Genomic DNA, 72,089 nt, shown 5'->3' with positions numbered 1-72,089 from the left:
CTAACACTCATATGTTGGGGGGCAATCTGTTATCACCCAAAATTAATCATCTAGCCATAATTTACTAGATGAATCGAAGTACATCATGTAGGGCCAATTTTACCATAGTAAAATTGCTTTCACTGTAGGAAATTATTTAATAAACCACATTTGTTAAGTCATTTCTGATGAAACCCATGAAGAATAATTAAATAAATCACTATTGATTTAATTATATGTTAGGAATAATTAATTAAACCATTGTTTAACTAATATTCCTTGTCATATTTGACCCAGTTATGAGAAATAAATAGATAAATCATTAATTATATTATTTTTCTCTAGGAATAATTAATTAATCACTAAATAGTTATTATTCCTTATCAAGTTTGACCAAATCCCCTAGGAATACTTAAATAAAATACTATTTGTTTATTATTCCTTAACCATATTTCTTAAGATGATAAATAAATCATTTATTTATTTATTATTTCTAAATAAAAATATTTAACCAATTTAAATACTTTTTCCCTCCAACCAAATATAATAAAATATTCCAAATGGTTAATTCTAGATTTTGGTTAATAATATTTTATTATTTCCCATTATTCAAGGATAACCTAATAGTTTTCTATAAATTGGAGGGCTTTACATTCATTCTTCACTTTCGATCATTTTCTTTGTTGCACTCACTGTTGCAGCTCTAGTTATTATCATTGTCACACACCATTTTCTTTTCCATTTGAGTTCTCATTGAGCTCAAACATTTTGTTTGCTGAGTTTTACACATTATAGAGGAGAGAGAATCTACAAAAGCTGAAGACATTGAGGATAGCCAATAACCCATCCCATAGAGTGGTTGAGGGGAAAGTACCCCTAGGGTCCTTTGGGTTAAGACTTTACCAGACTGAAAATTGCTTATTCAAAGAAACACACACACACAGCCATTATCTTTACTGTAAGAAAATTCTAATGTTGAGGGTACGTACCTAAGGTCCTACGTTCTAGAATGCCTTTAGGGTCCAAACCCTTCTTGGAGTTCCCTTCTTCTCCTTTGACCTGTAAAACAAACAAATCAAAGAACACAGCAGTACATGGACAAATACTTATACATAAACCATCTTGATGCTATAAAGTTAGTTATAAAAATCTTTAAGTAACTACTTGCATAAGAATTCAAAACAAGAATCTCATAAGCACAAAGAAAGATTGTTTCAGGAACCAAGACGTGTTTCTTTATATAAAGGCAAGTAAAGTACATATAACGGAAAGATTTCACCTGAAACACCTTCAGCAGGCTCCAAGCAAAGCTTCCTCCCGGATTCGTTCCAGCCTCAAGCCTCCAACAAGAGCTCCTTCCAAGTCTTACTCAATGGTGATATAAAGAATGAATGATCACCAATACACATGGAAACAAGGGTTTCCTATACAAAATGGGGGAAGTGCAGAAGGCACAAAGGACTTCAGACCTGGTCTAAGGGGAAAATCTCAGCATAATAATCTTGCTCTCTTTTCTCTCTTTCTTAGGCCTTCCCTTTGATGTCTTTTTATACCATCTCCAAAGTAGTTTTTTAGTTAGGAGTTGGTTGGGAACAGTTGGGCCACGGGCACTAACAGGTGATCAGCAGGTAAAACCCGCGATCTCCGCCCGAAAATAAGGATTTATTTATTTTTTTAAGTGTTTTAATACATACACGCGGGTTGGGTATACACAGACCCGCATGTACACGCATTTAACTCAGGGAAATGTCTCGTATAAGGGATAAAACACTGTTTTTTAAATTTTAGGACCAGGTCTGGAAGGAGGGGTTGCCCTAGGCCATGAGTGCAGCATCAAAAACCATAAGAGTGAGATTTGGAGCTATAACAGATGCCCCCTAATATATGAGGTCAGAAGGGGAATATGATGGCCGAAATATATTATGTAAGTACATGGAAAGGAAGTATGTCGAGAAACCGAGGAGGACTTCACCAAAATTTAGCCTGCCAAGCCACCAAAAGGAGATCAGAAAGAAACACTGTATGAGGCGGGCATACCCATGCTCAGAAAAAGTAAAGCATGTCCGCATATCAAGTACAAGCGGATCCACTAAGTATACAAGTATAAATGACTGGAAGATACATAATGGATCATCTGATCATAATGATCAAGTACATGTCTGAATATCACATATAAGACTGTCAATGATGCTGAAAAGTGCAACGGATCACTGATATCAAAGACTGATCCCAAAAGGTACCAACTGAACATGAAGGAATAGGATGGTACTACACTGCAAACTCAGGTGCTAGCATATAGAATGTCGCCATGACTGACTGCAACATATAAGGTGGAGTGGTATCAACTAGCAGCAACAGAAGCAACTGTCAAGTGAACCAACGAATGCTGATACAACCTGAGGTCTTCACCGACCGCCTTGGTACATTTCTACACCATGGGAATAAATGATCTGAAGTCGACCATGTGAGAAATCGTTTGATTACCGGTCATTGATGTATACCGTTAACAAACACGAGACTACTCACCGATAATGATAATGAGTGTCAAGGTACCCAGTACAATCTAACAAGTGTGAATAGATGAGCTGAAGTCGAACACCTGTAAGAATCTATCGATCAGGAGACAATGATGGTTTCCCACTGCCGATAACGAAGGATCTGCCACTAATGACTGCAAACCCCAAGGTACTGCCAAATGGACTCTAGATCTTTGCCCCAGAGCAATGATTCGGAGTCGATAGGGAAAGATCTGCTAGAAGGAAGGCATTAAGGCATCCTCCATCAATCTAGCGCGAGTGTAACCCATAGGCCAATAATGTGGAAGGAATCAGATGAAAAAGATGTAGTAACCCAACCGAAGTACGTTTCCGGCGTACACAAGATGTGGCTAGCGCATGACAGAAACCCTCTGAACCAACCAATAATGAAAGCTGACACAGAGGCGAGGTATCCACCAATAGGGTCAAATGGAAACCAAGGTACTGCACGAATCCCAATGTGTGATAATGTATGCTGATGTCGAACACAAGGGAAACCACTCAGTCAAAGATCCATGATACTAATCGATGCTGAGCACAAGGTGACCTATCAATAATGAAAATAGGGCCAGGGTGTGGCTCTAGGCCTGTCCTCAGAGCAAGGTGTCGTCGTCGATAAGGACAAGACCCGCCAGCAAGAAGTCAATGGGGACCTTCTCAAACCGGCACGAGTAAAGGACCAATATAACTGATGTGATGATAGACATGATACTGACAACCAGGGATGGCCGACTGAAAAATGAGTCAAGAGACACCGCAGAGAGGCCGACTCAGGCTAACTTCCCTTGAACAAAAGCACGACTCAATGTGACTATGTGGCAGCATATGATGACTCTATACAAGTTCGCCATGCAGGAGGCACGAACGAACCCTCCATATGATTGGAAGAGATAACCAATCGGGGGAGAACTGACTCAATAACAAGGTTATGGCATACCTAAGTCAAACTAAATCCCACCCATGCGGAGGAGACTTTGTTTTGAGTGCTTTGTTCAAGGGCGACACGACTAACTCTAGCTGCCAACAATAAATGGAAATAATGTCCCTTTTCCCGCTATTTTTTGGAATATTTAATTTTTTTGTCTTTTTCTGTTAAGCCGGAAAAAGAATAAAAGAATGCTATGGTACAGTGGAAAGAACGAGTGTCGGTGAAACAGATGATCTAGTTCCTGGGAAAGGAACGTTCCTATGCTCAATGCAGGGAGGTGAAAACTGGTCAGTGACACTCAGAGGTATGTTCCTTCCACGGATCAGGGTATGTCAAGCTGCAGAAGTCAAAGGTATGCAAGGTTGATTTTGCAGACGTCATGGTCAAAAGTTGGCTTAAACACGAGTCCAAGTGAAGCCGGCTCTAGGCCAAAAGGTGCAAATGGTCAACATGCAATGCAATAGTACAACTTGACACACATAGGAGCCTCTAGGGTATAAGGCTAGAATGAAGCGAAGAAGCAAAGAGGAATGAGTCTTCAACGCATAAGTCATGGCGGGACTACAGAGGACTCCCGAGCCTAGGGATGAAAAATCAGCATGAGTGCCAAGCGACAAAAAGGTACTAACTAGGGCACCCATGATAAGGTAGGCTCTACCACACAAGTCATGATACTTCTAAGCAATGAGAAGGTTCCGCACCATAACTTGGTGGGGTCGATCCTAAGGCAAAATGGGAAAGGAAACTGATAAATGCACAATGCAGGTGGAAAAACCTAACCTATATGCCAGTTTCGAGAACCAATACCTGTCAGAACGGACCAACCATAAACTTCCAAAGGAGAAATCTTCCAAGTTCTGTAAACATAAGTAGGAACACTAGACACGAAGTTAATACATCCCACATATAAACCTCATATAAGATCTTGTGTTATAGAATACAAAACTTGAAAATGCGTACCTCATATATACAATATGGTACAGGGAACCACGCAGCCTTGCAGCTTACGCATAATAGCTCTTCTGGACAAACCCCTTGCAGGGATCAGACCAAGGACTCCTTTGGTAGTCATAACTCATGGCTTCAAAGAGTTCCTCCTGTGAAGGCAAAGCAAGATCTGAGAAATCATGAGAACTACAAGGATTAAAAGAGGGAATTAAAGGGTCCCATGTCCCTATAGGAAGAATCTCTCGGTCAACTGCCGGGACCAAGTCCCAAGAAGGAGAATAATAAGTCAAAGAATCCTTCTCAGAAGCGATTGAACATTGAGGATTCAATGCCACATAATTGACCCGTGGTAGGGTAGAGTCTACTTGAACACTTGGAACAAACCAAGGGGCATTCTGCAGTAAAGTCGAATTAGGGTGGTGATTATCAGATGCAAGCTGATCAATAGTGACAATATTCCCGTTATGAGGAAAGCACAGTACTCGAAAGAGTGAAGACACCACAACATTCATAGCATAGACATAATCACGCCCAAGTAGCATATTAAAGTCTAAAGGGCTATCAACCACCATCATATCGATTAAGACAGTCTTCCCACCTAAAGTGATAGGCAATTGAGGAAGAACACCCATAGATTCACCAGGTCTTCTATCATAGGCTAACAACTGACTCTGAGCTGTCAACAACTTTGGGGAACCCAAAGCTTTCCAAGTCAAAGAGGATATAATGCTTGTAGAGGATCCTTCATCCACCATACATCGATAGACATTTGTGGAATTAACTCTGACCTTTATTTGGAAAGGTGCAGCGGAAGGAAGACAAGGCTCAACAAGACTATCCCAATCAAAGGAAACACTCTTAGAACTTGGAGGGGGAACATTCGAAGAAACTGGAATGCCCCCTATATTAGAAGACTCTGTACTAGAGATCAAACAAACTCTTTTGTTAGGAACTTCACCCCCCAAAAGAGGAGTGTAATCGGCCAGCGATTGCACTGGCTCTACCACATTTTCAACCAATGGTTGATGGGATTGATGAGAAACCATATCAGATCTAGGAGTAGAAGTACTTTCAGACTCAGACCATATCCTTTGAACCTCTGGAATACCAGGGCATAAATGAGTAAGATGGTCTCCCTTGCATATCTTACAAGGGAACTTAAGTTTAAAACTTCTACATCCAGGTTTCTTACCAACCTCCATTTCGCCAACATGACTAGCAGTGGTTTGCGGAGAGTCCTGAACATGACTTGCAGAGGTCAGTGACTCTTTGCTAGTATGACTTGCAGTGACTAGACTCATGCCCCCAGCATGACTTGCAGCGGCTGAAGACTCATCTTCAACATGACTCGCAGAGGTTGATGATGAAGTGTTAGTGTGACTCGCAGTGACTAGACTTGTGCCCCCAGCATGACTAGCAGCGGTTGAAGGCTCATCTCCAACATGACTTGCAGAGGTCGGTGATGAAGTGCTAGTGTGACTCGCAGTGACTAGACTTGTGCCCCAGCATGACTTGTAGGGGCTGAAGACTCATCTCCAACATGACAGGCAGAGGTTGAGGATGAAGTGCTAGTGTGACTTGCAGTGACTAGACTTGTGCCCCCAGCATGACTTGCAGCGGCTGAAGGCTCATCTCCAACATGACTTGCAGAGGTCGGTGATGAAAGGATAGAATTATTCTTCTTCTTTGACTTCCTTCTTCTCCTCTTTTTAGATTTCTTGTTGCAAGAAGGAGGAGAAGAAGGAATCCCAGATTTCTCTTTGAGAGAAGATGAACAATGAGCACCCATGTGATGCCCTTGAAATAAATCATTCAACTAAGAAGCTTCAAAAGCATTCGGAATATTCGGAGTGGACCACAGCCAAACGGGTAGTCCAACATTCAACCCAGGAATATTCAAAGTGGCCATCAAGGGAGTACCAACATTTCCAAAGAAAGGAAAAGCACAAGGATCCCCTTTTGGGAGGGCACCTTCGTTGGTTTCCACAGGAATGTTGGCCATATCTAACTATGTTGGCATTATGTTTCTGGTATAGCTATATGTTACAGATGTTGTACTTGATGGCAACTCCCGTGGCAAGGCTCTCAATTTGTTGAAAATTAAGAAGGACGCAGGAAAGCAGTTCAGAAGGTGCGTACCCGCAGGTACACCATGCGGGGACTGTGTCCAGGTACGTAGGGCAGCCGTTTAGGAGGTGCGTCCCCCCAGTGCACACATTTCAAGGCAGAGAAAAGCACACATGGGGTTTCTTATGTTTTACTCTTGGTATTTAGCCGACGGTATTGGGTTATTATGGTGTTGGCTCGTGGTATTGTTCCATGATTTTAGGAGGAGCTTCCCTATATAAAGCAAAGGAGATCATTTGGCTTGAGCATGGTTTTAGTTGAATATCTTATGAGGGCTAGATCTGGTCTAGATCTAAACAAGGCGAATCTACTGATGGACCGAGATCTCTTTGGCGCATGTTCAGATCTGTAGATCTGACTGTCTGGGTTACTTCTGAAGTCTTGAAATCATCTATGCCCGGAGGTACGCAGGTGTAGTAAGGGTTCAGGGGCGCCGGGACGCAGGCGCAGAAGGGTTCAGGTGCGCTGGGACGCAGGCGCAGAAGGGTTTAGGTGCGCCGGGACGCAGGCGCAGAAGGGTTCAGGTGCGCCGGGACGCAGACAGTTCAATAGACTAAGAGCGAGGTACACAGGCTAGCAGTTGAGCAGGGTGCATCCGGGACGCAGGCTAGCAGTTGAGCAGGGTGCGTCCGGGAAGCAGGCAAGCAGTGGAGCAGGGTGCTTACTTCTCTTAAAATCTTTGTTTATCATTGTTGTGTTCTGGGTTTGGTCCTATTACTGTTGATCTGGTTACTACAGTTGATTGGGTGATTCTCTTATACTTGATGATCAATTGGTGCTTATGGATCCAGTTTGAAAATTTATGAAAAGTGGTCCTTGTAAGAAAAGAAGTAGGGGGTTGTAGCTCCCTTCCAGGAGAGACTGGAAAACGAGAGAGAGTTGTAGCTCTCTGCAGGTTGCAGCCTACGTACTGGTAAAGGACTGCACCAGTACAAAACCATTGTAAAAGGAGTTTCTAATTTGAAAGAAGATAGAGACATATTGCAGCAGGTGGTTTTCACCCACATTGGGTTTCCACCTTACATCTTGTGTTCTTTGGTGTGACTATCTGTTTTCTTTTGTTCATGCTCATTATTTTATGGTACTGACATGAAAAGATAATTCAAAGAACAAATAAAGAAGATTTATTAAAAGAATTATATAATACTGATTCACCCCCCTCTCAGTATTATTTCCAACAATTGGTATCAGAGCAGGTCCTTCAGAGAAGCTTGATCGCTTGAAGGTAGATCGTTCATCATGAGCAACTACGAGAGAGAAGCATCAATCAGGCCACCGGTTTTTGATGGGACAAACTTCAATTATTGGAAGGTAAGAGTTACTGCCTATCTTCAATCTCTTGGTACAGAAGTTTGGGACATCGTAGAGACAGGCTACGCTTTTCCTTCAGCTACTCCTACAGATGCAGCCGAGAAAAAGAAGTATGAAACAAATGTGAAAGCAGTCAGTACTCTATTAGGATGTATATCTCAATCAGAATTCATGAAGGTAATGCACTATAAATCTGCAAAAGAGATATGGGACAAAATTGTCACAAGCTATGAGGGAGATGAACAGGTAAAGCGTGCTAAACTTCAAACTCTCAGAATTCAGTATGAGACTCTCAAAATGTATAATGATGAAAGTGTGGCTAACTATTTTCTTCGGGTAGATGAGGTTGTTAATTGTATGAAAAATTTGGGTGAAGAAATAAAAGAGGCTATTGTGATTGAAAAGGTTCTAAGATCATTGTCCCCCAAGTTTGAATTTAAAGTATCTGCAATAGAAGAAAAGGAAAATCTACGAATTCTTACTATGTCTCAGCTACATGGAATTCTAACCGCTTATGAAATGAGAAAGGAAGGTCCATCAGACAAAAGAGAAGCTGCTTTCAAGGCATCAGGCAAAGGAGATTATTATGAAGCAAGCCACGTCCCAGAAGAAGAGGAAGAAGAATCAAATTTTGTCAGAAATCTTCAAAGGGGTTCTGGAAGGTTCAGAGGTAAGTTACCTTTTAAATGATTTGCCTGTGGAAGAGTAGGTCATTATGCTGCAAAATGTCCTTATAATGATAAAGGAAAGGAACCTGCTAGATGGAACAAGAAACAGAACGCAAATAAGAAAAGCTACTACACTCATGAAGATAGTGATGGTCTATCAAACAGTGATGAAGATGAACAAGGTAATGAATATAAGTTGTTAATGGCATTTGAAGATGATGATTATATGGATGCTGTAGATGTGGATAACCTTTATGATGAAATTACTAGACTCAAGAGATGTATAGAAGAAAAGAACATGATCATTGATACTCTACAATTTCAAATTGATGAAAAGGAAAAACATCTTGAAAAATTAGAAGGTGAAATTGTTGATCTTAGAAAAGAGATTGAGAAAACAAAAGCTATTAATCTCAAGTTTGTCAAAGGATCTGAAACTTTGGATGAGATTATCAATGTGCAGCGGTCTCCTCTAAACAAGACAGGTCTGGGCTATAATGGAGAAACTTCTCAAGCATCCACCTCAAAAAGTTATCTTGATGCAACAAGAAGAAATGAGCAAAAGAACAATGAAGATCAACAGGTAAAGCAGGAACGAATTACAAACAGAAAATATCAAGGGCAATCCATCTTAAGGGTGAACAAAAGCTACAACCAGCCACAGGTAAAATCTTCTCAAATTGGTTCAAGAATAGATGAAAATAGAAACTACAATCAGTTGGTTGGTAGATTCAATAACCGCAGAAGTTTCTTCAATGGACAATGTTTTTCTTGCCATAACTTTGGTCACAAAGCAGCTCAATGTGTTGCATATAAAACGATCATGACTAGAGAAGCTCAAAAGCAAAGAAGTATGACAGGGATTACAAAGAGGACCTATAACAACTTTTTGGTTCTTGAAAATGAAGTTGAATGTTCTATTTGCAATAACTTTGGTCATGAAGACTCTGAATGCAGGAGCAGGTTTCAGCAGAAAAAGGAACAAGCCTCAAGCACCAAAACATGGAGAATAAAGGAACCTCAAACAGAAAGATGTGGGATAGCATTTTATGCAGAGGGACAGGAAAATCTATGGTACATTGACAGTGGATGTTCGAAGCATATGACAGGTGATAAAGAAAAACTCGAATCTTATTCTGCTCTAGAAAAGGGAAAGAAAGTCTCTTTTGGAAATGATACTCCTGCAACTATAAAAGGAAAGGGCATTGCTCAGTTAAAAGAAAAGGTCAAGGCTGGAAATGTTTTGTATGTTGATGGATTGAAGCATAATCTTCTAAGTGTCAGCCAGATGTGTGATCAAAGAACCAAGGTTATATTCAGATCAAATGGATGTCTTGTTCATGATCTTGATACAGGTAAAATAGTGATCAAAGGTAAAAGAACTCCAAATAATCTGTACATATGTGAAGAAGGACAACAACAATGCTATCTAAGCAAGGATGATGAGCACTGGTTATGGCATCGGAGGTTGGGACATCTAAGCTTTTCACAAATAAGGAAAGCATGCAAATATCAGGCAGTTCGTGATCTTCCAGATATCAAAATTCCTGACAACACCATATGCAAATCATGTCAGTTTGGAAAACAAACCAGAACTAACTTTCCAGAGAAAGAAGGATCAGCTAGCATGCCTCTTGAGCTAGTACATACAGATACATGCGGTCCTTTCAGGGAAAGAACACCTCGAGGAGAAGAATACTTGATATTATTCATTGACAATTTCTCCAGGTTTGTCTGGTTAGGAATTATGAAGCACAAAGATGAAGCATTCGAAAAATTCAAATCCTTCAAAGCCTTGGTTGAAAATCAATCAGGTCACAAAATTAAGTGCCTCAGATCTGATAGAGGTGGGGAATTTACTTCAAATGAATTTTTCGATTTCTGTGAAGAACATGGGATAAGAAGAGAATTATCTACAGCAAGAACTCCTCAGCAAAATGGAGTTGTGGAAAGGATGAACAGAACAATCCAACAAATGGCTCGTGCTATGCTTGATGAGTCAGGAACTCCCGCAACCTTCTGGGGTGAAGCTGCACATGCTGCGGTCGTTATTCTCAACAAAAAAAATGTCTGGGTGAACAGCACTCAAACTCCTCATGAGCTCTGGAGTGGTAAGACTCCTTCGGTAAAGCACTTCAAAATCTTTGGGAGCAAATGCTATATCAAGAATACAGATGAGCAGCTTGGCAAACTTGAACCTAGAGCAGATGAAGGCATTCTTCTTGGTTACTCTCCACATAGCAAAGCATACAAATGCTACAATAAAAGACTTGGCAGAATTGTTGACAGCATTGATGTAGTGGTTGATGAAAAGGGATACATTCCTAGGCAAGTACATCATGAAGACATCGAAGAAGATGAAGGCTACCCCCAACGACAGAATGATGAAGAAGAAGAACCTCAAGAAGAAGAACCAGAGGAGCAAACAAGAATAGAAGAAAAGACTCCATCCAGATATGTTCAGAAGAATCATCCAGAATCTCAGATTATGGGGCAGAAAGAAGCAGGTGTACAAACAAGAAGAACAGTTGCAGAAGCTTCAAGCTATTTGGCATTACTCTCCTCTACTGAACCACAAAATGTGAAAGAGGCATGCAAAGATGAATGTTGGGTGAAAGCAATGGATGAAGAACTTGAGCAGATCGAAAAGAACAACACTTGGGAGCTGGTTCCTAGACCAAAAGATAAGAATGTTATCGGAACAAAATGGGTCTTCAAAAATAAATTGAATGAAAATGGAGAAGTAATTAGAAACAAAGCCAAACTTGTTTGTAAAGGGTATGCGCAGCAAGAAGGAATAGACTTTGAAGAAACCTTTGCTCCTGTTGCAAGACTTGAGGCCATCCGAATGTTCCTTGCTCTCTCAAGTTTTCAAAACTTCAAAGTATTTCAAATGGACGTGAAATCAGCCTTTCTGAATGGAGACTTGGAAGAAGAAGTGTACATTGAACAGCCAGATGGGTTCATTCTTGGAAATGATCCAAATCTTGTATGCAGATTGAAAAAGGCTCTCTATGGTCTCAAACAAGCGCCAAGGGCTTGGTACTACCGTTTGGACAAATATCTTCATCAACAAGGATTTTCAAAAGGATCAGCAGATAGCAATCTTTATATAAAAGTTGAAAATGACAAATTGCTAATACTTGTTGTATATGTAGATGACATTATTTTTGGGAGCAATGAAGAAGCTATGAGTCAAAACTTTGCCTCGGTCATGCAGAAAGAATTTGAAATGTCCCTGCTAGGAGAACTGACATATTTCCTTGGTTTGCAAATCCAACAAAAAGAAGGAGGAATCTTTTTATCTCAAACCAAGTATCTCAAACAGATTTTGAAGAAATATGGTATGGAAGATGCAAAACCAGTATGTACACCCATGGTCACAGGATGTAGCCTGAGTGCAAATGATGAATCTGTAGCAGTACATCAACCAACCTACAGATCTATGATTGGAAATTTACTTTATTTGACAGGTACCCGACCAGACATCATGCATGCAGTTGGAATAGTTGGAAGATTTCAGGCAAATCCGAAAGAGACTCATCTTCAGGCAGTGAAGAGAATTTTCAAATATCTTCAAGGGACTCAAAATTATGGCTTATGGTATCCTAGAGATACAGATCTTACACTTCATGCTTATACATATGTAGATTGGGCCGGAAGCGTGGATGACAGGAAAAGCACAAGTGGTGGTGCGTTCTTTATGGGTTCCAGACTGGTATCTTGGTTCAGCAAGAAACAGAGTTCAATTGCCTTGTCTACAGCTGAAGCGGAATATGTTGCTGCTGCATCTTGTTGCACCCAACTCCTTTGGATGATGCAGACTTTGCAGGATTTCCAAATCACTTGTACACCACCAATCCCCATCTTATGTGACAACATAAGTGCAATCAGCATCTCAAAGAATCCTGTTATGCATTCAAAAACCAAGCACATACCAATCAAGTACCATTTTCTCCGGGAACAAGTACTTGAACAGAAGGTCAAGTTGGAGTATGTTCCTTCTAAGGAACAAGTTGCTGATATTTTCACCAAACCATTGCCCAGGGACACTTTTGAATACGTCAGGCAAAAGCTGGGGGTTGTTGATGCATCATCTTATTGTTGAACCTTTTCTGATTGATGGCACAGGTTCAGGGGGAGCATATAATGCATTGTTGGCATTATGGAGGATGGTCAGAAGGAGATCTTGGAAATAGCTGCAATATGTCTCTATCTCTTTCATGGTGGATTATGGTTCTTTGTTGCAGATCTGGTTCATTTTCAGGAGGAGCATGATCTTAGGGGGAGCATACCCCTTTGCCCTTGATGTCAAAGGGGGAGAATGAAGCTGAAGTTTGTGAGGTTGCCATCAAGTCAAAAGGGGGAGATTGTTGGAATTATGTTTCTGGTATAGCTATATGTTACAGATGTTGTACTTGATGGCAACTCCCATGGCAAGGCTCTCAATTTGTTGAAAATTAAGAAGGACGCAGGAAAGCAGTTCAGAAGGTGCGTACCCGCAGGTACACCATGCAGGGACTGCGTCCAGGTACGCAGGGCAGCCGTTCAGGAGGTGCGTCCCCCCAGTGCACACATTTCAAGGCAGAGAAAAGCACACATGGGGTTTCTTATGTTTTACTCTTGGTATTTAGCCGACGGTATTGGGTTATTATGGTGTCGGCTCGTGGTATTGTTCCATGATTTTAGGAGGAGCTTGCCTATATAAAGCAAAGGAGATCATTTGGCTTGAGCATGGTTTTGGTTGAATATCTTATGAGGGCTAGATCTGGTCTAGATCTAAACAAGGCGAATCTACTGATGGACCGAGATCTCTTCGGCGCATGTTCAGATCTGTAGATCTGACTGTCTGGGTTACTTCTGAAGTCTTGAAATCATCTATGCCCGGAGGTACGCAGGTGCAGTAAGGGTTCAGGTGCGCCGGGACGCAGGCGCAGAAGGGTTCAGGTGCGCTGGGACGCAGGCACAGAAGGGTTCAGGTGCGCCGGGACGCAGGCGCAGAAGGGTTCAGGTGCGCCGGGACGCAGGCACAGAAGGGTTCAGGTGCGCCGGGACGCAGGCAGTTCAATAGACTCAGAGCGAGGTACGCAGGCTAGCAGTTGAGCAGGGTGCGTCCAGGACGCAGGCTAGCAGTTGAGCAAGGTGCGTCCGGGAAGCAGGCAAGCAGTGGAGCAGGGTGCTTACTTCTCTTAAAATCTTTGTTTATCATTGTTGTGTTCTGGGTTTGGTCCTATTACTGTTGATCTGGTTACTACAGTTGATTGGGTGATTCTCTTATACTTGATGATCAATTGGTGCTTATGGATCCAGTTTGAAAATTTATGAAAAGTGGTCCTTGTAAGAAAAGAAGTAGGGGGTTGTAGCTCCCTTCCAGGAGAGACTGGAAAACGAGAGAGAGTTGTAGCTCTCTGCAGGTTGCAGCCTGCGTACTGGTAAAGGACTGCACCAGTACAAAACCATTGTAAAAGGAGTTTCTAATTTGAAAGAAGATAGAGACATATTGCAGAAGGTGGTTTTCACCCACATTGGGTTTCCACCTTACATCTTGTGTTCTTTGGTGTGACTATCTGTTTTCTTTTGTTCATGCTCATTATTTTATGGTACTGACATGCAAAGATAATTCAAAGAACAAATAAAGAAGATTTATTAAAAGAATTATATAATACTGATTCACCCCCCTCTCAGTATTATTTCCAACAAACTGTTCCAAAGACCCTTCCCTTACGGGAATATAGAAATAACTTTTCAAGGAATATGGATAAGCAATCAAAACCTTTGCCCTTGAGGAGGCAACTCCACAACTTTTGAAAGAACAACCAAAAGCCTTTCAAGAGCGGTAGAGTGGTAAGCCAGTCACTCAGAACACAAAGTCCAAATGTGACTAGACAAAAATACCTAAATCCAACTATATACAAGGAGCAAAGAGCACTCACTAAAAAGTCCCTAAAGATATCAGCCAGTCAAACAACTTCCAAGTATTTCTGCTCCGGGTGATGAGGACCGGACACCAAAATACAAGAAAGTGGAGTCAGGGGCCTTCCGAAGATAGTCTGGGATAATGACGGCCCAGTCCTATCAGCGAAGGTAACAGAGGAAGTTACGTTGACCTGCTAACAACAGCCCGCGCCGGTGCAAGCCCTCAAGCTTCGCAAGGGTGCCCTCCAGTAGTACTGTCGAGTGTGATGCAACTTCGACCTCAGGTGCCACGGGATTCCCCTCTGCAGCCACCTGTGTAGTTCCCTAGGAGAAGCAACTATGGGTACCAACTCGTCGCAGAAGCCAGGCGGAACAGTCATGAGGTAAGTTCGGACAAGTAGGAGAGGGGGTATCTCTCTTCCCTGTCTTCACAGACCCTCGTGCTTAACTCCCAGATCCGGAGCTTTCCTAGTCTTCCTAACGCTATTGGATTTTCTCTCGTTATTCAGACTCTTATGTTTGATGTTTTATGTGGCCTTGGAGAGTTAACTCTCCACTCGCCTAATCCAAGGCCATAAAATCCTAAACTTGTTGGTGTAACTGACTAAAACAAAAAGTTCTAGTGGATTTTAATTAGCGCTTGATTTTATTAGACTGTTCTTTAAGTCACAAGGTAATGGAGATGAAACTTGTGGTGTTTTTATGGATGCAAAAGAAATTAATAAAACTTAGCTACATGCACATGCACTTTTTGTTTTCGATGAAGAGCAATTTCTATGAGGTTCAGAGGTACTTCTAATGTAAACAAATTTTCCTTTTCTTTTCAAACTCCACACTCACAAAAACTAACAAAACTATATATGCCTAAAAAGGGATGCAAATCTATGCTAATGCAAGAACTATATGTGAATGCAATATTTTAAGACCACTCTAAAAACAAAGAAGGAAAGTTGCTCACTTATCAAATTTGTCTTGCCACTAAAATTCTTAGATAGAAGATGATGTGCTACCAATCATTTCGTCCAAATAATAAAAACAAGTTCTAAGATAAATATAAAGCACTTTCACTTCGCAAAAAAGGAAATCAAATGAAAAGAAAGTTTAAGAAAGCGAAACTTAAAACTTTCAAAAGATTTTCTTTCAAACAACAAGCAAAGAAGTCTTTTTCAAAGAATGCTCTCAAAAATACTGACACTAATGATTGATAAATTGGCAACCAAACACTTTTGTGAATTGACACCTTCCAAATGATGAAAACCCAACAAAAATAAATGTGTTTGAAATCGCTCTTGACAATCAAAAGCAGCAATGAAAGTCCAAAAGATCAAAAGACAAGTTTCAAGAAAATGGTAACAAACAACTTTCCCGAAACGAAGGAGCAAATGGTCACAAAAATGGTTTCGTTAAGCAAACAAAAGGGTCACCAAAACAAAATGAACACAAAGATTGAATCCAATCTTCCTACTCTGCCAAAACAGAGCAGTCAAGATTCTTAACCAGAAATCTTGTGTGTCAAAAAAAACAATGACGCTTACAATCAACGAAAACAAGACTAATACTCCTTATAACTAGAGAGAGTTCAGAACAAGATGCCTCCTGTTAAACAGAGGATTGTTACTGTAAAATGACTACTTCAAACTGACCCAAACCACCAAACAAATATTCAGCAAAAAGAAAATTTATAAATCTTGAAAATTATATAATATACGCGCCTGCAGTGATGTGCAGAGTGCGTGTACACGCGACTGTAACTGAGGAAACCTGCGTATACGCGGGTTCACTTAGTTAAACTTGCATATATACGCTTCTGTAATCCAACAAAACAACGTATCTGAAGATTTTCAAGAAAAATAAAAAATACAGACTGAAAAAACTGGAAAAGCTTAGAGTTCAAGAACAGATCAGACAGTCAGAGCCAGCAAACAGAGGGGCTGAGCCTTGATTGGCTTGAAGACTACCCAAACTAGGAACAACAAGAGTGTTGTTCCCCAGTGGAGTCGCCAATTCTGGTTGAGGGGAAAGTACCCCTAGGGTCCTTTGGGTTAAGACTCTACCAGACTGAAAATTGCTTATTCAAAGAAACACACACACACAGCCATTATCTTTACTGTAAGAAAATTCTAATGTTGAGGGTACGTACCTAAGGTCCTACGTTCGAGAAGGCCTTTAGGGTCCAAACCCTTCTTGGAGTTCCCTTCTTCTCCTTTGACCTGTAAAACAAACAAATAAAAAAACACAGCAGTACATGGAAAAATACTTATACATAAACCATCTTGATGCTATAAAGTTAGTTATAAAAATCTTTAAGTAACTACTTGCATAAGAATTCAAAACAAGAATCTCATAAGCACAAAGAAAGATTGTTTCGGGAACCAAGACGTGTTTCTTTATATAAAGGCAAGTAAAGTACATATAACGGAAAGATTTCACCTGAAACACCTTCAGCAGGCTCCAAGCAAAGCTTCCTCCCGGATTCGTTCCAGCCTCAAGCCTCCAACAAGAGCTCCTTCCAAGTCTTACTCAATGGTGATATAAAGAATGAATGATCACCAATACACATGGAAACAAGGGTTTCCTATGCAAAATGGGGGAAGTGCAGAAGGCACCAAGGACTTCAGACCTGGTCTAAGGGGAAAATCTCAGCATAATAATCTTGCTCTCTTTTCTCTCTTTCTTAGGCCTTCCCTTTGATGTCTTTTTATACCATCTCCAAAGTAGTTTTTTAGTTAGGAGTTGGTTGGGAACAGTTGGGCCACGGGCACTAACAGGTGATCAGCAGGTAAAACCCGCAATCTCCGCCCGAAAATAAGGAATTATTTATTTTTTTAAGTGTTTTAATACATACACGCGGGTTGGGTATACACAGACCCGCGTGTACACGCATTTAACTCAGGGAAATGTCGCGTATAAGGGATAAAACATTGTTTTTTAAATTTTAGGACCAGGTCTGGAAGGAGGGGTTGCCCTAGGCCATGAGTGCAGCATCACAAACCATAAGAGTGAGATTTGGAGCTATAACAGATGACTGGTAACATTATTTTCTCCCTTCATAGGTGTCATCTAATAAAATATATTCTTTATATATCTAGTTTCCATTGGATTATTGGAGTTACTTGCGCTTATTTTCTTATTCCTTTTTGTTGTTTAACTATTTATGTTTCATAGATCAGGGCTTTGGCAGGTTTTGTTTCTATAATTTGTTGTAGATCCACATTGTTTAACAACCATTTTTACTATTAGGGCTATTTTCCATCCACAGTCTAAATTGGTTTCTTTTTGTACACCTTCAAGAAGAACACTACATAAAAACTACTTTTACTTCCTTTACTTCAACCCAATTTGTCAACTAATTGGTGCAAACAATGATGTATCTCTTTTGTCTGAATGGGGGATCAATTGGTCTAATGAAATCCATGCCTCGCGTCTCAAATTTCTCAAGAGTCACTTGAGGTTACATGGGCATTTCATCCCTTGGTGTATGATTTCCCATTCTTTTGCAATAGTCACATCTAGTAGTGTATCTCCTAGCATCTTGGTGTAGAGTAGGATAATAGTAGCCAACTTGGAGAATTTTGAAGTTTGTCCTCTTCGAAGAAAAATGTCTCAAGATGGAATCTCCTGGCAGCAACCAAGAAATATTCTATGTCAGCAAACCAAGGAGATAATAGTGAAACACAAAAGAGGTGTTCATTTGGAATTTGATCATCTATCATCTCCTAATTTTTTGTAGGCAACATTAATCTAGAAAAAAATATGCAACCCCATTTTCTTTCCCTGGCTTGTCAATAATGGTTAGTTAAAAATGTTGCAAAAATAATAACCATATAATTGTCCTACATTGATATCAGGTTTATTCATTAAATATTTAATGGCTACATGATCAGTATGTAAAAAGACTTGGTAGCCTATGATATAATGCCTAAACATGTTAAAGGAGTGTACCACAAGTAAGAGCTCTTATACAAAAATTGTGTAATTAAGTTAAACTTTGGATAGGTTCTTATAGAAACAATATATGGTTGTTGACATTGCTAGATCTTCCAACATTCAAGGGGGTCTCCCTGATATGTGGTCCTAATTAGACCTCATACCATTTGGGATAGGAGCCCCATCCAAAATACGACCCGATTACCATTTTCTTAAAGGTTTTCCTTGGCTCTAACTATCAGCAAGAGAGAGGAATTCATATGTGCCTTTAAAAAGCGAGTGTTCTTGGTGAGTGTTTAGTTGTAGGAGTGTCAAGGTTCTTCTACTTCGAAGGGGAAAATAAGGTGAGCCTTTAAGAGAGACGTCATAGTACCACACTAGTAGAAAAATACACAAACAAGAGAGTTCCATCTAACATCCAATGGAATATTCCACAAATTTGTGATGTTCATTGCAACCATTACAACATATTCTCAATATGATAATCACTAAAATAACTGAAATAGTTCAGCTACTTTAGTACTAGTGAAAAAAAACATGAATCATAAACATTCACAGAACAAACTTACAAATATTCATAAACCATGCATGAAGAACATTATGGCCATTAAGCTTCATATATTGAGTAAAATTCCCAAGACACATGTATACAAAAAAGACCACTAGCTCTAATAGTGGAGCATTGGAGCCACTACTTGCTTCCCAAAAGAACTAGCTTGTCTCTCTGATGCCTTGTGGGAGAAGATGTTAGTGTCAGTCTTTCTAGCCTTCCTCCAGTGATCAAATATACTCTTACAAAGTGATTTTAAGGTGTCAAAGTCAAATTTTGTCATTTCAGTGAGTCTTCAAGCAAAATTTGGTCACTAGGCATTAGGTCTAGGGTTTGCTTTCACTCCTTTCAAAGTTGCCCAAATATCAGTCTATGTCACTATTCAGCTGAGTCTACCATCATTTAGAGGGTTGTTATCATCATGTCAAGTTCCATTGGGTCATTTTACACCTTGTTCATGCTTCAGTTGCGCCTAGGCAAGGTTCGTTTCCCTCTCCTAGGGTTTTGAAGGCAATTTCTCTTGAATGGTCAAATCATTAGAAAAACTTGTATCCAGATGTTCATACACCTTCCCCTATCCTTAATGTACCTTATTAAACACTTCACATCACTGAGATCCCCCAAATTCCCCATTTTCGCACAAACCCTAGTTTCTTGCTACAACCTGGCAATTTTCTAGATTGGGCCTGTGTTTTTCCCTTTTGGACCCCTTCCCCTCACTCAATTTCTGAAATTCCACTTTCCCCTACTTCCTAACATCCCTCCCTACTTCCAAAAATTTCCTCAAGAATTTAGAAGCTCGATATCCCCTTCATTTCGCTTCATTTCGACAAATCTCTTGTTCTGCACATCGGGGTAGGTTTTACTCAAATGATGTTTCTGAGAAATCAAAGATGAATTTGGGAAACCTGAGAGAGGTTTTTGTCCATAACAGGTCAAGGAAGAAAAACCTATTTCACTTTTTACACAGGTGTCATGGTTTTAGCGAAATGTCAAAAATACCGTTGCCTCAGGAGAATTGAATGCACCTCTGAAGTGACCTTGGGAAAATCAAGTTTTCTCCTAGCTTGGTTGGCCAAATGAATTGCTTGATGAGTCAAATGATAACTAGACACAAATATATTTCCAATTAACTATCATGAGCTCAATTTGGAGTTGAGAAAGGCATCCAAAATTTGACTGTAACAGCACTCTGCCTTTGGGCAGCCTCATTTGGCACATTTTGACCAGTCTTGGGAAATTTGATTTTTGACAGGGCAAATGAACTCCAAATTGAAAAATTCCAATTGGTTTGAAAATTAGACTCAAATACCTTTCAAACGAGCTATCCTGCGCCCAATTTTTACACCAGAAAGGCTTCCAAAAGTCTCCTAAAAAAAGGTGGAAGTGTGTGCTACACATAGAGCAGGTGCGCTACGCACAAGAAGCGCGCGACGCACTAGGCTTCACTGGCCTGTGAAAATTTGCATACACACTACGCACTGGGTAAGTGCACGACGCGTATAATCTCAGAACCAAAAATTTTCACTCCTTCATCCAGATTCATGCCAAATTTCCTCCAACTGCTTGCAAGTAGGTTCTTTACATTTGCTCAGTGAATTTTGGACATGATTATGGTGTTATGAATGTGGAGAAATAAGTGTTTAAGGTAAAGAAATGTAAACCCTATGTTTATTTCCAAATTCACTTCTTAGGGTTTGAAACAAATATTAGGGACTGTGTGGGGGTTTTCCAAACTTGTGCTATTGATATATGCCTGTGTCATCTATTTTTAGTGGTGTCCCTGCTCATTATTAACCTTAGCCTCACGCTCTTTCTTTGCCATTACATCACTGCTGTCATTGTTATGGCCATTGTCATTTTCACACTGTTTATCATTCATGTTATGACATAGTCCCATTTTCACTTGTCCACATCCTCCATTGACATTTGTCAAACACTGCCAGGGCTATTGTCACTTTTGTTCCTAATAGTTATTTCCCCCACATTACTCTCTTTTCCACTCACTTGTCAAATCCCCTCATAATCAAAGCAGTGACTGTTTTTTTCATGGAGAGTTGGCCCGGAAAAGACATGGCGATTTGACACCTTTTAAGCGGCAATTTTGGCTTGAGAAAGTCAATCGACATCTGGAGGAGTTGTTGGCAAAGGCCAATAGAGACAAAGACATGCTCCGTCATATGAAACATCATTATTGGGCTCGCATGCACGTCGACAAAGCAAAAATAAAGATTTTGAAAAGGAGGTTGAGCAGAGCACTAAAACGGTGAAAGAGGCCTAATCCACTTCGGATTTTGGTTGAGGCTTCGGTGGTTGAGAATGATACATGATGGAGGGTCTTCGCTCCGAATTTGAGCAAATTCGGAGAAATTTTTGTCATTTTGAAATTTTTGGCTTGCAAAACAGATTTTTCAGCCCAACACGTAGGGCGTCGACGCGCGTGCTTATGATTGGGACACTTGTTGGAGGAAAAATTTATAGTTTTGGATTTTTCATGGTAAGTTATGCATGCTATAGTATGGCCAAGGCATTTCATCAAGTTCTGGATGATCAAAAGGGTCAAAAACACCATGAAAATCACCTTTCTGCCACCTTTTGCATCAGCAGGAAGTACTTGTGGGAGAATGCAATTTTGAAGGAGAAAATGAGCACCAAATTGGGGAATTCCACTTGGGCTAGATAGCAGACATCCAGGGCTTTCCAACCAGCTATTGTGACCTTGATTTTGATGTCGGGAAGTGCCCCAAAAGCAGGCTTAAAGGCTCGCGATGCATAGAGCTCAGGCGCATGGCGCATAGAGATTTTTGGTCAAATTTTCATCTTCCAGCTCAGGAATTCGGCCAATTTTCACCAGTTTCACCTTTTTATGTAGTATGTGACTTATCTTGATGTAATTTGATGTATATGATGTAAATTTGGCACTTATTTACCTATTCTAGATGATTCATTCACAAAATAGCAAAAATTTAATGTAATGAATCAGTTTCCCTTCTTTTAGAGGCAGGTTGTTTGGATGCCTAGTTTTCAGCTCTATGTTTGGAATTAGTTCAAAATGCTCCTAGAAGGAGGAGCTCAACCCCTAGAGGCTAGGAGATAGGTTGGCATGGTCTATATTATGTATATTTTCAGTCAGTAGCAAGGGTTGGACCATTGGGAAACTTTTGGCACACTATTGTACATATCTTCTACATTTTGGCTAAGGAAAGATCAGAGGTTTTGCAGCACCTGTTGGGATTCTTGTGGTTTTCAGTTTTGATGGTGTGTTCTCTCAGTTATTTGTAAGTTCTTTAATGTTTTAATGTATGTCATTCCCTTATTTTGCTTCTGAAACTAAATGAATGAGTAAGTGAGGTAGAATCCATTGATTTCAGTGCTCTGCCTTTAAATTTGTTTAGTTTTATATGTTTTCACCAGTCTGGAGAGGATCCCTATTTCCCCTTGCCCTTTTCAGATCCTTGTCATTCTGATCCATCCATATATATGATCAAAAAACATCAAAGCTACTACCTACCTTTCCCCAGCTTGAATTTTGCAAAGATCTGGTCTCATCCCCGAGCCCAAATTTGTTTTTTCCCTTTTCACCAACAAAACCCCAAAAATTTTTAAATCAAACCCACATATCCATTTACTAGCCTAAAATCAATATCCATTATAAGTCATCTCAGCTCCTTTGAAGACCTTTTTCCGAGATAGACCCAGAGAGAGCCCTCTCCTGTCCTCGTAGGGCTAGCTACGAGGCTGAGCTTGGTTTGATGTGGACCTAGAACCTTGTCTTTTCAGCCTGAGACAAATCTAGGCTCTAACAGAAGCCAAGGTGAAAATTAATTTTCTTGTACAATGAGGGTCTATACAAATCCAGTGGGGTGATCCTTGACCTCCCTTATGACTCTTTAACTACCCTCTTAACTATTTGACTTCCCTATGATTTTTTGAATTTTACATGACTCTTCATATTTTGTACATGTCCTTTGGGATTCCACTTTACAACGCATTTTTGAATAAGAATCTACATAGTCCACAAAATGATGTGGCATATGATGACTCATGAAATGATATGACATGACACTGATGACATGGACTTCATGATGACATGGCAATGTCAAGTTATTCTTACTGCTTTTTTCTATGTGACTTCTTGAGAATGATATTCTGTGCACCTATAAATGAATTAGAGATGAGGAGTCTTTAGTGTTATTAGGTCTTGAGTTGTGGTTGCAAACTGATGTCCCTTTGCATCCCCATGATTGATCAACTTGAATATTCAACTACATAGGTGTCTTCTAGCATGTTCTCCTTTTCCATCTCCTTCTTAATCATCATGTCATAGCATGATAGACTTCTTGCATGTGCAATTCACTCATGACAAGATGACATCAGTCCGATAAACCCCTAGTCTAAGATGTTGCATGATGATCCACTGACTCAGTTGGAATTGGGTGGCGGGTTGAGGGAGAGGTTTAGTGACTATGTAATTGCATAGCTCAGGAAGTCAAGGGTCATGTCTAATCCTTGATACTTCACAATGCCCATTTCAGGCTAGACCGGACTTGATGATTGCGCAGTTGGCGAGCTCAAGGAGCTTTCCTGAGGGCTCGATGAATAAATTTTCCCACTTTGTAGTGTTGGAAGGATAGGGAGGCCAAGTGACTATAAAATTTTATAGTTAAAGACCTCAAGGGCTAGGCTTGAGGACTAATACATGGTAATGCACATTTCAGGCTTGGCTGGAGAGATGGATTATGCAATATTGGAGTTCAGGGGTTGGGATTGATCACTGAGGCTCCATAGTTCACAGTCTTGGGATAGAGGAACTGTGTATTTCACAGTGCCAAGAGGCAGGGTTGATGCTTGAGGGATGAGATTTCACAATTCACAGTTTAGGAGGGTCGTATGAGGCTAAGTTGCTTGGTCGGGAAGCTTTTGAATTTAACTAAGTGTGAGAATCATGAGGCTGATGTGACAATGACAAGACTTGATTGTGATCACACACTTAGAACACTTGATGACATAACATAGATCATCCAGAAAACATGAAGAACACACTTCCCTTAGTGCGATAACTTTGTGATGACAAGTGCAACACCAAAGATACACTTTATGACAACTATGGCGACACTTGTATGGCAGTGCTTAAAACTTTGGGAATGAGTGTGAAATATGTTTACATGCTAATACCAACTCATTTACACAAAAATTACCACTTGAAATCACCAAAACTAGATTTCATGCAATGTACGACACTTAACATGCAAAAAGATGACACTTTGATTTTCTTGCAAATGGGACCAAAACACTTAGAGAAAACACATGCAATGAGTCTCAATGTTTGCGACAAAAGTATGCAAGATCAAGGAAGGCTCTGAAATTTGGGTGTAGGCCAAAATTTTGGATGGTGTTGTAACAACGAAGACATTCGGTGACACACTGGTAGAATTCTAGCTTCTATGTATAGGTTGATTCTTTTGTGCAGGGTCTAGTTCTTTGGGGAGTATTGATTCATCGTGAATATCAATTTGGTTTCCCCACTTACCCTGTGAATAAACATAGTCCCTTCTATTCCTTATCGGTTGAACACAAACATAAGATCAACAATATTGCAATGTTTCAAATCAGGAAAGGGTAGTATAGTTCACAAGCTTTAGATTTTTAGAGAACAGTTTTTCATCTTTGGTGATGCTCCACTACCAGTAGGCATGGACAGTACCCTGATGGGGTCACTATAGCAACACAAACATTTCTGTACTACCTAAAAACCTACATATTACCCCGGTGAAGTTGCTTGCTTCACCTATTTGTGCAGGAAGCACTTCTCTCATTTCTCTTTTATTTATATATTTATATAGGACCGTGGATATGAACTTATTCATTTCATGGGGGGAAGAGGGATCCCGAATTATTGATAATAGGAGAGGTTTTTCCTTCAAAGAAGCATATAAAGACCTATGATTTAGGTTTTCTCATTTAGATTTTTCCCTTTTCCCCTTCTAATTGATTGGATAAGCATGAAAACACTAAAACATAAAGAACTGAGTACGAGTGTAAGGTTTCTAGAATAGACACAGGTATCATGGTTTAACAAAAAACTCTCCTTATGGAAGGATCATATTTTCCGTCATAAAATCATTAACCAAAAAGTGTAACCACAACAAAGAAGGAGGACCAAAGGTTAGCCAAATGTTGTAGTGTCACAAGACTCTTCTAAACTCAACCACACACAAAGAATCGAGAAAACATGTTCACACATGACACTTATTTACATGGAAAAAAACAAAATGCAAGACGAAACAAACTAACAACCCAGAAAACAACTATGTACATAGGGTAGGGAACAACCCTAGACCTTCATTGAAAATATTTTTTTGTCTTGGCCTTTAACAGGAAGAGTGTCAATCTTCTGGTCTAAAGATTGAAGATGATATGTGTGTTGGCCAAGCTTTTCATTCACTGTGAATGGCCTAATCAACAAGGATTCGAACTTAGTATATTTGTCTTTATCCTTGTGGTATTTGTCCCATGTCAAGACTAGGTCACCCATACTAAATTTATTTTTTCCCTATAGAATTATTAGCAAACCACCTCTTTATACAACTCTAATGAAGAGAAAATTTCTCTTTAGCCTTTTTTCTCTCTTCCTGCATCTTGCGAAGGGTGTCTATCCTACTCTGAACCAATAAGCATGACTTTACTTTAGATTCTTGTGAAAGTTGAAGGGCAAGAAAATAGGTGTTTAGGGGTAGGATGTATTCTTTTCCATACACGAGGAAGTAGGGAGAGATATTCAGACAAGGTTTTGGTGTGACTTGGTCAGTCCATAAGGCATTCACAAAAGTTGAGTTCCAGTTCCTCTGTTCTGGGAACACGGTCTTCTTGATAATTTGGATAAGGTTCTTACTAGTAGACTCAGTAAGACTATTTCCCTACGGATAGTAGTTAGCAGAAGATTTCAATACAATGTCATTTTCCAATGAAAAATCATATAATCTTAACAATGAAAAGTACGTTGTGTTGTCAAATCAAGTGAAGTCATAACTCCAAACTTGGAAATGATATTGTGTTTGAGGAAGTTGGTGAATTACTGATCACTCACTTGCTTGAGTGGAACCACATATGTCCACTACGTGAAGTAATCCGTGGTAGTGAGAATATAGCCATGCTTCTTTGATGAGTGCAGAAAAATCTCACCAATGATAGCTAGGCCCCATTGTTGAAATGGTTCTTCCACAATGATAGACTGCAATAGGGCGGTTGACTTATTTTCTCAGGCGGCACACTTCTGACAAACCGGGCACTTGTGGCCAAAGGTGTGAGCATCTTTGAATAATGTGGACCAATAAAAACTAGCCCACATCACTTTGTGCATTGTAGTGTCACTCACAAAGTGTCCTTCAACTGGTCCATCATGGAGATCAAATAACACTTTCTCTTAATCATGTGCTTGCAATCATTTTGAGCAATACTCCATTATGGTGCTTTCTGAAAAGAACCCCATGCACTAACTGGTAAGATAATGTTTTCAATCTGACTACCCTTTTTTGTCCTGTGGATAAGTGAGAGGGAAAAGTACCATGCTCAAGATACTGGCACACATCTACGTACCAAGAGTCTAAGATAGTAGTGGGAGTTTCTTGCTCAAAATTGCACATCTTGATTTCTTGGTGCCACCCAGATGGATCATCTTCTATTGCATTCACTGATTCTACTTCTAACCAACATAGACCATGGCCCTTAATAGTGTGATATGGTTTGAATTTTAGATCATACTCTTGTAAACCAGGCATCCATTTCTCTCTTCTCTCACCCATATCATGTTGGAAAAACAACTATCTAACTGTTGGGTGCGGAACAAAGATGATACAATGATTTTTCAAAAGATAGAGCCCGAAGTGCTTCACTACCTTATATACTGCATATGTATGTTTATCAATGGAGGGATAGTTAAGATCAAGTCCTTGTAGTCTAGTACTCATAAAATATATGGGTCACTCATTGTTTTGATCATCTTTCTACGTAAGCATGGTGACAAGAGAAGTATCAAAAGCAAAGGTGTAGAGAAGAAAATATTTGTTGAAATCTAGGCTATACAAGGCTAGTGCTTCTGCGATAGCTTGCTTAATACGGGAAAATTCATCCTTTTCCCTTTTGTCACACTTGTAAATTGCATCCTTCGTCACTATCTCCTCCATAGGTTTCACAATTTGAGTGTAATCAAAGATGAACTTACAGAGAAATTTTATCTTCCCCAGGAAGGACTGCATGGATTTCTTTTTCACTAGGAGCCCTAACCTTATCAGGGTCTACATTAATCCCAGTTTTCACTATGATATGGCCTAAAATATTTCCCTCAGACACTGCAAAAATTTTCTTCTAGGGATTAAGGGATATCCCATATTTTTGACACCATGACATTGTCCAAATACACCATCATGCTCTGACTGATTATTCCATGAAATTAAATGTCAATCACAAGTTGAAAGGTTACACCAACATCAAATATCCCAAAAGTAATTCTTCTGAATGCGAATAGGCCCCACTTCATTCGAAGGGTAGTTTTAAGTCTGTCAAACTCTAAGACCAGAACCTGGTTTTAGCCTGAGTATCCATGAAGTAAATAATTTTTTTTTGACCCTGATACTATCTGTAATATCTACTCCATTGAAGGCACAAGGTAATTCTCTTTGTCCGAGGCATAGTTCAGATTTCAGATGTCCACACATAAGCATGTTTCCCAGGACTTCTTCCTTAATGGGACTGGATTTGACACCCTTGTTCAATGTCACACTTTGTAGATGATCCGAGCATCCAACAACTCTCTTAAATCCTTTTTGAATCGGGGGCCCAAGTGTTGGATGCACCTTCTGCAACTTCAACTGAAAAGACTTGGTCCCTTACTTAATTTGGATGACATAATGGATTATTTGCATGTCATAAGTTTTGAGCTCATCATATGTCCACGCAAAAAAATATCGGTACTGCTTGAATAAGTGGATGAAGGATTTCCGCTCTTGTGTTGTACAACAAGTACTAATATTAATGAAATTCATATTTTTTCTTTTCCAAGATTGATCTTCTCATTCGACAACATTGAACTATGGGTTTTGATGTTGACTGGTCCTCTAAAGTGATCCTGCAACTCATACAACTTTTCTAATGATACGATGCCCTTTGGCATGGGCTTCTCCTTACTTGTATGAGACAAATATAGTAATTCTCTACCATGCTCGTCCTCGTCAATGGTTGCATCTTTGAATACATCAATGTTCTCCATGAAATGCAGTATCTACTGGTCATCATTAAAAACATGCAAATTAGTGATAATATCAAGGACATATAGTTTATAAAGAATTTCAATAGAAAATCCATCCCCAAGAAATGACAACCTAGCAACAACATTTTCTAATTCATCCGCAACTATGTTATGCATTCTAGGAATAGATAAAATATTAAAAGCTTGGAATTGAGAAATCAAGCGCCATACCTCTTGTTGATAGCTTTTCAAATTAGGTGACAAACAACATATAGTATCTCATAGCTACCATAGGATGATTTCATAGTCACCTACTTATTTTAGAAATCCAACTTTGAGGTCAATGGATTTCTATAGGCCTGGGATGGGTACCTCATATCTCGCAGTGTTGTTAGTGAACTCGAATTCAAGTAGCTAGATATCAAGTGTTTTCTTTGTCACAGGTCTATTATAAAACAAATAACTCTAGAGTTCTCTTGTGTCTTAGAACCATCAAAAACAAAGCCCAAACATCCTATGTATAATAAATATACCCTACACTATTACTACTACTATCTACTGTACAAATGTCATTTTCGCGTTTTGGACTAGGAAGGAGTTTGAGCTATGTGTTTGGTGGGATTGGGGAAGGCTGAGCAAGGTAGCACCCTAGTTCAGTCTCTGGGAATAAATTTTCAAAGATCAATTATATGAAATAAACTAGTCCATTATTTCCTTCGAAGGGTATGACTTTTCTTTTCATGTAGGATTCCGAGTCTACCCATATTTTCTTATTCTTACCCTTATCCGAAAGCCATAAATGTGACTAGTCGGTAGCAAGAAATCCTTGTAGTTCATTGGACCAGTCCCTACTCAGTAATACACTATAGGATTCCAAGATGTTCATAATTACTATGTTTATGCACTGGTGAACTCATTTATCATATGATAGGAAAATACACAAATTTTTTAGTTCACTGATAGCATGGAAAATATTCTTGTCCAGTTCAATGATCTATGCATCTGCCTTATCCCATTTCACATTTATTTTCTTAGCTACGGATAATGCCATTACATTTACAGAAGAAATGGAATCAACTAATCAATTGTGTACATTGTAATTAAAAATTTCAAATGTCAATAAAAATGGAGGGCAAAGTGTGTTTGATTCTAATGTTAATGCATTAAGAATAGATTCTAGGGGACCAAAAGACTTGCCAAATTTCTTCTATGAAGAACCATTTTCACCTAAGGAAGATTGATCAAGAGCTCAAAAAAGAAGTTCCTGCTAGGTTGCAGTCTTGGTAAGTCAAAGAATGAAATATTATCACGAACTTTCTTCATGTATTTGACTATGTTATAATCAAGCATGGTGGGCATCACCAAACTATCTAGAGGAGTGACTCTGTCTAATACCTATGAAATGGTGGACTTGCTTTTACCATTGGAAAAAATATTTTTCATTGTAGTAGTGTTTCTAGAATTATTATGAATGTTTTGAGCTGAGTTGACAGACAGTGTCATCTTGCTTAACAAATGTTATTTCAGTTTCTTCCTTGTCAACTCTAGTTTGAAAACTGAAACTTGGCTTCCCAAATTATATGAACTATTCTTCTTTTGAGTTGGGTCCTCACTCAATGGTGGTTTTTCGCCAATTTTCTTTTTAGTAGCAAATACACAATTGAAAGCATTCATTGTGTTCCAAACACTCAGAGTTTCTTCAGCCATAGTAGTTTCTTCCTTTTCTTCTGCTGGCTCAGTATGCTCATCTGAAAGTACAATATTAATGATATGCGTATCCAAAGCATTCATGTTGTGATTCTATTGCAGGCATGTATTTTCTGAATGATATTCTTGATGAAAATAACAATACTAGCCCATGCCCATGCTTTTGACATTCAACACGATGTTCGAGCTTTATGCAGACTTGGATGACTGATTACTGCTATTGCTGGAGTTTGCATCCCTTCTAAAGAAGTTCAATTTTTGAGGCTTGCTTTTGACGATGGTCTCACTTGACCTCTTTTTTAACTCTGCCAGCTCATTGGACAAAGACTTGATGGTCCATTTCAATATTTTAAGATCAATGGCTTATTTATCTTGGCCTTACTTGAGGAGGCGTGAGACCTTTCACCCATCCAAGACCAGGCTAAGAAGATCTTCCAACTTCAGGAATATGAGAAGGGGAGGTGTTTGGAATATTGCTGCCTTGAGAAAAAGATGTATGATGAGGGTAGGTAGAGTTATCAGCCATAAATATCTAGCTTCCCTCCTTCTAGTTCCAGAAATGTTGATAGTGCTGGATCCGCTACCATTCAAGGGGGTCTCCCCGATATGTGGTCCTAATTAGAACTCACACTGTTTGGGATAGGAGCCCCATATGGAATATGACTCGGTTACCATTTTCTTAAAGGTTTCCCTTGGCTCTAATTGTCAGTAATAGAGAGGAATGCATATGTTCCTTTGAAAATCAAGTGAGTGTGTCTGGTGAGTGTTCAATTTTAGGTGTGTTGAGATTCTTCTATTGTGGAGGGGAAAAGAAGGTGAGCCTCTAAGAGAAAGGTAGTAGTACCACTCTAGTAGAAACACACACAAACAAGAGAGATCCTTCTAATATCCAATGGAATAGTCCACAATGATGTGATGATCATTGCAACCATTACAATGCATTCTCAATATGATAAGCACTAAAATAATAGAAATAGTTCAACTACTTTAGTACTAGTGAAAAAAAAATGAATCATAAACATTCACAGAACAATATTACAAATATTCATAACCCATGTATGAAGAACGTGCTAGCCATTAGGCTTCACATATTACGTAAAAGTCCCAAGACACATGTATACAACGAACAACACTAGCTCCAATAGTGAAGCATTGGAGCCACTACTTGGTCCCCAAAAGAACTAGCTTGTCTCTCTCATGCTTTGTGGGAGGATCCAAGGTGAAAAGTATTTTTCTTAAAAAATGAAGGTGTATATGTAACCAATGGGTTGATCCTTCACCTCCCTTGTGACTCTTAAACTACCCTCATGACTGTTTGAATTCCCTATGGCTTTTCAAATTTTACATGACTCTTCATATTTTGTTCATGTCCATTAGACTTCAACTTTACAATACATTTTCAAATAAGAATTTACATAATCCACAAAATGATGTGGCATATGATGACTCATGACATGACACCGATGACATGGAAATTTCAAGTCATTCTTGTTTCTTCTTTCTATGTGTCTTCTTGAGAATGATCTTCTATCCACCTCCAAATAGCTTAGAGATCATGAGTCTTCATTGTTATTAGGTCTTAAGCAACAGTCACAAACTGATGTCCCTTTAAACTCCGCTGATTGATAAACTTGCATCTTTAGATACATAGGTGTTTTTGTTAGGTCCCTATACTACTAGTGTAACCCCTTATTGTTATTAGTGCAACCCTATTATTATATTTTTGTGCCCATGTAGTCCCCATATTGTTATTATTGTGCCCCATAGAAGCCCACTACTGTTATTTTTGTGCCCTTACATTATTATTGTTATGTCGGCTCTGATTACATTATGACCCCTTAGACTCCTATTATAGAAAGGAGGTATTGTCATTTGTATCATCCAAGAATTGTTCATTTGTGTACTGTAAAGGAGGTTTCCCCCTTAAAGAGGCTAGTTTCTAAGGTGTTGATCTATCTTTTCTATATTTTTGTGAGCTAGTTTCATAACATTTGGTATCAGAGCTTTGGATTCTAGGGTTTCGCTGCTCCAAACATGCCTTTGTGGAATTTTCTCTATAATTTTTTCTCTACAAAGTTTCAAAAGATAAAAAAAAAACCCATTTGAGCTGAAATCGTTCTGAACCTCGGATCCGAATTTCAGATCTTGTCTCGCTATATTTGCTGCGATATGATCTGAGGAAGTTAGGGTTTTTGCAAGCTCCAACATTCCATCACAAATAGGTCATCGTGGAATTTTTGCTATATGTTGGTTGCTACGAAGTATTAGATTCTGAAATTAAAATCCATTTGAGCTAAAATATTAGTGAATCTTAGGCCTAAATTGCAGATTTTTCTTCGCTATATTTTCGGAGATACGGTCCAAGACATTTATGGTTTCTGTAGGCCCTCAAATTACATCCAAAACATGTGACATTGGGAAAATCGTCATAACTCTCTTTCAGAGCATGTGATTCAAATTTTGTAAAACGTGATAGACAAAAGATGGATAGTGTTTTGTTGGGTATCATTTTCAAAACCTAAGGTCGAAACAGTGACACGTGGAATGTCATACAAGTTCCCTCTACTGAACTAGTTTATAATAAGGTCATCGCGGGAGATTGGGCATAACTCTTTCTTCAGGAATCTAGTTGTGATAAGACTTGTGGGGTTAGAAAGAGGACTTAGATGGATATCACAAGCTGCTATTTTAGAACTTAAAGATCTGAAATTACAGAGCTACAATCGTTTCAAGATTGAGCTCCTAAAATCAAGAAAAGTGATATGAGGAAGTTTTATGGCAAAGATTCGATAAATTGGATACTACAGATGGAGCAATATTTGGATCTACATGACATGAAACTATTACAAAAGGTATGTATTACATCTTTATATTTAGAAATACATAAATTTTTATGGTATAAATGGATTTGTTCTCATAAACCACTTGTCACGTGGTCAATTTTCATGGAGGAAATGATAGCACATTATGAGGATACAAAGAGCAACACCTTCTTTAGCCAATTGATAAATCTCAAACAAAAGGGTTCAATGGCAGAACACATTGAGGACTTTCAAAAATTGAATATAAGGGTAAATGATATTCCAGAGAAGTAGAGGATTGATGTCTTCATAGGGACTTTAAATGATAAAATCCAACATGAGGTTCGCCTTTGGGAACCTGATTCATTGGAGAAGGCATACAAGTTGCCAAGAAAAGTGAAAAGAAAAATTATGGAAACAAGGAACTCTACCCCTCACAACTATAAAGATAGAAGTGTTGTTTCTCATAGCCTTCCACAACCTACAAGGTTGACACCACAACAATTAGAAGAAAAAAGAGCAAAAGGGCTTTGTTACAATTGTGATATAAAATACATTAAAGGTCATAAGTGTGCTGAGAAGAAATTATTTTACTTAGATTATGAAGAGGAGGAATAAAAGGACCAAGAAACATCAAAAGAAGAGGATATACACCAGGAACCAACCCTAGAGAAAGAACAAATGAATCCGACCATATCTTGTACCGCATTGCAGGAATTACCACTCCTCAAACTCTCAAGATAGAAGGACATATCAAAAAGAAGAAGGTTCAAGCAATGAAATATCAGGGAAAAGGATCAAGAAACATCAAAAGAAAATTATACACATGAGGAACCAAACCCCGAGAAAGAAGAAATGAATTCGACCATATCTTGTAATGCATTGGTCAGAATTACCACTCAATAAACTATAAAGATAGAAGGACATATCAAGAAGAAAAAGGCAATAGTGTTTATTGATTTTAGCAGTACCCATTATTTTATTCATTGTAAGATATCCAAGGTATTGAATTGCTTCCTATATCCAGAAATAGAGTTTCAAGTGATGGTTTCAAGTGGAGGAACCATAAATTTCTCTGGAAAGTGCCATAATATCAAGCTATCCATGGGAGAATATGTTTTGAATAGTCCAATGCTTTCCATTCCAATGGGTGGTGTTGATGTTGTACTAGGAGTCCAATGGCTACAATATTTAGGGAAATCGGGAAAGATAATCAGCTCTAATGGCATGAAAAAGCTTCTAAAGGAAGAACAATGTGGCATAATTGCACAATTATGTTCGCTAGAGGTTCCCATGTCGAAATCATCTATTTCTCTAGATCTCCAAAAATTCTTGGACAAACATTCTAAGGTATTTGAGACTCCCAAAGGCCTCCCACCTATTTGTGATCATGATAATGATATTCATTTTCCAGGAAGTGTTCCTCCAAACATCAGGCCTTACAGATATCCATTTGCATAAAAGAGTGAAATTGAACGTATGGTTGCAGAAATGCTAGAGGCTAGTATAATTCAACCTAGTCAAAGTTCTTTCTCTGCTCTAGTAGTATTGGTGCACAAGAAGGATGGATCATGGTGCATGTGTCTAGATTATAGAGAGATCAACAAGCTCACTATTAAAGATAAATTTCCCATTCCTCTCATTGATGAATTATTGGATGAATTGCATGGAGAAATTTACTTCAGCAAGTTGGACCTTCATGCTATCATGAAATCAGAATGAATATTGAAGACATTCTAAAAACAACATTTAGAACTCATGAGGGTCATTATGAATTTTTGGTCATGCCTTTAGGCCTTACCAATGCACCTTCTACATTCCAAGGTTTGATGAATTCCATTTTCAAACCCTTCCTTAGAAAATTTGTGTTAGTATTTTTTGATGATATACTAATCTGCAACAGGTCTTGGAAGGATCATGTTCAACATGTTGATAGAGTGCTCAGACTATTTGACAAGAAACAATTATATGCAAAAACCTCCAAATGTTTCTTTGGAGTACAAGAGGTGGAATACTTGGGTTATATTGTATCTCATGAAGGTGTTAAGGTAGACCCTCAACAACAACAAGTTCTCCAACTCTTAAAGGATAACCTCACTTTGGAACAGAATCGAATGAAACAACAGGAAGATCAACATCATAGTGAAAGAAGTTTCGATATAGGCAACTTGGTATTTTTATGAATACAACCATACAAACAAATGTCCCTCATGCAAGCTGTTATCACTGAAAGTTCTGTTGCCAAAATTGCTCAGACTAGCTTGAGGACAAAGTGTTTTCGCAGCGCAACAATCTTTTAGCAGTTTCGCAGCGCAACCTGTTTTAGTGATTTCGTAGCGAAAAACACCGACTTTGCACTAGCTGCGCTACGAAATTGGGGAATTGTTCAAATCCATAGCCAATATCTCACCCATATCACCTTTGTCTCCTATGGGTTCTGTGGGAATATGATATATGCATAGAAAAGCCTGTTTCTGCAAATTGATAGTGAAGTTTGTAATTCATCTGAGTTATGGCTACAGGCTTGCTTGCCTTCTAGTGAGAGTTTAAAGCTTGTTAACCAGGATAAAAGTCCTCAATCAGTTCCACTGTCAATGAAAACTGAGGTTAATAGAAAGGTGGTTTTTGAATAAGGTGCCAATCATAAGAAGGAAAGCATATCAAGATTTAGAAGATGCTGGTCGTGGTATAGTGTCTTAGAAGATGCATCATTGGAAAGAAAGGATTCTCAGACTTCTGCAAGTGATTACTTGAGAGCTCTTTCTATAGTAGAACGCTTGGAAGAACCCAACAGTCAACATATTTCACAACTATGTTTTAAGATATGTTTGGCTCTACAGATGCAGAACAAGATCCCAGATGCACTAAGCTATTTAAAATCCCAACTTGTATACAAATGAAGCTGAGACATCCAAAGATGAAAGTTCTGGCAAATATGCACAGACAAATAATGTTCCCGAGGGAGATCTCCATACTGGTACACTGGCTACAACTGCTGTGGATGAGGTTGATGTGCTTAAAGGTCTAATTTCAGATATTTTAGATAAGATTGAAGATATCAAGGCGATGATGTCAGCTCCACCGTTGTCTGAGGTTCTTCAGGCTCTTTATGATGATAAGAACGTTTCTCAGGATAAAAATGCTTGTATAAGTGTGAATTCCTCTCATGAAGTAGAAGCTGGTTATCGACTAAAAGGTAGTGCATATGTCATCTTCAAGTATACATGGTTGTGGGATCGTGTACGTGTCAGTGATGAGATTTTGAAATGTTAAGATTTGGCGAATGGTACTAGCTGTTTGTTCATTAGTTCTTCCACCGACAAAGGACATAGACACATGTTTTAAAAAAACCGCATGCAGTTATGCTTCTATTATTCTTCCGCCATTTAACAATCGGCCATACAGTCATTCTGGCAAGAAACTGAAACAGAGAAAGCAGAGGGTTTTGAGATCGATTCACCTTACTTGCGCTGCAAAAGTGATCAGGAAGATTATGAGGTTGTGCGAAAAGTGGGCAGGGGCAAGTACAGTGAGGTTTTTGAGGGTGTCAATAGCATTAACAATGAGCGATGCATTATCATGATCTTGAAACCTGTCAAGAAGAAGAAGATCAAGAGAGAGATCAAAATATTGCAGAACCTTTGTGGAGGTCCAAATATTGTGAAGCTGCTTGATATAGTTCGGGACCAACAATCTAAAACTCTTAGCTTGATTTTTGAATATGTAAACAACACAGATTTCAGAGTCCTTTATCCGACAGTATCGGATTATGATATTCGATACTATATTTATGAGCTTTTAAAGGCTTTAGATTACTGTCACTCCCAGGGAATCATGCATCGTGATGTTAAGCCACACAATGTCATGATAGACCATGAGCAGAGGAAACTTCGTCTCATAGATTGGGGCCTTGCAGAATTTTATCATCCTGGCAAGGAGTATAATGTTCGGGTTGCATCAAGGGTTTCACAGTCAACAAGATATGTATGCAGGGTCTCATGAAAGGGTAGGTGCAATTTGCATGAGTCAAGTACAGTGAGAAAATAGAAATAACAGTACTTTTGAGCTGAAAGAGTTCAAGAAATGATTCAGACTTGTGTGTAAGGCAACAGAAGAAGTTGATCAAATCTTCTTGTTGATTGTATTGGATGGGCAGACCAGCATCATAACATACAACTTTTATGCCTTTGGATAAGACAGAAAATTGCATTAACTGTAAGAAATAGTAGCAAAGGGAGATGAAGGTTCATGATGTTTCTGTGCATACATCAATTTTGGGAAAACCACATATTCTATATGATTATAATGACAGATCTCAGAAGGTTGATCAAGACACTCAGGCTCTCAGGGTTGCTGCCAAAGTTATATTGGACTGCCTTGTTTGTATACCTTCAGAATTCCGCACCTTTGCTGCAAATATATTTTGGTCAGGATTGAGTACTTTAGCAGCAGATGCATCCCAAGTACTTTTACAGGAATGTACTGGCTATCATGAACGTGTTATGCTGCATGAACTCGGTTTTTCCATGGGTACTATTAATCGGATAAAGGATTATCAACTTTGTTCATTCGATGCAGAACATTCTAGCATGTCTGAAGAATGCCATGAACTAAACAGTACTGTCAAGAACAATGGTCAAATTGATACAGAAAGCAATTGCAGTGGAATGTGACATTTTAACAGATGATGGTGTTGAAACAGAAGATCATAAACCTTCTGAGGCAGTTATCTCTTGTTCAGGGATAAAAACCCAAGACAATGAATTTTGTTTTAGCCTCTTATGTCAGGCAGCTATTGAAACTCCAAGGATTCTTAATCTTTCAGGCAGTGAACACTTTAGTGGACCTTATGGGGAGGGTTTTGTTTTCATTGCCAATGATTGGCATACATTTCTTCTTCCTTGTTACTTGAAGACAGTCAGATTTTGGGTTGAAGCTGTGTTTTTGAAATTTCACAGCAGTTTCGTAGCGCGCTACGAAACTGCTGTAGCTGCATGTTACAGTTCAGTTGATCTATTAAGATTAACAAAGCGGCAATTTTTTTTTGAAATGTTGTGTCATCACAAGGTACATGAAACGGTGGATAGCACATACAGGACGCTCTATTTTGGTTAACTAAAGGATAAAAGCATACTCCTTTGGATTCGAATATGTTGAGGAAAACCAAGGACCAACAAACAGGAGCAGTTTCCTATATTTCAGGGTGTTGGAAAACATGTTACATTAAAGGCCAGCAAGCAACTACAGACACCTATCACAGCCAAACTAAAAGAAGCCACTTGTCAGAGAATGAGCCTGTTCTCTCCTTTCTCTCATAGGAACACCATCCTGGTTGTAATAAATGCTATTTCCAGCATGATGTAGAATTAGAGTTTTAATTGTTTTAGGATTCCAGCGCTGTCAATTAATAGACAGCTGTAATTATTAGTTAGTTAAAAGTTAGTAGGTGTCATCATAGGCAGTCATCGAGCTCCCCTCATGCTGGAGGAGGAAGCTCTAAGTAGTTAGAGTCATGTTTTTATATATAGCTGAATGATCTATGTAACAGGGGTTGGATGTTTTGATAAAGAAGAATACTATTTTGGTTTATGTATAGCAGAGCTCAGTAATACAAATAACTGTTATTTCTTCTCAGGATTCACAATAGATCTTATTGTTCAAATGTGTGATGGTTATTCTCTTTAGTGTTCTTTTATAGTCTTGTTATTGCATAATCACTCAGAACTCATGTTTCATGCTCTGACTTCCTGTATGCTTGGCAAACTGTGTTTCATATAGGTTATGTTTGAACATTAGATGTAAAGTGCCCTGATTTCTATGAAAGGATAGTGCCATTGTTTACTGAGATTTTAGTGACTCCATAAGCCCAATGGGAACTAATTTGATATTTGTCCAGCCAGCATATTTTCTTCATGTGTCTTATAAGAGTTAGCTATCTTTCCTTGTCATTAATCAATATTCATAATCTGTGAGAGAGCCCTCTCAGACTAGGGAGGCTAATCCTTAGTCAAGAGTCTGGTCTGAAATAGTTACATAGAGTCTAACTGATAGTAGCCATCAGTACATGATTTTGTGATAACATTTTGGTGCATCTGCCGAGAGCCTGAAGATTATTCTTTCCCGAAATCATGAAGCTGAACTTCTGAAGGTAGCAGGAGCTCAGAAGGTTTTTGAGGCTGCAAAACTACCTTGGCGACTCCATTGTTGAAGAATTCGAAATTCATAGGTTCATGGTGATTCCACTAGAGTTATGAAGGACCCAGAAGCTACCACTCTTAGTTCAAGGTATGCATGCATAGATTTTTCAGGAATTCATGGTTTCCCAAATCATTTTCCCAAGGATGCATATTTTCTAAGGAATGGTCCCAAATTTAATGGAGAAGATTTGAGTTTAACTCTGAAGCATATCTCAGATTTCTGTCATTTTGTTGAGCTTCTTAGAGTTAAACATGAGGATGTTTGCATTATGTTATTTTATGATTCACTTCAAGGGAAATGCAAACAATGGATTGAAAGTTTTCCTATCAAATCCGTTAAGTCATTTCAAGACTTATGGCTTATGTTTTTGGAGGAATGGATAGATAGGTCAGAGGTGGTGACAGACTCTCCCTCAGTTGAAGGTTTTAGACAATGGAATAATGATCATAGTAAAGAAGAAACAAATGAATATTTTTCTTTGTCCTTGTCCTCATATCTAAAATCCTTTGACTGCAAGTCAGAGGATAAGATGAGATTTTTGAATGAAGTTGCTGAGGACATTGAGAAAGAAATTGAAGGTTTAGAAGGTCAAATTCAGGCATATAGTTTTCATAATCATGATCATTATTTTCAGAGGTTTTCTATGGCAGAACGCAAGGAGAGAATGCTAGTTCCTTTCTCTTTCACGATTGAGGAACTGAACACTGTTGTTGAAGATCAGTTTGCACAGTTGGAAAGTTACAAGAAAAATCAAGCTGATCATATATTCTGGGATCCTATAGCTGATTACATGGAAGAGTTTTACTCTCCAGTGTTTCAGTTTTCCTATAAAGATCAGAGACAATTTCAGTGGCAGCGGTCATCATACTATCATATTGGCTCTGAACTCCGATGCAGTCAAAGAAATCAAATATCAGATAAAACAGAGGATTGGCTACATTGGAAATTTCATATTGATTGAGCAGAAAGAAGTTGAAATTGTTAGGGTAGGTAGGTAGAGGTAAATGCAAAATAAGCTCAAGGTCAACTGAGCATTTTTCAGTAGAAGTAGCTTTCTTTCTCCTACAGTCATGCTGGTCAAGCAAATTTCTGTTTGTCAAATAAATTTTATAAGGCACTGGAACTGCGAGTTCTTAGTGTACCACAAGGGCACACTATCCCAAGTGGAGCCACTGTTATCACTGAAAGTTCTGTTGCCAAAATTGCTCAGACTAGCTTAAGGACAAAGTGTTTTCGCAGCGCAACAATCTTTTAGCAGTTTCGCAGCGCAACCTGTTTTAGTGATTTCGTAGCGAAAAACACCGACTTTGCACTGGCTGCGCTACGAAATTGGGGAATTGTTCAAATCCATAGCCAATATCTCACCCATATCACCTTTGTCTCCTATGGGTTCTGTGGTAATATGATATATGCATAGAAAAGCCTGTTTCTGCAAATTGATAGTGAAGTTTGTAATTCATCTGAGTTATGGCTACAGGCTTGCTTGCCTTCTAGTGAGAGTTTAAAGCTTGTTAACCAGGATAAAAGTCCTCAATCAGTTCCACTGTCAATGACAGCTGAGGTTAATAGAAAGGTGGTTTTTGAATAAGGTGCCAATCATAAGAAGGAAAGCATATCAAGATTTAGAAGATGCTGGTCGTGGTATAGTGTCTTAGAAGATGCATCATTGGAAAGAAAGGATTTTCAGACTTCTGCAAGTGATTACTTGAGAGCTCTTTCTATAGTAGAACGCTTGGAAGAACCCAACAGTCGACATATTTCACAACTATGTTTTAAGATATGTTTGGCTCTACAGATGCAGAACAAGATCCCAGATGCACTAAGCTATTTAAAATCCCAGCTTGTATACAAATGAAGCTGAGACATCCAAAGATGAAAGTTCTGGCAAATATGCACAGACAAATAATGTTCCCGAGGGAGATCTCCATACTGGTACACTGGCTACAACTGTTGTGGATGAGGTTGATGTGCTTAAAGGTCTAATGTCAGATCTTTCAGATAAGATTGAAGATATCAAGGCGATGATGTCAGCTCCACCGTTGTCTGAGGTTCTTCAGGCTCTTTATGATGATAAGAACGTTTCTCAGGATAAAAATGCTTGTATAAGTGTGAATTCCTCTCATGAAGTAGAAGCTGGTTATCGACTAAAAGGTAGTGCATATGTCATCTTCAAGTATACATGGTTGTGGGATCGTGTACGTGTCAGTGATGAGCTTTTGAAATGTTAAGATTTGGCGAACGGTACTAGCTGTTTGTTCATTAGTTCTTCCACCGACAAAGGACATAGACACATGTTTTAAAAAAACCGCATGCAGTTATGCTTCTATTATTCTTCCGCCATTTAACAATCGGCCATACAGTCATTCCGGCAAGAAACTGAAACAGAGAAAGCAGAGGGTTTTGAGATTGATTCACCTTACTTGCGCTGCAAAAGTGATCAGGAAGATTATGAGGTTGTGCGAAAAGTGGGCAGGGGCAAGTACAGTGAGGTTTTTGAGGGTGTCAATAGCATTAACAATGAGCGATGCATTATCATGATCTTGAAACCTGTCAAGAAGAAGAAGATCAAGAGAGAGATCAAAATATTGCAGAACCTTTGTGGAGGTCCAAATATTGTGAAGCTGCTTGATATAGTTCGGGACCAGCAATCTAAAACTCTTAGCTTGATTTTTGAATATGTAAACAACACAGATTTCAGAGTCCTTTATCCGACATTATCGGATTATGATATTCGATACTATATTTATGAGCTTTTAAAGGCTTTAGATTACTGTCACTCCCAGGGAATCATGCATCGTGATGTTAAGCCACACAATGTCATGATAGACCATGAGCAGAGGAAACTTCGTCTCATAGATTGGGGCCTTGCAGAATTTTATCATCCTGGCAAGGAGTATAATGTTCGGGTTGCATCAAGGGTTTCACAGTCAACAAGATATGTATGCAGGGTCTCATGAAAGGGTAGGTGCAATTTGCATGAGTCAAGTACAGTGAGAAAATAGAAATAACAGTACTTTTGAGCTGAAAGAGTTCAAGAAATGATTCAGACTTGTGTGTAAGGCAACAGAAGAAGTTGATCAAATCTTCTTGTTGATTGTATTGGATGGGCAGACCAGCATCATAACATACAACTTTTATGCCTTTGGATAAGACAAAAAATTGCATTAACTGTAAGAAATAGCAGCAAAGGGAGATGAAGGTTCATGATGTTTCTGTGCATACATCGGTTTTGGGAAAACCACATATTCTATATGATTATAATGACAGATCTCAGAAGGTTGATCAAGACACTCAGGCTCTCAAGGTTGCTGCCAAAGTTATATTGGACTGCCTTGTTTGTATACCTTCAGAATTCTGCACCTTTGCTGCAAATATATTTTGGTCAGGATTGAGTACTTTAGCAGCAGATGCATCCCAAGTACTTTTACAGGAATGTACTGGCTATCATGAACGTGTTATGCTGCATGAACTCGGTTTTTCCATGGGTACTATTAATCGGATAAAGGATTATCAACTTTGTTCATTCGATGCAGAACATTCTAGCATGTCTGAAGAATGCCATGAACTAAACAATACTGTCAAGAACAATGGTCAAATTGATACAGAAAGCAATTGCAGCGGAATGTGACATTTTAACAGATGATGGTGTTGAAACAGAAGATCATAAACCTTCTGAGGCAGTTATCTCTTGTTCAGGGATAAAAACCCAAGACAATGAATTTTGTTTTAGCCTCTTATGTCAGGCAGCTATTGAAACTCCAAGGATTCTTAATCTTTCAGGCAGTGAACACTTTAGTGGACCTTATGGGGAGGGTTTTGTTTTCATTGCCAATGATTGGCATACATTTCTTCTTCCTTGTTACTTGAAGACAGTCAAATTTTGGGTTGAAGCTGTGTTTTTGAAATTTCACAGCAGTTTCGTAGCGCGCTACGAAACTGCTGTAGCTGCATGTTACAGTTCAGTTGATCTATTAAGATTAACAAAGCGGCAATTTTTTTTTGAAATGTTGTGTCATCACAAGGTACATGAAACGGTGGACATCACATACAGGATGCTCTATTTTGGTTAACTAAAGGATAAAAGCATACTCCTTTGGATTCGAATATGTTGAGGCAAACCAAGGACCGACAAACAGGAGCAGTTTCCTATATTTCAGGGTGTTGGAAAACATGTTACATTAAAGGCCAGCAAGCAACTATAGACACCTATCACAGCCAAACTAAAAGAAGCCACTTGTCAGAGAATGAGCCTGTTCTCTCCTTTCTCTCGTAGGAACACCATCCTGGTTGTAATAAATGCTATTTCCAGCATGATGTAGAATTAGAGTTTTAATTGTTTTAGGATTCCAGCGCTGTCAATTAATAGGCAGCTGTAATTATTAGTTAGTTAAAAGTTAGTAGGTGTCATCATAGGCAGTCATCGAGCTCCCCTCATGCTGGAGGAGGAAGCTCCAAGTAGTTAGAGTCATGTTTTTATATATAGCTGAATGATCTATGTAACAGGGGTTGGATGTTTTGATAAAGAAGAAGACTATTTTGGTTTATGTATAGCAGAGCTCAGTAATACAAATAACTGTTATTTCTTCTCAGGATTCACAATAGATCTTATTGTTCAAATGTGTGATGGTTATTCTCTTTAGTGTTCTTTTACAGTCTTGTTATTGCATAATCACTCAGAACTCATGTTTCATGCTCTGACTTCCTGTATGCTTGGCAAACTGTGTTTCATATAGGTTATGTTTGAACATTAGATGTAAAGTGCCCTGATTTCTATGAAAGGATAGTGCCATTGTTTACTGAGATTTTAGTGACTCCATAAGCCCAATGGGAACTAATTTGATATTTGTCCAGCCAGCATATTTTCTTCATGTGTCTTATAAGAGTTAGCCATCTTTCCTTGTCATTAATCAATATTCATAATCTGTGAGAGAGCCCTCTCAGACTAGGGAGGCTAATCCTTAGTCAAGAGTCTGGTCTGAAATAGTTACATAGAGTCTAACTGATAGCAGCCATCAGTACATGATTTTGTGATAACACAAGCTAAGAAGGACAATAAATTATCACCAAAGTATTATGGTTGTTAAAAGACGCTGCAAAAGATTGGTACTATGGCATACAAATTGGAGCTTCCTGCATCTTCCTGAGTGCGCCCATTTTTCAATGTTTCATGCTTAAAGAAGTTTATAAGTGACAAGCTCCCAATTCAAACAATATTGTCAAAACTTGATGAGGAAGGAAAAATCATATTGGAACCTGAAGCAGTCACAGAAACAAGAACTCGACAGCTACAAAATCGATCAATTTCAGAGTATCTCATCAAGTGGAAGAACTTACCTGCTGAAGGTTCCACATGGGAGGATGAGAATTTTATACAGAAGCATCCAGAACTACTCAAGCATTGAGGACAACACTTTTTGAAGGAGAGGGGCATGTTAGGTCCCTATACTACTAGTCTAACCCCTTATTGTTATTAGTGCAACCCCCTTATTATATTGTTGTGCCCATGTAGTCCCCATATTGTTATTATTGTGCCCCATAGAAGCCCACTATTGTTATTGTTGTGCCCTTACATTATTATTGTTATGTTGGCTTTGATTACATTATGACCCCATAGACTCCTATATATAGAAATGAGGTCTTCTCATTTGTATCATCCAAGAATTGTTCATTTTTGTAATTGAAAGGAGGTTGCCCCCTCAAAGAGGCTAGTTTCTAAGGTGTTGATCTATCTTTTCTATATTTTTGTGAGCTGGTTTCATAACAATTTTCTAGCATGTTCCCCTTCTCTATTTCCTTCTTCATCATCCTATCATAGCATGATAGAGAACCTACATTTTGGATTCACTCATGACAAGATGGAATCGGTCTGATAAATCCCTAGTCTAAGATGTTGCAAGATGATCCACTGATTCAGTCGGAACCAGGTGGTAAGATGAGGGAGAGGCGAAATGAATACAAAATTACACAACTCTAGTGGTCAAGGGTCAAGTAAAAACGTTGAGACTGTGCAATGCATAGATCAAGCTTGATTGGACTTGATGATTTTATAGTTGGTGAGCTCAAGGAGATAGACTGAGGGATTGATTATTGAAGTTTCCCACTATGCATTGTTGGAAGGATAGGGAGGCCAGGTGACTAAGAAATTACATATTTCAAGAGCTCAAGGGTTGGGATTGAGAATTGAGACTATTCCATGCATAATTTAGGCTTGGCTAGAGTGGTGGATTGCACAACATTGGAGCTCAATGGTTGGGCTTGAGCATTGAGGCTAGATAGTCCACAGTCTTGGGAGGTAGGAACTATGTTGCATAATTCCAAGAGGCTGGGTTGTTTCTTGAGAGTTGAGACCGCACAATGTGAAGTTTAGGAAGGACAGATGAGGTTAAGCTGCTTGGTCAGAAAGCTTTTGAATTTGACTAAGTGTGGGAATAATGAGGCTGGTGTGATAGCGAAAAGACTGGATTGTGATCACACACTTAGAAAACTTGACAACACAACATATATCTTCCAAAAAACATGAACAACATACTTCCCTCAGTGCAACAACTTTGTGATGACAAGCGCGACACTGAATATACACTTTTTGACGACCATGATGAAACTTGTGCGATAGTGCTTACAAATTTGGAAATGATTGTGACACATGTTTACATGGTAATACAAACTCTTTTATGAAAATATTACCCCTTGAAACAACCAAAACTAACTTTCGTGCAATGTATGACACTTGACATGTGAAAATACGACACCTTGATTTTCTTGTAAATGGGACCAAAACACTTATAGAAAACACAAACAATGAGTCTCATTGTTTGTGATGACAGTATGCAAGATTAAGGTACGCTCCAAAATTTGGTTGTAGGAAAAATTTGTGGAGGGTGTTGTAGTAACAACAACAATGGCATAGGGAAATTTGCCTTCCACTGGTCCCAAAGATGCTCTTATAGCTTTGTCAAATGCATCTGTGTGGACTTGGAAAGGAAATTCCAAATTGGGACCCCTTAGAATTGGTGTAGTGGTTAATTTATCCTTTAACTCTTCAAATGCCACTTGACATTCATCTTGCCAACAAAATATGAATCCTTAGTCAGCAATCCGAACAAATATGAGGCCATCTTACTAAAATCCGTAATAAATATCCTATAGTATCCAACTAGACCAAGGAAACTTCTAACATCCCTTTATTTCTAAGGGACAAAGACCCTTTTGATAATGGAAATATTGTTAAGGTCAACTTGGATCCCTTCCTTAGAAATTAAGTGATTTAGGAAATTCCCTGAAATCATAAAAAATTCACACTTTTCAAGACTTAGTGAGAGATTCATTTTAATTCATTTCTTTAAAACATTACACATATTGGAAAGAGCTTCTTGGAAATCATTCCCATAAGGAGTGAATTCATCCATATAAATTTGAACTGTGTCATGAACAAGATCATCAAAATACTCAAAACTACCCTTTGGAATGTAGTAGGGGAATTTCACAACAAAAATTGAAGGACTCTATAATAAAAGGTCCTCCATGGACAAGTGAAGGTGGTCTTATCCTGATCCTCAAGGCTAATCTGGATATGATTATACCCACTAAAACCATCCAAGAATGAAAATAACTTTTTCCTTGCAAGACCATCCAAAACTTGATCAATGAAAGGCAAGGGAAAATGACCTTTCTTTCTAGCCTTGTTGAGTTCCCTACAGCCAACACAGATCCTCCACTTCCCATTCTTCTTAGGTACTATAATAAGAGGGGACACCCACTCACTATCTGAAATGGGATAAATGAATCCTGCATCCAATAAATTTTCCAAATTTTCTTTCACAATGTCTTTAAGGGTAGGGTTCATTCTTATTTGGGGTTGGTGCATAGGTTTGCATCCCTCTTTAATGGAGATATGATGGGTACAAAATGGGTGATGCACCCATTACATCTCCTTATAGTCCCAATCAAAAGCATCAAGATGTCATCTTAACATAGTGAGCACTTTATCTCCCTACTCTACGGAGAGGGAATTATTTATTTTCAGGGCTCTGGATGGACTGATTTCCATAGTCTTAGCATGATATTTATTAGAACTAGCAGTGAATAGTTTGGCCCATGGGTTTTTCCCAGGTTTTCCTAAGGGTTCCCCTACTAGTTCATCAATTGGCATGGTAGCAAGAGATTGGTTCTGCAAAAAGTTATCAATAAGGTCATCCTGTCTAGTTTCCTGCATCCTATTGTTGGGAACTAGGACAATATCGAGAGGGGGGAGGTGAATCAGTATTATAACAATTTTACCAATTTAAAAATTTATTTTACTTAGTGCACATCATTTAATACTTCAGTAATAATTTAAGTAACCATAACATAGATTAATATCAACAATCAAAATGGAACACACACGAACAAGTAACTTTCATAACTATTCTTCAATTCATTCATAGGGTAAGCTAAAACTTACAATTACATAGTTATAGCTTGAACCAACAAGAAGCTAAAACTTCCTATTTTGTCAGCTACAAGTGAATGGAACTACAACCCCACCTATTCTCCAACACCCACTAGAAGGAGAACCAATTCCTAATAAGAAATCTACAATGTTCTTTGACACTTAGTGATCTATTTTCCATCCATTTTCATACGAGGACCATGAATTCCTTCTCTAATTTTCTAACAAACAATTTATCCCTATCACCCATAAAAAATCACCTACAACAATCTTTGATTATTGTGAAAAACATCACGTCACCATACCAACATCTCACTACACCATAAGCTCTGTCTCAAAAAAAAAACTTTTGTTGATTCAACTTAATTAGCCCTATTTTTATAAATTTTTATTTTTGCTAACTTTGGCTTTGCTTATTTTTGAATTTGTTCATGAAGCCTTATATTTTCCCTTATCCTCTTCATATCAGTCTTCTAGACATGTTCTCCAAGTTATCTCACCTTAATAGCCATTCTCTCCAAGTTAAACTAATTTTTTATGCTTATTTCAATCAATCTGCCTCTTTACAAGTTTTAGTAGTGTTGTTGGCTTGAGGGGGCTTGACCTAGGTTCGAAGTTAATTAGAAAAACAAATCCCTGTACTATTGGCCCTTTCGGCAATAGCCCGTGCAGTGCAGACTGAGGTCTCACCTGAAGCAGTATGGGGGGATGCTGGAACCAAGTTTCTGCACCCTTGAGATGTCTGAGGAGTCGGTTTAGTCCAATTGTGAATACCTTTGCACAAGTCACTTCAGGCGCTATCCTGACCTACGAGACCTTCACAATCTGTTATAATCACCTTCGCACTGCCCTAACTAGGGGCTGAGGTGATTTCGTGTTGCTTTAGCAGCGATCTGCGCTACTTCCCCAAGTTATACCGTAGATCTTACTTATCTTCTTATAACGGTTAGTTATCTTCGCGTAAACATATACTTAATCTTATATTCACTTTATCAACACATTCATATAAGTCCGTACATCATATAAACAATAGAAATGAAATTTATATATGATACATTCAATGCACAAAATAGGAAAATGATACGTAGAAATGATGCAAAACTTCTCTTTATTACTTCTCCAAAGTTTACAGACTCGACTCGCCCTACGCACTTAGCTGTGGGGGTCCACGCACTCAGCTGCGGACTATCAGGCCTCTGCGCACTCAGCTGTAGAGCCTTCGCCTACTCTATGACCCAAAGATTCGACTCGACACTTAGATAAGACTCAATTCTTCATCCTTCATTCCTAACTATCCTTCCATTATTTACAACTTAGAGCCTCATTCTATTTATACAATCCCATGGTCCATGGACCATGGGAAGATTTCTAAAGCCAACGTTACTTTACAAAAATGAGGGCAGATAACCCTATGACTCATTTACAATCTTCGCGCTCTGCGCCCACAAAATGTAGAGTCTTTACATTGGATTTGGTCAAAATCTGGGCTTTAAGCCTCAAAACTTGCCTTGGGGGATCCCGCGCCCAATAGGCCCCGAACACAAACATCATGACTCACCCTCAAGTCACTCTGTCGATCAGGAGATCTTCGTGTGGGAACCTCCCAACTTTGTTCGAACTGCTGCAAGATCGGTAATGCTCTAAATAGCTTCCTATTGTATCTCCTACACACGTTGTTTAGATATTGTTGTATCTAATCTGCTTCCTTGTATTTTCTCCTGCATTCCCTGCATCTGTTTATAGTCCCACGCCTCCTGTTGTGGAGATAAATCCTCTCTGCAGACAGAGACGATACCTACTAGCCCAGACCAGGTCTAGCAACAATCAAACAATGCTATCACGCATGTTCCTAATTGCAAATTAAAAGTGAATGATGAGAACCTACTTGGATTCCAATGCTAATATTTGTAAAAGAGATGTCACTCTCATTCCTTTGCCTCGGTCGGTCACGATCCCCACGATCTCTGTGATTGGACACCTGCACATGCAAAGAACAACACAAATACAAGCATAAAATCCAATAGATGCAATTATACATCAGTCAGAAAAGATATAACTCAACATCAATCATTACAAGAGACAATGAGAGTGGAATCATAATGATAGTCATCTATTATTGATAAATAACAAAGAGGAATACAACCATAGTTCTGACGTCAAATCCTCCTTTGGCTGGGTAGTCAGCTACACAAGTCTTGCAAAGCTTATTGGGATAGGAAACAAGCCTCTCTCTCTTGGGTGACAAGAATCTCCTCACTTAGATTTGGCCTTATGGGTGCAAAGAAGGCTCTTGTAGCTTCAAACTCTTGAACTCCTGGTATTCTCTATCACTATGCTGGAACTAGCTTGCTCAAGGCATAGAGACAAGCTTTTATAGATAGAGAGTAAAGAGATAGGATCAACCACATTATTCATGGGATTGGCTTTATCACTTAGAAACTTCCATGAAAGGTGGCAAACCACTTCCCTTCTATGGAGATTCGAAGCCAAACCATCCTAGCTCAACATAGGTTTAGTTGGTGAATGGGTTAAGGAGAACCTTCGGAAGCTTGTTTGTTAAAAACTTTACTCAACTAGGTTGGCGCGAGTGCGACTCTGAGACAGAGCGCTAATGGTGCACCCTCTTTAGAGGATTTCCCTCATTGGCGCGGGCGGTACACTGTGGACCCGCGCTAATGCAAAAAGAGCTGTTTTCATGGGTATTCTACAGGAGATGTCTTCAGGGCATATGAAGCTCATACTTAGAGGAATATGATGCAAGTGGTTTCAGGTCATGTCACTTCTCACAAGTCCCAGAATGAGTCCTCCAATGTGCGGGAGAGGGGTAACAGGGATGGTGACAAACGGTGACAAATTACTGTGTAATAGATTCCCCCTAAAGCATGAGGCCCGAGGAAGAGAGAGGGGTGAAATGCTTTACAAGAACATGCGTAACTGAAAACACTGCCGCCGGAGAACCTGCGTAAAGAAGTACAACCGATATCCCAACTACATGATATATGTGGTATGGGCGTAGCCATCCATAACAGAGTACATAATAAGCTAGATCCAAGGTATGGACGCAACCATCCAGTGAGGATCGATAAAGAGACTTAGGCATGGTTGCAGCCATCCAGTGAATGAGTCATGTAATGATCATAATAAGCCACAAATCGCAGCCTGGATTCCAACTAAAAAAATCCAGGGTCTTGCGTTCCATCTCGACCCAAATAGAGTACAAGTTCAAGCATGTGAATATGTAAGTTGGATTCGAACATGCATGAACATCGTCTGATTACCAGTCAATGATGAAAACTGTTAACAGACGCGAGAGGTACCACCAATAATGATAGTGGCCCTCAATGTACTATAGGTACAATCTACGGCATGCGAATGAGTGAGCTGGCGTCGAACACCCGTAGAATCATTCGATTGGAGGCCAATAATGAAAACCTCGCGTCGAACACGAAGAACCCGCCATTGAGGCATGCAGGCTTTAAGGCACCGGAAGGGAGTCTCTAGATCAACTTCCTGGATAATGAGCTAAAGTCGATAGGAAGTGACCTTGATCAAAGGTGGGCCATAATGTTTCCCACATCATTGACACGAGACAGAGGAAGAATGTTGTGGTGAATCAAGATTATGTGAGGTATTAGAGGGAGGTTGTAATTTTGCAGAGGTCAACTTCTCTTGAACATATCGGCGGCATGACAGTGGACTTGGCAGTATTTGACATCAAATGAGCAAAGGTCATGGTGACAAGGCAATGATTAGATGAGAGGTCAAACGGGATAACCCAAACTCACGGAGGCTAATGTGAAACAAGATGAGATGTTCCCACCCAGACACGAATGCAGACTAGTGCCATGTTCAAGAGAGACATACTACCGACACGACAACAATTATGGGTCCATTTTCCCCACCATTTTTGGCGAGTACCCCGATTATTTTTTAATGAAAAGCTTGACGGGGATAGCATATGCTTGTAGGGTGTCATTACGACAGAATCTGATGTCATTAATTTTTAACAAGTCTGACAAAGGAAGAACTCGGCGTCTTTTCCTGTTTAGAGAGTCTGAAAAGACAGCAGAAAAGAAAACTCCAGGGGGGGTCCTTTTTCATAAAGTTGTGTCTCCCGAGCCCGAAAAAGTATAAAAAAATACTTGAAAGAACCGCCCGATCATTACGATCGAGGAGTACTTTTCATATGTAGTGACACTGACCTAAAAAAGTAAAAAAGCGATCGATATCACGTCATTTCGTAACCATTAACGAACCTGAAACGACAAGGGTCCGAAGATCTTTTCATTTTTTACACGGTCGGAAAATAGTTTAAAGACGACCACCTCTTATTTATGTTTAACGAGTCAAGAGGGGTAACTCGGCGATCTTTTCATGTTTAGCGAGTCAGAAAAGAGCTGAAAGATGACTCCACAGTGACTTTTTCGTGTATTTACCGAGTCTGAAAAAGTACAAAATACAACTCGTTTCACCATCGAAGTGGCATAAAAGACCTGTTGTTGCACAAGAAGCAAGAGTAAAATCCATTTTCGACCAAAAATATATTAAAATATTCAAAAAAACAACTTTTTAAACCTAAAAACAAGTCAAAAAGTCTATAAATATGGTGAAAATGGTAAAAATCGAATTACTTTTACTTTTTACCTCTTGGATAGTAGGAGTAGTCCATTTGGGGAGCGAACTTCAGGCGGTGATTACGATCAACTCGTGCAACCATTTGGGATTTTGTCGGTTCCAGGTAAGAGGCGCTTTCCTTAGCTCCATTTTCGTACCTTTTTTATGCATTTTGTTCCCTGATTGAGCCTCTGCAAGGAGGAATTTAAAATTTAGGGCCGCGCCCCATTGGCGCGGGTATCCGGCACGGACCCGCGCTAATGGGGTGATTTGCCTAAAGGGGTCGCGCCAACCGCGCGACCTAATTTTTTACATGGAATTTCCCATTGCATTTGAAATTCGTCCGGTTTGTAAGCTTACCAGTGTTCTAATAATGATTTATTCATCCTTGTGGGTGCAAGAAACAAGCAAAAATGGTGGTGGAATGGAAAGAATGGGAACATGATGCCGTAGATGCCTTGGCCATAAAGGATGAGGGATGCATGAATGCTTTAAGAGATTGTGGTCTCAAGAAATTCTTCCTCACATCTTATCTGCGAGCTCAGCCTGAGTTATTCCAGTTCATAGTTGATGCTTGGGATGTTGAGGACCAAGTATTTCGATTACGGGACCAAACCTTAGAGATGGACGTGTCTGATGTGTATTTCATTACCAGGCTGTCATGGAGAGGGGCGAGTCCTATCTTGACTGGAAGTAGACCTTCCGGAGAGAAGATGGGTGAGGTGATGGCCCGAGTGTGTCCAGGGGCACAATTTGGTAAAAACAGTGCTAAGGTGGATATTGCCACCGTTCGGGACTTGGTTCTCAAGGTGATACTATTCACCATCACTCGTGCAGCCGGGGTACAGGCGCCCCATGAGGCGAGCAAGAATCATCTACTACTAGCGGCAGAATGCCTCAGCCCCACCATTTTTGACTGGGCTACAGCGGTGACCACCAATATCAAAAGGCAGCTTACCAAGTGTAAGCGAGAAGGAGTGAAACAGTTCGGGTATGGCTCAATTGTGGTGTCATTCTTCTTGGAACGATTACCCCTCTTTCAGATTCAGGGAGCTATAGTGGCTGATCCATTGCCACGAGAGCCTAGGATGGCTTGCTGGGCAGCACTGATGCCCAGAGGAGGAAGGGTCCAGGAGATGTCCTGGCAGCCCGAGTTCTTTATATGGCTCCGTCGTCAGCTGATCGTAGTGGAGGATTGGCCATACGCAGGGACTAACTTCATCGGGGATCTAGACCTCCCACTGCCAGAGGGAGAGGAGTGGGACGAGGAGTTAGGTATGAGGTTTTTTTTTTGATGTTTTATGTATTTTTTGTTTGTTTTTGTCAATACATGCAGGTTCTGATGACAGTTGTACATATATGCAGATGTTGGCCCAGAGAGACCAGCCGGCTTGTCTCCTATAGCACGGAGGTTCCAGCCCGCAGCTGACCCTCAGGCAGAGGGTGCCGTGGGGGAAGAGTTGGTGCAGAATCTCGAGGGACTCACCCGAGGGATTCCGGGTTACGCTAGACTGGCGGACGTGCCCTTTGCATACCAGAGGCACACAGTGGGGGTGCCGACTCACATTCATCGTCTGTTGAGATGATCGATGCGCGCGGTGACGTGCTATCATGAGCACCACAACAATTAGACTTCCAGGCTTCCTTTATGCATATTTTTTGAGGGACATGTCGTCCCGGGATGTATCAGGATGAACATGTATTATTTTTTGGACTATGTAATGCACGTGGTGCAAACATTTGCGACACACATATATATATACATATGCCTATGGTTTACTTATTGTGCTTTTATGTGCTTGCTTGTATGATGTTTTGGTTATAAATTACACAAATGTCATCTGATACATGATTAGCCAATGCATCAGATAATGTGTTTAATCATCGTGGAATATGTTGATATGTGATGAAGTCAAAATTCCTTTCTAACAATTTAACACGTAAGTACAACCTTATAATGTGACGGTCTCTAATGGAATATCGCCCATTGAGCTGATGGACGACAAGTTGAGAGTCTAGGTTAACAACCAATGTACGAATACCGAGATTAATCGCCTTGGCTAATAATTCAATAAAAGCGCTATATTCAGCAACATTGTTTGTAGTACAGCCTAAACACACACCTTGAAGATCTATCAACTCACCGTGAGGATCGTAGATCACCCACGCCGCAGAGGACAAATTGTGAGTGCTGCGGCAGGCACCATCAGCGAAACCAACATAAGGTGCACTTGACATCTGCACAAGAAGCAAAAACACAATAAGGGGCAATCATGCCTTCACACCAAGCCAAAAACATGAAAACACACACACACACACACACACGCATGCATAAATCGAAGGGCATGAATCATGCATAGTACTTTTTCAAGTACAACCCATTGCGGGGCTTATCAAGAGGGTTACCTTCGTAGTTAACTAGCTCAATGCCCCCTTTTGCAAGACTTTCTTTACAATATAAGGGCCTAGCCACATAGGCTCGAGTTTTCCTGCCCCCAGCTTGTCATTTGCTTGGTCGTATAGCAGGACTAGATCTCCCTCAACAAAGGAACGAGGATGAATGGTATGGTCGAAGTGAGTTTTAACTCTCTTCTTTTGAGCTTCGATAGCTAGGGAGGCTAGGCGACGGGTCTCGTCCAGCCGTTCTAGGTAAAGAAGCCATTCCTCTATTGAAGTAGTGTTGGGAAGCAACTCGATGGCTATTTTTAACGAAGGAATTTCACATTCTATAGGAAGGGTAGCCTCCAGTCCGTAAACTAGTTGAAATGGAGTGAAACCGGTGGCATCCTTCATAGAGGTTCGATAGGCCCACAAGGTAGGAAACAACATCAAATGCCAATTATACTTATGCATGTCAACAGTACGTTGAAGCATCGTAACCAAAATCTTGTTAACGGCTTCAACCTGGCCGTTAGACTGAGGATAGTACGGGGTCGAACTATCATGCCGTAAGCCTAGTTGGGTTGTCAGTTCAGTCATCATGTGATTATGGAAATGCTTTCCGTGATCCGTGACGATGGCCTGTGGAACTCCGAACCACGTAATAACATGATTGAACAAAAACTGCGCCGCTGTGTGACCATCTTCAGTTAATGTGGGCATCGCCTCGGCCCATTTTGTAAAGTAATCGACGGCAACGATAATAAACCCATGCCCCCCGGCCGAGCGAGGCTTACAGGTTGTATAATCAATGCCCCATTTTGCAAAAGGGCCAACGGTCACTACAGGGTGCAGCGGAGCTGGTGGCACACGCATCTTCCGCTGGTATATCTGGCATGCATGACACGAATGGATGGCAAGAATGCAATCCTTAAAAATGGAGGGCCAGAAATAACCAGCGCGAAGGATTTTTTGAGCTGTGGCATATCTGGACATGTGACCACCACAGGCGCCAGAGTGGTAGTCATTCAGGACTCTCTCAGCTTCCTCGAGGGTTAGACATTGGCGGAGGACGGAGTCAATGCCGAGACGGTACAGGGTGTCCCCAATGATACGATAGGGTTGAGACTGATGACGGATCCGCCGCCGAGCATCTTTGGATATGGTGGGGCGGAAAGAGGACGTCTGTAAATAGACAATAATATCCCCGTACTAGGGATTGAGGGTGCTGATCAGAAAAAGGGTTTCGTCCGGGATATGATCTTCGGAGTGAGGAGGTGCAGAAGGAGATGACAAAGAACAAAGTAACTTAGCAAAGACCAGGGACTTCTTAGACTTGGCAGTAGTAAATTCCAACTCAAACTCTTGGAGGATGACGATCCACTTTGAGTATTTGCCCCCCAACAACTGACGTGACCAAATGTACGTCATCGGGTTGCAGTCAGAAATCACGGTCGTGGTGCGCAACAAGATATAATGCCGGAAGCATTGGACGACACAAACGACGGCCAATGCCAACTTCTTGATGTAAGCGTATCGAGTTTCCGTATCCAAGAGGTTGCGGTTGAGGTAATATATGACGTGTTCATTGCCATCATCATCGTCTTGCACGAGAACCATGCCGATAGTGGTATCGGCAGCGGCCAGATACAAAGTATAATCACGATGGTAATTCGGAGGTCGCAATAATGGAGTAGCAACAAGGAGGCCCTTGAGACGCTCAAAAGATTCCTGAGCGATAGCATCCCAATGAAAGGGCGTGTCTTGCTTCAATAACCGTGTAAAACCTTTAGCCACCTCGGCATAATTCGGAACGAATCGTCTTAGAAAATTTGCTTTGCCCTGCAATCTCTGCAACTACTGCAAAGAAGCAGGGGCAGGAAGGTTCAGAATAGCTTCGACTTTGAGGGGATCTAGACGGATGCCCTCTCGGAAGATGATAAACCCGAGTAGTCGGCCTGATTCAACGTAGAAGACACATTTATGAGGATTAAACCTGATACGGTAGTGTCGACAGCGGAGAAAGATTTCACGAAGATGGGAAGGATGGTCTTGACGATTGAGTGAATGAGCTGGAAGATCATCCAGATATGGCTGTACAATGTGACAGATGTCATGAAAAGCATAGGACATTGCACACTGGCAGGTAGCACCGGCATTCTTCAAACTGAAAGGGAGCTTCTTGTAGGCAAAAGTGCCCCAAGGACAGATAAAGGCCGTCTTATGCTGATCAGCGGGCGCGATATTGATCTGGTTATACCCAGAAAAACCGTCCATAAACGAGTAGATTTCGCTTCCGGCACACTCATCAATGAGCTGATCAATGAAGGGTGTGGGGAATTTATCCTTGGGACAGGCGCGGTTGATATCACGGTAATCAACACAGACTTGAATGGTGCCCTGCTTTTTGTTCACAGGGACTATACTAGAAACCCAATCCGTAAGTGGAATGGGGTAAATGAAACTAGCCTTGAGAAGCTTTTCGACTTCTGCTTTAATGGCTGTAGCCTTTCGGGGGTGCACGGGGCGCAGGCGTTGACGAACAGGCTTAGCACCTGGATACGTAGGTATCTCATGCACCACTATGCTAGGGTCGATGTCGGGCATCTCTTCGTAGGACCAAGCGAAGACATCATGAAATTCGCAAAAAATATTGGTGTAGAGTTGAACTTCCTCTAGAGTGCAAGTGACTCCAATGTGAATATGCTTGACAATCCCTGGTTTCACAGAGATGTCAATGGGTTGGGTCTGCGTAATGTTTCCCATATTGCCTTCAGAAGACACTTGATAAATTTGAATAGGTGTTTGAAGGGGTTGAAATGGGATACAAGAAGAAAATTGTTCGAGACAGGCGATCATTTCCTGATGGGCAGGGAGGAACAAGGAACGGTGGTGATAATCAGACCAAGGGGGTTCCTCAAGAGACATGGTCTCTATAATGGCTTCATCGAAAGGAAATATTTCCTTTAATGGATCCGAAGTAGCATCATCTCCAAGCCAAGGGGAATGAACATACGAGTCGGGAACACTACTCGAAGGAGCAGGTTCGGTAGGGGGAGCCGATGCAGCAACAATTTCGTTGTAGTTGAGCTCGGCGGGACTCAACGGCATCATATCGCCCCAAGATTTTATCTGATCGGCGGGAGGAAGGACCCACGGATCAGAGCGCATGGAAATCATGTTAATAGGAGCGAGATTAGGAGGTGGGAGGGGAAAGACACCCATCAGGGCGGGATCTTTAAAGAGTCTGGCTCCCACACTCTCACACGATTTGGAGGTATGCTCCACGAAAGGCACGTTGCCTTCGAAAGAGGAGGCGAAGAAGGAGAGCTGGTCCATGGTGACAATCTTCCCCTGATGGGAGAAATGAATGACATGGAAAAGAGAGGAGGCCACGGCTTGCATGGCGTATGTCCAGCTATGTCCGACGAGGAGGTTGTAGGTAAGATTAGCATCGACAACTTCGACCTCCACTTCTACCGTTTTCCCTTCCAAAGAGATGGGAAATCCTTGGAGGATACCATAAGGACGGGACTCTCTTCCGTCGAAGGATTCCAATGTTGTAGGAGACTGGCTCAATGTCGGAGAACCAATAGCTTTCCAACAGGCAACAGACATGATGCAAGTCGAAGCTCCTTCATCAATGACTGTACGATGGATTGTTTTAGTATTGATAATGACCTGTATGAGGAAAGAGACTTGGTGAGGCAGTCTCGGTGTATGGCCCTCGAGGTCAAAATAAATCAGATCCGAGTCAGCCGGGTCTATGCCACCAATGGCCGATAGCAAGGACTTCCTCTGGGAGGGGAAGATCTGGAGCACTTCTAGGGCGGACATAGCAGATGGGGCCTGAGCTAAGTCCTCAACGATGCTGTAGTGTTGGGCGGCACGAGCATTAGGGTTGTAAGAAGACTTTCGGAGTACACCATTTGGAGGGGGTCGGATAGTCGTCTCAGTGCTAGGTCTCTCGATGTGGAGTGGACCAGAACTAGACGGAGGAGCGCTAGGGGAAACCTCAGGCTCCTTCCCGGCATGAGATGGATATTATTTTGCTCGAGTAGTGACATGGACGGGAATCGTCCCAGCCATAAATACTTGAGAGCCGAATGAAGAAGAGGGTTGCGATGGATCTGCCACCATTTGAGTTTGCTGTGAAGGGAAAGGTTCTTTAAGCACAGCAGGAGTCCCAGGAGCACCTTTCAACAATCGACTAACTTCGGACCGCCTGGGGCAGTCCTTAGTATAGTGATCCTCGTCACAGATAAGACAAGGATACTTAGGTTTACGTTTGGCTCCTTCCTCGGGTGGAGGTTTAGGGGAGTCCTGTCTGGGCTGTTCGGATTTATTCTTGGCTTCCCTTTCTTTTTCCCTTTCAAGGATTTATCCGCCATGGTGGACTGGACGACGTTAACCTCGGAAGTATTTCCAGAATTAGATTGACCCTGAGAAGTGTTTTCGCTAGAAGCATTCGGTTTTTGCTTCCCAGGGTTCGCGGATGATTTCTTTGAAGATGCGTTTACAGAGCCAATAACACCATCAACAGATGGTTTTGGCAGAGCTTTGGATGTTCTGGGTCTTGGGGCGTCTAGCAAATAATCATATAAAGTACCTGACTGAGAATAAACTAAGTCGAGGTACTGAGCACGTGCGATAGCTTGCTCTTCAGTTACACAAACTCCCATAGCAATGTCTCACACAATCGCAGGGACAAAGGAGGTTGTGAACCAATTGGTTAGGAGTTGATCAGGAATCTAGAATTTGATCAAGCGATGACGCCGTATACATTCATGTATATGATCGGATATATGCGTGGCCGTGTCCTGTTTGAGAGACGTAAGGAGATGTGTCCCTGTCTCATACCGAATGGGTAACTGAAAATGAGTTAGAAAAGCCATAGCCAATGAGTTGAAATCTTGAAATGTTCCGCGATTCAACTCAATATACCACTTAGCGGCCGAGCCGGTGAGAGTCCTTTGGAAGAGGCGGAGCCAGATGGAATCATCAAGCCACGTGTTGGATGAGCACTAAAGGTGATAGGTCATGATGTGGGCTTGAGGGTCCTCGCCAGCTTTGCCATCAAATTTCGGGCAATCACCAGGTATCTTAGTCGGAATTGGAGGCCAATATGGATTATGAAGAATGGGATCATTTGTCAACTTGGACACATCTGGCAGTTCCAATGTCGCTAAGAAGGGTAACTGAGGATTAAAGGACATTTGTGGTCGTGGAAGAGAAGTAGTACCAGGGTTCCAACCAGGTGGTGGTTTCCCCCATGGACTTTGTCCGGATGGGCCTGGAACATAAGGGTTCTTCCCATAGGGATTTTGCCCTTAAGGGTTCTGTCCATAAGGATTATGTCCATAAGCAGACAGCTGACCCTGGATCTGCCCCCTAGCACCCCATGGATTAGAAACTTGACTTGCAGGTGCAACATAATGTTGCTGATAATTCTGATAAGGGGTGACCTGCATTTGTTGATAATTTTGATAAGGGGTAAACTGAGTTTGCCGCTGGGGTCGCTGGTAACCATACGGTTGCTGAGCTCCATACTGAGCCTGGTAAGAAGGTTGCGCTTGGTAAGAAGGTTGGGATTGTAACCCACCTTGCATCTGATAACCAATTTGAGTCTGGGGCCCAGAAGGATGTCCTTGAACAGGTTGAGCTTGGACCATCTGGCCGGAAGGTTGTCCTGGTTGGGTTTGGGACAGACCTGTTTGCCCAGAAGGATGAGCTTGCTGGGCACCAGGTTGTCCTTGTGCAACCGAGGGTTGTCCTTGCGGAACAGATGGTTGAGCAGGCTGGACGACCGGTTGACCTTGAGGTTGACCAGCTTGTCCAGAAGGATGACTAGGCTGGGCAGTGGGTTGGCCCTGCTATACGGAAGGTTGACCCCCTTGCCCAGAAGGATGACTAGGCTGGGCAGTGGGTTGGCCCTGCTGTACATAAGGCTGCCCCCCTTGCCCAGAAGGGTACCCCTGTTGGACTGCCGGTTGACCTTGTTGAATATAAGTTTGTCCTGCTTGTCCAGAGGGATAACCTTGCTAGACACCAGGTTGACCTTGTTGGATGTAAGGTTGTCCTGGTTGTCCAGACGGGTAACCTTGCTGGGTACCAGGCTGCCCCAGATAACCAGAAGGTTGATTCAAATAAGTAAAAGATGGACCACCAGCGGCCGAAGGTTGTCCCTGATAGGGTTTTCCTTGTGGGCCCCTAAGTTTTCCTGGGTAAGACTGGCCGTAATATTGCTGCCCTTGGGGGGTTTGCATATAAGACGGCTGGCCTTGGTTAGGCGGTCCCTGAAGCTGTGCAGGCATTGCTTGGCCCCCATGGAAAGTGGTGGCGTTCCAAGCAACGGATAATGGTACCGAGACCTCAACAATAGGTTGAGTAGGCAAGGGTCTAGAAGGATACAGGTACTGACTAGTAGAATCGTAATAATAGAATGGACCTTGCGCATTCGGATCCTGAACAGCTTGCCCATATTGATCATACGGGCCCCCTCCTGGAATAGGACCAGAAGAGGGTGGTGCACTTTGTGCAGGGTGAACAACTTTGGGTGTGTGTGCCAGCTGGCCGCTACTCACTTGACCGTGAGGGGGACCAACACCAGTATTCAGAGCTGAAGACGCAGTAACGGCACTAACAACTGGAGTTGAATGTGCTACACAAATAGTTGGATTCGTTGGAACTGAAGTGACAAGTGTGATGTGGACTTGTGAAACAAAATATCCCGTAGTGGGAGTGATATGGAGGTCCCACATGGTACTCGAAGCAGGGATCCTGGCATTTATATTATCCCTCAACGACTTATAGCGTGAGGGTACCAGAGAAGTAGCCGGGATAGGAGTGTCGATATTCGACAAAACGGGTGTCTCACTCACTCTAGGAGATATCTCATCCATGTGAGAGGTAGACATTGGAGACGAAACACCAGGGGGGGTAAAAGGAATATCGTCCTCTTCAGGCTCCCAGATGGGGTTCCAATGAATCTCGTAATCCTCATCGTCTGGGGCACGAGAGTTGATCGGTTGGATACTCGGGATAACAGGAAGAGTATCACTCACAACCGGTACCTCAGGAGCAACGGAAGATGGAGACCCTTGATCACTTGGAACGGGAGTTGACGGTTCAGCCAGGATGACAAACTTCAAACAAAACCTAAGGGAATCTAATGATAAAGGACCCTACTCAAACTAACGCACGCAAGATCTAACCAGGTAATGTTAATCGCGGCCAAATAAATTTTAAGACGCAAGGACACAACTTGACCTTTTCATGTTTTAAGAGTCGAGAAAAGGACAAAAAGGTGACTCTAGTCGCCTTCGAATGTTTTGTGAGGCCGAAGTGACAAACTGCTCAAGTGAGCTTTTTCTTTTAAGGAGTCCGAAAAGGATCAAAAGTGACTACTCTAGAGAGACTAGGCAAAAGGTTTACCAAACAAATCCGTAAAACTGCATATACACCTTGGCAGTCATATGAAAACCAAGGACTTCCCGTACGGCAGTCAATCTTCTCGAATGCTGTGTTCAGTGCGTTACGGCTTGTAAGGCGGCAGACACGGCTTCCTGTGGATAAAGGATGATAACCTAGTGGGGTCTCCCCTATATACGCGACGGTACATGGGAGCTCAAGTCTGTGCTAGACCACTATCGAGTCACAAAAGGAGGAATCACCCAACTGTAATGTGAAACAACAGTGACTAGGTTTAACGACGCCAGAGCACGTCTCTAGCCTAGACCTCTAAATAGTGAGCATTATGTTCCAATGCATTTTTAAGTTCATTCAGTTCATTTTATGGTTGATCTTTGATTAGGTTTCGATTTCCAGGTCCTACCGTATGTAATCTCTCACAATTCCTTAAATGCAAGCTATATGCCAAAGAATATCATTTCATTCGATGAACACTAACTACGAGAGAGTTGAGAATTTTTCAATCAAACAAAATGACCACAAACAATCGAGAACCACTCTAATGCAGCTAATGGCAATAAATGAAACTTTTTTTTTGTTTTTTAAGATCACTAATCAATGAAAAGCTCTAATTTCCATTAACTAATTCAACGCAAAAGAGACTTGTTCGTTTTCTTTTCAATGGCAAAGTGCACTAAACAAATTTTGAGAGATAATAACACCGAGTAAAAGAGACAAATTTCACTCAATGAGAACACAATCAAATCCCCAAAACACCAAGACAGTCCTTCAAACCAAGAAGAAAGCACAAAGACCTCTATGAGCTATGTGATCTAAGCCCAAACGAAGCCAAGCGAAACCCAAGCGAAAAAAAAAGCAAATCACTTGAATAACAAGAAAAAGCTTTGACAACTACTGAGCAAATGCAAACGAGTAATCACAAAGTTGACTGGACGATCAAAGAACCTAAGACTCCTATGGAAGGCTCGATACACAAGGCCACTAGATGCCCTAGGGTTAAAATGTGAAATCGATAGAAAGAGGCAAACACCCGAAGGATGGAGGTCTAAAACCAGTCAAACAAGGATCAAACACACTTCAGTAATTGAAAAAGACGCAGCAAGATACAAATCCAAGCTCAGAGGGCTCAAAAACAAGCAAACTGGAAATGTTGACAGGCCTAGCGCGACTGTCAGGCTGCAAGTCGCGCTTTTAAGGGATTGGCGTGGGTTGTCTTTGAGAAACTTGCACCAACTGGCGCAACTGTCAGACTAAAAAGCGCGCTAATCAAGCTTGCTAGGCCAAAAATAAAAACAAGCAGTCCAGGGCTTGGTTAACAGTATCCAGGTAGACCAGGAAGCAAGAGACAGCAAGAAATCCAACCCAGAAAGCTATCTAAGCAATCAAACGAGAGAACCAAAGAGACAAGACTAACTCCCCAGCGGAGTCACCAATTTGTTGTGGAGGTAAATCCTCTCTGCGGACAGAGACGATCCCTACTAGCCCAGACCGGGTCTAGCAACAATCAAACAATGCTATCACGCAAGTTCCTAATTGCAAATTAAAAGTGGATGATGAGAACCTACTTGGATTCCAACGCTAATATTTGTAGAAGAGATGTCACTCTCGTTCCTTTGCCTCGGCTGGTCACGATCCCCACGATCTCCGTGATTGGACACCTGCACATGCAAAGAACAACACAAATACAAGCATAAAATCCAATAGATGCAATTATATATCAATCAGAAAAGATATAACTCAACATCAATCATTACAAGAGACAATGAGAGTGGAACCATAATGATAGTCATCTATTATTGATAAATAACAAAGAAGAATACAACCATAGTTCTGACGTCAAATCCTCCTTTGGCTGGGTAGTCAGCTACACAAGTCTTGCAAAGCTTATTGGGATAGGAAACAAGCCTCTCTCTCTTGGGTGACAAGAATCTCCTCACTTAGATTTGGCCTTATGGGTGTAAAGAAGGCTCTTGCAACTTCAAACTCTTGAACTCCTCGTATTCTCTATCACTATGCTGGAACTAGCTTGCTCAAGGCATAGAGACAAGCTTTTATAGATAGAGAGTAAAGAGATAGGATCAACCACACTATTCATGGGATTGGCTTTATCACTTAGAAACTTCCATGAAAGGTGGCAAACCACTTCCCTTCTATGGAGATTCGAAGCCAAACCATCCTAGCTCAACATAGGTTCAGTTGGTGAATGGGTTAAGGAGAACCTTCAGAAGCTTTTTTGTTAAAAACTTTACTCAATTTGGTTGGCGTGAGTGCAACTCTGAGACAGAGCGCTAATGGCGCGCCCTCTTTAGGGGATTTCCCTCATTGGCGCGGGCAGTACACTGTGAACCCACGCTAATGCAAAAAGAGCTTTTTTCATGGGTATTCTGCAGGAGATGTCTTCAGGGCATATGAAGCTCATACTTAGAGGAATATGATACAAGTGGTTTTAGGTCATGTCACTTCTCACAAGTCCCAGAATGAGTCCTCCAATGTGCAGGAGAGGGGTAACAGGGACGGTGACAAACGGTGACAAATTACTGTGTAACACCTCCTTTCAACTACATGGAGTGCTAAGATTGTGCTTCGGTGGGCTAGTTAGATAGCCGGGTCACCCGTTTATGGCTTCAACCAACTTCCATTCACTCTTCCTCGGAAAGGTTCTCCATTTAAATTTACCAATTGCACCACACCTCCGTCTGTGACCTCCTTAATAACATACAGTCCCAGCCAATGCATTCTGAATTTTTCTAGGAATTTATCAAACTTACTATCATATAGTAACACCAAATCATTCACCTTGAAGGTGAACAACTTAATATGTCGATCGTGCCATGAATTTTCGCTCTACTTTTGTACCTGTTGGTGAAAGCTAGCCAGAAATCATTCTTCCTTGAGTTCCTCCAACTGCGCGATTCTTTCCTCTAGGGCTCCATGGTCTGTCATACCTGTAAGTGTTTTTATGTGCAGAATAGGCATGATAGACTCCGTCGGAATTATAGTGTTTGCTCCATGGACAAACCTAGAAGGTGTCTAGTCTGTTAGTTTCTTACATATCACCCTATAGGCCCATAAAACTGTGAGTATGCATAGGTCCCAATCACTTCGCTACACATTATATACCTTGTTTAGTGCTCCACCCACCTCGTTAAATGCTTCCGCGTGGATAACCTTCTGCATGCTCATTCTCTCCACAGTCTTTCATTCTAACTTGAGGAATCATTCACACATTCCCCCCCCAACACATGCTCATTGACCATATTTCCCAATGTGCAGTTCATGTGTATCCGCGCAGGTTGTTTACCATATGTCAACATCCACCTGGCTAGATGTGCGCATGGTTTATCCTACCCATTGCATTTATCTAACAATCGCACTCTAGGCTTCCCAAACCATGTGCACATCATTCTTTTTCATTCGCGCCAATACTAAAAGCTCCCTTTGTGTGTACCCCACCATCTTGCTGGTGTAGTGCGCAGTACCCAATTCAAAACCTGGAAATGTTGCTTTTCCAGCACCTCCCTTTCGAATCTGTCCAAGAAAGCATCTACCTCACCTAAACCATCATACGCAGGTAGATCCCTAACTTTTGTTGATACACAGTGCAATGATCTTGTCATCATATTACATTTCAGTGTGGTTACCTCATGTAACTGATTCTTCCATCACTCTATCTCCTCATCTGAATCCGACGTACAGGAGCTTTTCCGCTCCCATGAGATCCATCAGTGCATGGTGGGATTTACCCAATCTTGCTCTCATGCAGTTATTTTGTAGATGCAGTCCAAATCATCGTCACTTTCATAGTCGCACACCATCTCTGTGTAGCACGATCCCTCAGTAGGATCTAAGAGTATAACTATGCGCAGAGACTTCTTCTTAAAAATCATCTTGCGCTTCTTCAGATTAATCACCCCGTTCATGTCAGTGGTCCATCAATTCCTAAGAGTGTGGGGTAGGGATTGCTATCATCGAAAATATCTATCACTTCAAAGTATGCTAGCGCGCTCGCTCCCTCAATATCCATGGTGATTCCCTGCAATCATCCCATGCGTATTATCTTGTGCTAGTCCGCCATTCACAGCTGAATAGGAGACCATTATAGTGTAGGCCTCCCCATGCACTCCCACCTTTCCTTCGGCAAAATATTCACATCCAATCCTAAGTCCAGAATTACTTGGTACATCTCATATTCTCCAATCTGCGTGGTTAGCCTCATTTCTCTCACTATCCTTGTCTTGTGTTTTCCATTCTTCTAGAGTACACACGGTTCTCCTGGCACGGTCCCAGCACATCTGTTAATGAATTCCTGTAATCCTTTTACAGCCTTACTATCGCGTAGTAGCTTCATGCATGTTTCCAGGAATGTCGTAAGCATAGATGGGTCCATTTCTGACTCCGGTCTATCTTTGCTTTCTGAAGTGGAGGCATCAGTGAAGCTCTTCTTAGCTTCCATGAAGGTTTCCTTAGCACGCTCCAAATCAAACTCTGCTTCTTTCATCAGAGCCTTGCGAACCCAAGTACTATCTTCAGGCTATTTGCCTTTATCATCTCCCGTCACGATTCCACTTCAAAGCACAATGTTCACATTTGGATCTTCCTCGCGTGGCTCAGACCTCATCATCTACAAGTTCTGAGTCAGGGGAGGTGGTAGCGCTCCCTTGTCACGTATCCTAGCTATCAGCGTAGGACAATCTTTCGTCTCATGATCAAACAAGGTACAATATAGACATGATGGGTGCATTGGATTTGTACAATTGTAGCATATCAACTGTCCATGACCTCTTCCAGGTCCTCCTCCACCTCAACCTCGTTCACGCCCCTGAAATCCGGTTCATGCCACTCTAGCATTCTGGTCTAAGGGCCGCATTTCGACCTGAACTCTATAGGTGGGAGTTTTATCCATCATCAGCTCATAGCTTCGACAAGTGCGCTCATCGTGTCCCACTGATCTACAAAAGTTATAGAACAATTGTTGTGAATTCTTCATGTACTTCTGTAAATGGTAGTTTTCCGTAGCGTGCTTTCCTCCTATTTGACAAATCGCTCACCACATAGCAGGTGCCATGCTAGGTCCTACTTGCGCTTCTATCCTTAATGGCATTGGTCCTCCTCCCACAAGGTAATTCACGAACATAGGGTAGTGGTCCTTTTCATGACCCTGACCCTTGCATTTTACGCACCACACCTCTTCGCGCACTTCCAGTTGGGCTGCCCTATCTTGTTTCAGAATCTGCATCTCAAGGCATAAGTTTTTCAACTGCATGTGGATCTGCTGAACTCCCAAGTTAGGATCCTACATCGGGGTTTCATGCAACCTCATCACGATCTCCAAGGCCTCTGCCTAAGTTGTTAACATCTGTTGTGACAACACATTCCTCAAATGCAGCGTTAACAATGTTACAAAACATTTGCGGTGCTGTCCATCCCTCAAAGTCATATTAGCTTCGTGAATCATACACTTCAGTCTCTATTCCAGCTCCCAAGGAGTCTCGCCTGGTAGCATTGTGATCTCTTTGAATCCAATGATTGACTGCTCTTCTGACTTTGGCCTCCTAAATTCTATGTTTAGCGCAATTTGGATATCCGTGATTCCCGCATTCGGATTGTCATTAAAATGCTTAATATACCAGGTCAACGCGCGATCCTACAGAGCGTTGATCAGGGTCGCTTTCTTTATATTATCATTTGTAACTCCCTACACTTCCCATGTGGCTCTTATCACGAACCAAAACTGGTCTGGATCTTCATTTCCTACTCCCTTGAACATAGGCAATTTTATTGTGCTTACCATATTGACTCATGGTGGTGGCAGAGGTTGTATGGGTGAAGATGGAGGTGAAGGCGGTGAAACTGGTGGCGATGTGGGTGGGGGTGGTATGCGCAGAACCTTTGCCTTATCAAATGGATCGCACTTTGTGGTGAGTCCTTCGCGAGCTCTTCCTCATCCCCTCACGGAGGTGAGATCAAAGGGCTATTCTCTGGTCCCTTACTTCCTTCGTTCCTGTAGGTTTTTCCACTTCACGTAGATCCAGACATCGAGGTAATTGCATAACCTTCTTTTCACACAATAGCATTTTAATCCAAGTATTCAGAGATTTTGCATACTTACCTCGCGGTCCTTTGAGAAAGCGTCAATCCACTTCGCTATAGCTGATTGAAGTATCTACTGTGAACTTAGTAATGAATCATCCTATAATGTGATTGAGCCAGTGATCAACAACGTGCATGATCTTATCCTTTGATGCTTCCAATCTGCGCACCAACTCTGGGGTCCAAATAATAGGATTATTGAGTTTCCACCTTCCTTGGCTATCTGCTAGCTTCGGGATCCACTCGTACATCTCAGTAGGGAAAGATGCGAAAAGGATTTCATGGATCTCTGTGTACAGGTAGCAGTCTAACCACTCTTCTTTTTTTAGTCACGGATTCCTGTTCTCCTGGGCCACGAACTCGTGAATTCTTTTGTCCAACCAACCCTCAATTTCCTTCTTAGTTGGATCCCAATGATACAACATTAGACATCTCTATGAAAATTTTGGTCCCGACAATGGAAGCATTTGTTGGCTTGAGGGGACTGACCCAGGTTCAGAGTTAATTAGCCAAAAAAATCCCTACACTACTGGCCCTTTCAGTAATAGCCTACGGAGCGCAGACTAAGGTCTCACCCGAAGTAGTATGGGGGGATCTTGGAACCAAGGTTCGACACCCTAGAGATGTTTGAGGGGTCGGTTTAGTCCAACTGTGAATACCTTCGTACAAGTCACTTCGCGCGTTGACTTGACCTGTGAGACCTTCACGATCTATTATAATCACCTTCGCATAACCCTAACCAGGGGTTGAGGTGATTTCACGCTGCGTTAGCAGCGATCTGCGCTACTTCCCCAAGTTATACCGTGAATATTCCTCATCTTCTTATAACAGTTAGTTATCTTCGCGTAAACAGATACTTAATCTTATATTCACTTCATCAACACATTCATATAAGTTTGTGCATCATATAAATAATAGAAATGAAATTTATATCCAATACATTCAATACACAAAATAGGAAAAAAGATACATATAAATGATGTAAAACTTCTCTTTATTACTTCTCCAAAGGTTATAGACTCGACTCATCCTGTGCACTTAGCTGCAGGGGTCCGTGCACTTAGCTACAGACTACTAGGCCTCTGCGCACTCAGCTGCAAAGCCTTCTGCTACTCTACGACCCAAAGATTCGACTCAACACTTAGATAAGACTCAATCTTCATCCTTCATTCCTGACTATCCTTCCATTATTCACAACTTAGAGCCTCGCTCTATTTATACAATCCCATGGTCCGCGGACCATGGGTAGATTTCTAAAGTCAACATTACTTTAGAAAAATGAGGGCAGACAACCCTATGACTCATTTACAATCTTCGCTCTCTGCGCCCACAAAACGCGGAGTCTTTACATTGGATTTGGTCAAAATCCGGGCTTTAAGACTCAAAACTTGCCTTGGGGAATCCCGCGCCCAACAATTTCTTATTCTATTTTTAGCTACAGTAAAGTTTGGCATAACTACTAAATTTACTACCATATTGTTAGTTCCACCGAATTTGGGTTTAAGCCCTTTGGCTGGTTCCATTTCCTGATTCTTTGGCATAATACAGGTAACCACAACCACCGGCTTAGGCCCTGGGTGCTTAGCAATTTTAAGTCTTTTCGGGTGCCTATTTCCTTTTTTAATGGCTTGACATCATTGGTCACGCTTCTGTGCAAGTGACCATGCCCAATGCTAAGTTCCAATCTCCTAACATTTTATTAATTAGAATTGTTAAAAGGTTATAGGATTCTGGGATCCAGGGATGGCCTCACACTCTACTGCATGGAACCTATGTTAAGAACTATGGCCAAAGCTCCCTTTAACCCATTGAGGTCTTGCCACTAGGTTAACGTATCTGTGGGAACCACTCGACGCTCTCTCTATTGGCTGCCTCTCTGCCTCCATGGCCCAATTCTCTCTACCCAACGCCACCACCATTTTCATTTACTAATGTCACCAAGGTAAAGCTCGTGGGATGAATTGTCCTATAGGGTCATCTCGACACTTATCTAATTGGTTACCACTCTGTCAATGTGTGAATGTGTCTTGACACCCACTACCGAAAAAAACCTCTTGTACACCATTTTAAATCGTTTGGGCTTATTATGCTAGGATGAAATCACCATGACATCATTACTGCCATGTGTCATCCTTTGAGTGGTGACACATGTCACACGAAAAAGTGCCACTTGGGTGCCAAAAGACACCAAATTTTCCCACCACGTGTCCACCTTCTCTTGGCTAATGATGATGTCATCCTTTGCTATCATTCAGGTCAATCACGAGTTTCCACCTATCTTCCTGGAGGAGAGAGAAAAGGTCCTCTGGCACCACTCCTGAGTGGATTGTCATTTTTAAAGGGATGCCCTGGAGTACCTCCCTTCCATTGATCTACGAATTAGCTTGTGTGGGAAAATTCTTCCAGGACAACAGATCCCATCTAACAGATTGTATCTAGTGCCCCTCAGAAACCCACCACATGGCTCAACATTTTCTTCCCAGTCCACCTCTTTCTGCACCAAAGGGTTTTGTGTCGAGATAATTCCTCAAGGCCATCTTGTCAGGCAGACTCCACCTCTGGCTAATGAAAAACATCTTTGTTGATGTTGTAACCTCTAGTTTAGCCCAAAGCTTTTCATAGAGGCTCCACCACTAGGTTTGGAACTTGTGCCAACTTTGGCTACGTGCCAAAGGCTCCTCCAAACATATTTTAGCTTTGAAAAATTTGACTTGGGTTCATAGTATTTTGATTGGATCTATCCTACGATCCAAGAGACCATTTTCGGGCTTTTATATACTATTGGAAATCTCTTTCATATCTCTATCTATCTAGGTGAGTTTCCTCATCACCTAAGATTATATAGTGCTCCAAAACTAGATCTAGAGATACTACACTGATTTTTATCTTTTTCCCTTCTTGTGTTCCTGGAACCTTCTCCTTGAGATTTTTTTTGACACTTGTGCCTCCTGATGACACCCATTGCCACCTGTTCACATCAATGATAACATATTTCCAACATTCTCCCCCTTTGGAATTGACGTCATCACTAAAATCAAACAAAACACCTTTTCTCTTCTAGGAACACCCTTAGAAAAACATGAGTGTTTCTCCTCCTGAGGTAAACTTCTACTACTATGCATACCGTTATTTTTCTTTTGATATTTTAAGTCCTGCTCCCCCTAAAATGCACACCTCTTTACTTGTTTTTGTTGTTTTGGTTGTTGATGTGCATGATCATTAGATCACCGCCCTTTATTGTTTGACTTAATCTCCCCCCCTTTGACATCAATGTCAAAAGACACGATTATGTTCCTCCTATCACCATGATCCATCTTTCAACTCTCTTTATCTATCATGTGGATCTGTGGATCTACGAGATTCACCCTGATATGCTGATAATGTAACAACTTCCTTTCTTCCTCTTAAAGGAAGAGTTAGTGGAGGGAGGCGAGAGAGACAACTCCCAACCTTTGCCTCAAATACTCAAACTGTTTTTTAGGAAGTGTCTTGGTGAAGATATCAAAAACTTTCTCTTTGGTAGGTACATACTCCAGCTTCACAATATGAGTTGCAACTTTATCTCTCAAGAAATGATGCTTCATGGGAAGATTCATGGTCTTGGAGTGAAAAACGGGCTCTTTGACATGCTTATAGAACTTGTGTTGTAAAAAATGATGGGGATCGACTGCTCATATACCACTTTCACATCTTGCAAAGTTTTCTTCATCCACAAAATTTGGGTGCAACATGAATCTGCTACAATATATTTTGCTTCAGTTGTAGATAAGGAAATGGAATCTTGATTCTTGTTCAACCACAAAACTAGACTTGATCCAAGAAAGAAAGCACCACAACTTGTTCTATTTCTATCATCCACATCATCTTCCCAATCAACATCAATATAAAGAGTAGATGAGAAATATTGGGTACCAAAGTTCGTAGTCTATTGTTGCTCTGAGATATCTAAGAGATTGCTTTGTCTAGGAGATTCTTTAAATATTCCAACTATAGCAATAGCCTACATGATGTCTACTCCTGTAGCTGTTAAGTATAAAAGGCTGCCAATGATGGATTTATATCATGCCTGGTGCACTACTGGAGTTTCATCTATTTTGCTAAGCTTGCAACATATCACTGTTGGAGTGCTCATTAAATAGAATTATTCCATACCAAATTTCTTCAATACTTCTTTGAGATACTTTCCTTGAGAGATGAAAATTCCTTTGGGAGTTTTTGAAATCTTCAATCCAAGGAGCTAGGAAATATCTCCAAGCATTGATATCTCAAACTTTTCCTCCATATCAATTGTAAATGCATTGTTCAA

At 40.7% G+C, this 72,089-nt stretch overlaps 2 pseudogenes; both read left to right on the top strand.

Moving 5' to 3' along the window:
* The first annotated feature begins 35,712 nt into the window (after positions 1–35,712).
* Positions 35,713–36,645, top strand: LOC149170462 (casein kinase II subunit alpha pseudogene; annotated as a pseudogene).
* A 4,178-nt stretch (positions 36,646–40,823) lies between these two features.
* LOC149170461 (casein kinase II subunit alpha pseudogene) lies at positions 40,824–41,798 on the top strand (annotated as a pseudogene).
* The last annotated feature ends 30,291 nt before the right edge of the window (positions 41,799–72,089 follow it).

The sequence above is a fragment of the Pinus tabuliformis genome, chromosome 4_2, assembly GCF_031772625.1.
Source record: "Pinus tabuliformis cultivar Carrire ecotype Pingquan chromosome 4_2, CPIR1, whole genome shotgun sequence".
NCBI classification, from domain to species: domain Eukaryota; kingdom Viridiplantae; phylum Streptophyta; class Pinopsida; order Pinales; family Pinaceae; genus Pinus; species Pinus tabuliformis.
Note: the sequence above shows the minus strand (reverse complement) of the source record. Positions and strands in the feature narration are given on the sequence as shown.